Source organism: Drosophila ficusphila, unplaced genomic scaffold (assembly GCF_018152265.1).
Source record: "Drosophila ficusphila isolate 14025-0441.05 unplaced genomic scaffold, ASM1815226v1 contig_580, whole genome shotgun sequence".
NCBI classification, from domain to species: Eukaryota; Metazoa; Arthropoda; class Insecta; order Diptera; family Drosophilidae; genus Drosophila; species Drosophila ficusphila.
Window position 1 is genome coordinate 1,014,364 of NW_025064510.1, and position 72,089 is coordinate 1,086,452.

Sequence of the window (72,089 nt, forward strand, 5' to 3'; positions counted from 1 at the left end):
GTCGGGATGTCTGCTGTGTACAGGACATATCAAATTGGTCCTAGCACGCTACCTTGAGGAACTCCAGCTCCAACGGTGTAATCGTCAGATATAGCAGTGTTGCACCTCACGACAAATTTTCTGTCGTAAAGGTAAGACTCTAAAATCTTGTGGGTGCTGTAGGGGAGCATTGTCTTGATCTTGTACATTAGACCTTCTAGCCAGACTCTATCAAATGCTTGAGAGACATCTAAAAATATGGCAGTACAGTACTCCCGTTTTTCGAACGCGTTCCGAATTTCGGATGTTATCCGGTTGACCTGCTCAATTGTTCCATGCTTTTCACGAAACCCAAATTGGTGTGACGGGATTCCTTCCTGGATTCTCAGGTATGTGTTTATCCGAGTCATTAGGCATTTTTCAAAGAGTTTGGATAGGTGTTGGGGTGAAATACGGCGGGTCTTCCTTCCTTCTCGATTTTGGTTTTAGGTTTGGGGTAGAATTAATAACGCGGGCAAAGTTTTCGTTCAACGTTATAAAACATTCACTTTATTGTCCGACTTCACTCTCACACTTGGAAATTAGAACTAACTTAAACTACGGGGTGGAAACTTTTTGAGCCGCTCCGAGAGCGGATTGGAGACCCTTAACAGAGCCAGAGAGCGAGATGCAAGTGATCTGGAAGAACTGCTCTCACGACTGTTAAGACTCCAGGGGCGGTTCAAAAAGGACTGGAAAGCGCCGCTCTGGCGCGAACATTCTCCCCCTTGCGAGGACGAGCGAAGCAACGGATTAGGCGTATCTGCATGCTCCAGACAAGACCCATCCAAATACCGTGCTCTGTGCGACGGGCAGCCCATCTCGTATATTTAGGAACCCGGGCCGGATGACGTCGGGGTATACGTCTGAGCCCAACACCAGCGAGACTGTTGCTGGGCGATGGAATTGCTCATCGGCAAGACGGATATCGTTGAACTGGGCTCGCATATCTTCAGTCAGCGCACGGATCGGGGTACGGATGCGTAGCTTCGGGCTGATCTTCAGGAGCACCTCGATCTGGAAATCGCCCGTTCTCGACCGGATCGTCGTCGAGCAGACCTCCTCACCCCCCACTGTCGTCGTGGGGAGCTTGAAGGCAGTTGCCAGGGAGCTGTCGATGGTGCTGACGGGAGTGCACGGGTCGATCAATGCGGCCGTCTCGAAGGTGGTGGTCCCAGATTCCAGCAACACGATGGCCGTCGGGAGAATGTGGAGGCTCTGGTGCTGCGCTAGAGCCGCTACGGATGGAGTTGCCGCTGGAGCTGGTCGTCGTACCAGTGCCTGCCTTGCTGGTGGTGACGGAGACCGGGAGACTGATCTCGACAGGCGAACGGTCGATGCGCGACGTTGCTCGAAGGGCGCTGGACGGCGTTGAGGGGAAGGCGACTGGCGGCGTGGCTGGATGGGCGTTCGTCGAGGACTCCTTGGCATCTCGTGCAGGTGGAGCAGCGTGTGGTGATCCTTCCCGCATTTTTTGCATGCGTCGCCACTGCGACATTGCCCTCCGGAGTGCTGATGCGCCAGGCAATTCGCACAATATTTATTTATGAGAACGGCGCGGAGCCGCTTCTCCGTGCTGAGCCTGAGGAAACGGCTGCACTTCCGTAGCGGATGGATTCCCCGACAGACTCGGCAGCGGTAGGATCGAGTACCTCGGGATCGTCTGTCGTCCAAAGTTTGGGCGCTGCGAGGACGTGGAGCCATGGTATCGATGCTTTACTAAAAAAATATAAGCGAACTTAGTATCAATTGTGGACGGATTTTGAAGCATAAGGACAGAAGGCACTAGTTTGGAAAAGCGGAGGTTGCCTTGGCCTCCATAGAAAGAAGTGCTAGAAGGAGGACAGAATGCATTATTTTGGAAAGGCGGAGGTTGCCTTGTCCTCCATAGGAAGAAGTACTAGTTTGTGGATGGGACGTGTTATAGTCCCTCGAGCAGTACGGATCTCAACTACGCGAACTCTACTATCGGCTCCTGGAAGAACAGATACAACTCTGCCGAGCCGCCATTCGTTTGATGGCATGTTGTCTTCTTTGACGACCACCATGTCATCAACTTGGATATCTCTGGAAGGAGTCTGCCACTTATTGCGCTTGTGAAGTTCCTTTAAGTACTCCTCCTTCCATCGCGCACTGAACTGCTGATGCAAGGCCTTTAAGTGCTGCCAGCGATTTATAATCGACTGAGCATCGCCCTTAATCTCAGGCTCAGCTGTTGAAAGCAAAGGTCCCCCAATCAGAAAGTGGCCTGGCGTCAATGCCAATAACTCAGATGGATTTTCGGACATGGGAGACAGCGGCCTGGAATTAAGGCAGGCTTCAACTTTGGCGAGAAGCGTGGCGAACTCTTCAAACGTGTACTTCCGACTTGACGTCGACTTGTAAAAGAGTGCCTTGAAGCTCTTTACTCCAGCCTCCCACAATCCTCCCATATGTGGAGCCCCTGGTGGAATGAACCGCCACACAAGTCCCTGATGGCTATAGGTTCCAGCTACAGACTCCTTGATCGTCTGCATGAAGTCTCTAGAAAGTAGAGTCGCTGCCCCCACAAAGGTTTTGCCATTATCCGAATGGACTCGCTGAGGACAACCTCTTCTTGCTACGAATCGGGCAAATGCCGCGAGGAACTTCTCCGTTGTCAGGTCGGACGTAGGCTCTAAATGGATAGCCTTCGTGGAAAAACACACAAACACGCAGACATATCCCTTGGTAATAAGGCATGCTCTGCCCGTATAGTTTTTAACCTCAAACGGGCCTGCATAATCCATGCCCGTATATGTGAATGGCCTGGAAAAGGAAACTCGATCGGTAGGGAGATCGCCCATCAATTGCGTCTGGACTCTCTTCCTGTAAATAGTACACACCTTACAGGAATTCAGCACCGCTTTTACCAGATTTTTGATTTTAGGAATCCAATACTTCGATCGGATGAGGCGTACCACTAGTTGGTTGCCGCCATGCAGGGAAATCTGGTGTGAAAAAAGGACGAGAAGACGAGCTAACCGACAGTTGTATGGCAGTATAATAGGATGCCGCTCGTCGTACTGGAGGGCCGTTGAGGCCGTAATGCGCCCACATGCCCTTAACAGGCCTTGTTGGTCTAGAAATGGAAACAGGTTGGCTATCGGGCTGGAAACTGGAATCGGACGCTTATCGTTTAGGACTTTGAGCTCTTGGGTATATTCTCCCCGCTGAGCATTTCGAATAAGGACTCTTTCAGCTTCTTGGACCTCTTCCTTGGTGGGTCGCTCAGCAGCGTCCCTCGGCATCTTGCGGCAGCGTTGAGTGAACCGTATTACGTACGCAAGGACCCGCAGAGCCTTGTCCAACGCGGAGAAACGTTCCAAAAAATCTTCGGATGGGGCCTTGGCGAAATTGACCTTCACAGCACGCTGCTCTATGTCTGTGACTGGAGGTCCTAGCTCCCGTGTTGGCCACATGTCCTTCGGCTGTTGCAACCAGTCCGGTCCTTCCCACCAGAGTTGGCTATGAACCAGCTCCCGCAGCGAAACGCCTCGACTGGCCAGGTCCGCGGAATTGTGCTCGGATCGCACATGCGCCCAATGCTCAGCGCTCGTCACCTGAGTAATTTTTGTCACCCGGTTGGCGACAAACGTGGTCCAGTGGCATGCCGGCTTGCTCAACCATGCGAGGACGATGGTGGAATCAGTCCAGCAGAAAATGTCGGAATTGGAAATTGGCATATTCGGAAGGATAGCTGCAATCATCTCTGACAACAGCAATGCCCCACACAGCTCGAGCCGTGGAAGGGACACCGTTTTAACAGGGGCGACTCGGGTTTTGGCGGTAAGCAGACGTGTCATAATGTTGTGGCCTACTTCCACCCGCAAGTATATAGCGGCCCCATAAGCCTTCTGAGACGCATCACAAAACCCGTGATGCTCTACCTTCACTCCTGGCTGGAAACCAACCCACCTTGGAATGCGGATCTGCTCAAGCTCGGAATAGCTGCGCAAAAAATCTTGCCATCTTTGATCCATTTCTGTGGGGATGTTTTCATCCCAGCCCAACTCCTGCAACCAAATTTCTTGCATAAAGATTTTTGAGCGGACAATAAACGGAGACAGCCATCCGGCTGGGTCAAAAAGCTTCGCAATTTGGGAAAGAACCTCTCTCTTCGTATGAGTGGATTTAATCGACACTGGCGGTGGAACAAAACAGAACTCGTCCGAGGTCGCATTCCACCGAACGCCCAGTGTTTTGGCAAAGCTTTCGGAATGAAGATCGCGAAAGTCCTCGTGGAGTAGATGCTCGTTTGGGATGTCTTCGAGTATGCTCTTCTGGTTGGCCGTCCACTTTCTCAATGGGAACCTTGCGCTGCTGAAAGCGTGGCGAAGTTCGCTGATTGCCAGTCGAGCCTCTTGTATGGAAGTGGTCCCTGCCAGAACGTCGTCTACGTACATAAAGTGACGAATAATGTTGCTTGCTGTAGGGAAGTCCTTTTCTACGTCGTCTGCCAATTGTTGGAGTACGCGGAGTGCCAGAAATGGTGCACAGTTCACACCAAAGGTGACTGTTTTTAACTCGAAATCGCTTACTTCTCCTTCTTTATTCCGGAATAAGATTCTTTGGAACGGCGTATGTTTGGGGTCGACCCAGATTTGACGGTACATCTTGGTGATATCTGCGCTGAACACGTACTGGAAATAACGCCACTTCAATATCTGAATGGTTAAATCAGATTGTAGGACTGGACCAGCATGAAGAATGTCGTTCAAGCTTGTCCCATTGGATGAAGGGCTAGAAGCATTGAATACCACGCGAAGTTTGGTGGTAGTGCTCTCGGGTTTGATTACCGCGTGGTGTGGCAGGTAATAGTTTGGAGAATCGTACGACGGGGGAATTTCTCTCATATGACCCAGATCCAAATACTCTTGAATGACTGAGTCATATTGCTCTTTTAATGGAAAGTCTCTCTTCAAACGGTTCTCGTTTCTAAGAAACTGAGCTAGGGCACTGGCTCGCGAGTGCCCCAATTGGGACCCGAGATTTTCAGGCTCACGAAATGGTAAAGATACTACGTATCTCCCGCTTGCGTCTCTAGTGGTCGTTTGGAGAAAATTGTTTTCGCAATAGGAATCGGAGTCCTTTACCCTTTTAGTGGGTATATTCTCCACCTCCCAAAACTTAGTGAGAAGTTTTTCTAAGACTCCGTCACTCGTTTCGGTTATCTGGGTCGTGAAAGCGGATACCCGATGCTGACTAGATGTACTTGAAACTGGGCCGGTAAGCACCCAGCCAAAAATAGTTTCTTGACCTAGGAGAGAGCCACAAATGTTTGTGCGCATGCCGCTCAGCAGAACGGATGGTAACATGTCGGCTCCGATCAGAACATCTATCTGGGAGCTCTCAAGGAATGTAGGATCTGCCAGGGGGATAGCAGGTAAATCACTCAGCGCATCTCGTGGGATTGGATAGGACGGTAGCGTTCCGGCCAATTCAGGCAGAACGTAAGCTGCGGTTTCTAGCTGAAGGCCTGGCTTATTAGGAGCTCGAATCGAAAAATGGCAGAGCCTGGTCGCCTGAGCGGAAATGGTCTTATTTAAGCCCGAAACTTGGGCTTGGATGAGGCGGAATGGCAGCTTAATTAAATTGAACAGGCGTTCCGTAATAAACGTAGCCTCAGAACCCGAGTCTATTAGAGCGCGAGCCCTGTAGTTCGTACCCAAGTGGCAAATGTCAATGATGGCCGTACCTAGTAAAACCGCTCTGGCACCGGTTGCGAAATAATTCTGCACACCGGGCAGATTTTCTGAAGCGTTGGCGGCCCTCCGTACAGTTGGATTTTGTGGGCTTGCAGCAGAAATATTTCCCGTAGTTGACCCACTGGAATTGGGGTTGCCTTTATGGAGCAACGTATGGTGCCGAGGTCGACATGTGAAACAGCTGTGAGTGCTCGTCCATTCACGTAGCTGATGGCCTCTCGCGACACAATTTAGGCACAGCTGTTTCTTCTTGATGTAGTTGGTCCGCGCATCGACAGACATCTGGAGAAAACGCTGGCATAAGCGGACTGGATGATTCTCCTTTGAGCACAGATCGCAATTCTTCGGTTTGGAAACCACTTTAGCTTCGAAGGAGTTGAGCCTCCTGGAGACGGGTTGACTCTTAGTGGTAGAGTGATTGCTGTGACTTGGTTTCATGTCCTCAATCGCCTCTAGCGTTCGGTATCGGTCACCAAGAAACGTGTTCATCTCATCCCAAGTCGGAATGTCGGACTTCGATGAAAGGGACTGCTCCCATAAGGAGAGAGTCAGTTTCGGTAATCTACTGGCGCACAGGAATACTAGGAGACAGTCCCAATTCTCTGTGGAAATTTTGGAATGAGCCAGAGCGACCAAACACCCTTGGATTGTGCTCTGAAGATCTTTCAGAGCCTGGCCTGATTCGGAACTCACGGACGCCAAGTTAAACAGGAGTTTGAGTTGGCTGTTTACTAGCAGTCTTTTATTTTCGAAACGGTCTCGAAGCGCTGCCCATGCTGAGTCGAAACCCTCATTTGTGAGAGGGGACTTGGCTACGATTGCCTTAGCCTCGCCGCTAGTTTTAGCATTGAGATGGAAAAGCTTTTCGACCGGTGTCAACCTAGGATTGTTGACATAAACTGCTGTGAAAAGATCCCTAAATGTTGGCCATTTTAGGTAATCTCCTTCGAATACTTCTGTATCGCATGGTGGTAACCGGCACCCAGACGAAATGTAAGCGGACTGATTAGTGGTGCTCGCTGTCGACTGCTGCGGAGTGGCTTGGTCCATCAGCTCGCTGAGATGAACTGATAGCTCCTCGTACACCGAATAGCAATATTCATACTTTCGATGCAGAGTCGCCAGAATCTCCTCCGCTCCTTCAGTCGTAATGCTGGAAATCGTGTCTAAACACGCTTCGAATTCTTTTTCGGCCTTTTCCCAGAGTGAGCGGACTTGTTCCTTACGGACTTTGCAGGTGTGGACGGACGGAGCTGACGGCCCTGGAGTTTCTATGGTCGCTCTGAAATTGCTCATGCGGTCGGACACCGTTATGAACCGCGCGAGGGCTGCAATTGCAATGTCGTTGCTCATTTTTGCCTGAGAACGAGTTGCCAGCGACTTTACGGACTTGGTCTGGATCTGTGACCTAACCTTAGGCGTGAGCGACAATCGTTTCGGATTGCTCGTAGGAACAGACAACTTCTTTTCGCCCTCTTGGGTGTCTAATGAAGTTTCGCTCTTTGCCTTGGTTATTGATGTCGGACCTACTGCGCTTGAGGTGCGCGCGCGAGGAGAAGCGGATAGCGATCGCGTTTTATTTGCAGACGGAACCGATAACTTCGTTTTGTCTTCTGGCATTCCCGAAATCAGATTAACTAGGCAACCCTAGCTGGCTTTGTGGTAATTTGACACTCCGGAAAAGTCTGTACTGGAATGTGGTTCCGCTGTTGCGGATCACCGGGGTGTATTTGAAAGGAAACGGAAGGATGGAATCGATAACTTCCGATCAATACAGGTGCGGCTCCAAATATCGAAAATTCTAATAGCGGAATGTCAACAATGTCAATGTATGCGACGCGACAAAAACGTATGGAATTAATTTGATTTTGATTCAAGAAAACAAACAAAAAAAATTAATAAAGCGCAGTGGCTGCTTCGATTCCTCGTGATAGACAATTGCAAGCGGTCCGCTTGTGTTCGTTCTTAGCGTTGCAGCTCCGGTCTATATTTGGAATATGTGGAAACGGAACAGTTGTACCAATTAAAAGTTTTGTTTTTGGAACCACTGCTTTGATGTGCGAGCAAAATATCAAAAAATTCGACCAAAAAATGTTTTGCAAAATATTTGCAGTTGGTTGCTGAGCTGCGGAAATGATCGCAAGGAATATGGAAATAAATACGATTCGCACCGCCACGGCTTACACAAAAAGGATTTATTTATTTATTATTTATTTAATGGATGTGTGCCGACGGCGTGTGCGAAATAGCGCTGCTGAAATAAATATCATGCAAAAGTTGGAACGGCTTATAGTGTTGATGTGGAATCAGGAAATTTTTCCCATATGTATAATATAATAAATTGTGTTCGGTGGACTCAGGATATTTTTCCAATATGTATAATATAATAAATTATGTTCGGTGGAATCGGGTTATTTTGCAATATATATAATATATAATAAATTGTTTTTTATTATATTTTATATTTTATTTATAAATTATAAATGATATTGGCTATGTTGTAAATGTCGCTTTTGAAATATTTGTTGGGTGTACCGCCTTACGTTCCGGGCATATGTACGTACGTACATTAATAAGCATGCATTTGGGATATATGATTGTATGTATGGATATGTGTGTATGTATGGATATGTGTGTTTGGATTGATATGTGTCACTATAATTATTTGGGCTTTGACATACATATGTGCGTGTACATATGTATATATACTTGGATGTCAAAAGCACTTGGAATGAAACACAGTGGGCAACGAAAATATGCTTGCCCCAGCTCACGCACAACACTCTTTTATTTATATTATTGCTCTTTGATTTTAATGCTGGACGCATGCAATGCACATATGCAGAGCTTTCGTTCCTTGCTTGCTGCTTATGTAAATGCACTTGGAATACACACACTGGAAAATATATTTTCCCACACAATAATTTTTATTTCGGATTTATTTTTTATTTCTCTTTGCACTTTTTGCTGTAATTTTGGAAATTGTATATAATGTGGACTGTATTGTAAATGTCGTTCTCGAAATGTTAGCTGGATATACCGCGAATGTAGTGTGTAAATGTTTCTCCTTACGTATGTACATACATATGTTGAGATGGTCAGGCATATGTACGTACATCAATATGCATGCATCTGGATTTTATGTGTTTATGTATGTATGTAAATTGGGAAATATAAGGAGAGCAAAGCCGGAAAATGGCAATACGAAAAAAGAAGCCGGAATATGGCGATCGTATAAAGGTGGAAATAGCAATACGAAAAAAGAAGCCGGAATATGGCGATCGTATAAAGGTGGAAATAGCAATACGAAAAAAGAAGCCGGAATATGGCGATCGTATAAAGGTGGAAATAGCAATACGAAAAAGAAGCCGGAATATGGCGATCGTATGCACAAATGGAATTAGCCGATCAGACAGATATAAGAAAATTGGGATCTTGGGAAATATCTGACTGGTCGGCCACGGAAATATGGAAAATTCGTACTTATCTTGAACTTTAAAGAACTCCGCCGGTGGTCGCTGGTATTTGTCGAAAATCCGGTCGATGGATCAAATGTTGGGGTGAAATACGGCGGCGGTTCTTCCTTCCTTCTCAATTTTGGGTTTGGGGTAGAATTAAGAACGCGGGCAAATTTTCTTTTAAACGTTATAAAAATTCACTTTATTGTCCGACTTCACTCTCACACTTGGAAATTAGAACTAACTTAAACTACGGGGTGGAAACTTTTTGAGCCGCTCCGAGAGCGGATTGGAGACCCTTAACAGAGCCAGAGAGCGAGATGCAAGTGATCTGGAAGAACTGCTCTCACGACTGTTAAGACTCCAGGGGCGGTTCAAAAAGGACTGGAAAGCGCCGCTCTGGCGCGAACAATAGGCAAGAGAGTAGGCTTATAGGTCTATACGACGCGGGGATAGTGTGGTCTTTCCCCGGCTTTGCTATCATTATTATAATTGACTTTTTTCATCTCACTGGAAAGTGGCCAAGTTTTGCGATGGCATTAAATAGCTGGGTGAGAGTGCAAACGGCGCAGTATGGGAGCTCAATGATCATTTTGGGAGTTATGAGGTCGCAGCCCGGGGATTTTTTCGGATTCAGTTGTCTTTTGATGATGTTAACGATTTCGTTTGGGCGAAACTCGATTGGCTCATGTTGAGGCTGGGGTTCATATGATAGAGTCGGCAAAGTAAACGCATTGGTGGCAGGATTTGGTTGGAAGACATTTTTAAGGTGTTTGGCAAACGTGCTGGCTCTGTCTGCGTCGCTGCGCGCCCACCCGCCTGTGGAATTTCTAATTGGCATCACGGTTTCTTTCGGTGAGCTCATAGTTGGGTGAGCTCTCCATAGTGAGTGTTTTGTACTGTTAGTTGACAATTGCTCTATGTAGCGGTGGTGGACATACGTTTCTTCTTGCAGTAGAGCTTGATCAAGTTGACGTGAAGCATGTTTTAAGCGTTGCTTAGCAGATGGCGATCTGTGACATTGCCATTCTCGGCGTAAGCGTCGCTTTTCGAGGACGAGCTGTTCGATTTGTAGATTTGTCTTCTTTTGAATGTATTGTGCGTTTGTAGTTTGAGGTGTTGAAACTCGAGTTGCAGAGACGAGTACAGACTCCAGTGACTTAACAAAACTGTCTACGTTGGCTTCGTCGCTGAGGTGAGGACTCAGCTCAATGTGTGAGCTGATATACTTCCTGTACTTAACCCAATTGGTTTTATGTGAGGTCAGTTTTGATGAGTGATCCCATGTTCCTGGGTGTCGGAGTAGAGTAAAGAGGACAGGCGAGTGGTCAGATGAAAGATCCGAAAGGCATTCGGCGCTTATCATATTTTTAGGAATGTTTTTGGTAATCGCAAAGTCTATTAAATCGGGAAGTTTTTTTGGGTCTGCCGGCCAGTATGTTGGAGTGCCAGAAGAAACATAGTCTAGCTTGTTCTTAGCTTTGATAATTGCATTATAGAGCTGCTTTCCTTTTGGGGTCACGAGACGAGATCCCCAGTGTGTGTGCTTGGCATTGTAGTCTCCTGCTGCTATGAAGTGGTCTCCGAGTGAGTTGAAAAACTGCATAAACTCATCTTCGGCTATGGTGAAGCGTGGGGGGGCAGTGTACGGCGGCTAGAGTTAGTTGCTTGCCAGTATTTAGGTGTATATTTATTGATGTGGCCTGTATGTAGTTTTTAGCAAATTTCGTATGGTAATGGTGCTTAATACGGCTTCTGATTAAAATTCCAGTCCCGCCGTGTGCTTTACCATCTGGATGATTTGTTCAATAGAATGTAAATCCTCGTAGTTGGAAATTGTATTTGTTTGTAAGATGTGTTTCTGAAAGCAGCATTACGTCGATTTGATTGTCTAGAGGGAATTGCGCCAACTCGAGTTTATGCTGCGAAACGCCGTTAGCGTTCCACGTAGATATTCGTAGGGAAGTCATTATTTGGATTGTTGTGAAACCAGCATTTGTATAAGTAGATTTTGGTTTCGCATTAGATCTTGCATAGTTGTACGCATAAACGACATAAACTCCGTAAGGCTTTGTTGTAGACTGCATATCAAAGATTCAAAGTTACTTTTTGGCTGCTCCGGCGGTTGATGCTGCTGAGCCGTGTTCGGTTCTTGATGTGTTGATTACGGCAGTGAGATTGTTGGGGCTGGGGTAGCCAGTCCTGATTTTAAAGCGCTTGCGTATGTGACATTTTTGGCAGAGTTTATGGGTCCTAGTGAGGATCTGGCTGCAGTCGAGAAGAAGACTTCAGGGTTTGACCTGGAGGCTATGAACTGATTATTTTGGGTGCGGGCAGTAGATCCCCTCTGGTGGATGCGACTTTTCAGCTCCTCATAAACTGGGTAACCTCTATAGTTAGCAGTGTGATTTCCACCGCAGTTGCCGCACTTTTTCGAGTTCTGGTCATCTTTACTGGATGGGCAGTGTGCGGAGTCATGAAGCTCACCACAAACTACACACACCGGGCGCAGTTTACAGTAAGACCTTGTATGGCCATATTCTTGGCAGTTCGCACATTGTACCGGGCCATTGCGTTTGTGCGGCTCCACAACTGTAATTCTGCGGTGCAGCAGGAACTGAAGATTGTATATAGGGTGTACTTCGTATTTCTTTAGGGGCTTAATTTGTGGCTCGAGCTCAACCTTAAAGAGTGGCTGTGGCTTTCTATCCCTGTTAAGGATATTGAAGACTGTCTTGGCGCTAAATCCCTTCTCTTGTAGCGCCTTTGTTATCTCTGCAGGCGATACTTCGGCCTCTATGCCCTTAAGTACGACTTGCAGGCCCTGGCTGCTTTTTAGCTGATACGTGTAAAAGTTCTTTTTTTTTGTAGGTGAGGTATTTCGATAATACTCTGTAATTATCTTCAGACTTCGTTTGAACTTTTGTTTCCTGGATATTGCCCTTTACGAGTGGTATTATGTGGAAGTTGTCCTTGCCAATAAGCTCTATAACTTTGTTGACAAGAACGTTGGAACTTTTTTTTTCGTATGTAAATTGGCGGGGGCTTAGGCTTCCTTTTTTCGACTTCTGCTATGTTAGCATTGCCACGGGTTATTTTCCGTTGAGAGTTAAGGGGGCTCAGCTTCCTTTTGATTTGGATGTACCGATCCATACCAGTCTGCACAGCCGGCTTAATATTTTCCTTGTTATTGTTCTCTATTTCGGGCAGCGCAGCGGCAGAAGTATTAATGTTTGCGCTGCTAACTGATGACGTCGTTAAACGCGCTGTCGTTACAGTTGCTGTTGTTGTTGTTGTTACGGTTGACGTTGTCAAAGAAATTGCGGTGCTAGTTACTGCGCTCTTTGGCTGCAGAGACATCGATGGTAGCGATGGGGAGCAAGATCGCGCTCTTTCGCTCTCTACGTTTAAGAATTCGGTCAAGTTTGGGGTAATTGACCGTGTTTGTGTTGAGCTTGCATTACTTTCGGTTGCTTTGAAAGTGAAGTAAGCGTTGTTTCTTTGTACTGAGAGCCGTCTCTCGTCTTGCTCACGTTGACGTTGTGTGCGAACGTCGTTTAGACTCATTGCAATCGAGGTTGAGATTGTTCGAGTTTTAAGTGTTATGTTTTATATTAATTAATTAATAAATCAATATAAACATTAGCGATAAAAGCGTCTTTTCGCGTTGTTGTTGATTTTCGAAACCAGTCACTGCACTTTTTGATATTATTGAATACTTTTTTTCCCGGAGCACAATAAATACACGTCTGCATGCGACGACGATTCGATTCTTTTTTTTGCTTTTTTGTTTAAAAATTAAAAAAAAAAAAAAATTTAAGATACAAAAAAAAATTGACTTTATGCCAAAAAAAAACGCGAAAAAAAACCATAGTGTGTTGGACCAAATTCGTTGCCAAAATATTCCAAGCGACAGATGCCGTGAATTGGTCGCACGTTCGATCCGAGCAAAATGCTGCCGACTTAGCCAGTCGTGGCGTTCCTTTGAGCGACCTGGTTGGAAGTCAACTCTGGTGGCATGGTCCTGAGTGGTTACAAAGACCGGGAGACCAGTGGCCAGCAGTGTTCGTCCAAAATCCATCCACTGAGTTAGAGCAGCACGTGGTTAAGACCAATTTCGCTAAAGCAGCCTCCGAGAATTTCCTTACGCGTTTTTCTAAGCTCGACAAAGCCCTACGAGTTCTGGTGTATGTGCTCCGTTTTCCGACTTGTTGCCGTAAAGGTCCCAAAGGACCAGCGGGCCCTCCTACAAACATTGAAATTCGGCATTCTGGAGAAGTGCTTGTTGCGCTAGCTCAGCGCGAGGAATATGTCCAAGACCTTAATTCTTCAAACAGCAAACGCCCGTTGTCTGGTTCAAGTCCAATAAAGAACCTTTTTCCGTTTATGGACCAACAAGGCCTATTAAGAGCTAGTGGCCGCCTCTCAGCCTCAAAGGCCGTGAAGTATGATGAGCGTCGCCCTATCATCCTGCCTTATAGTTGTCGGCTGTCTCGTCTCTTAGTCGAGTTTATCCACCAGATTTCGCTCCATGGCGGCAATCAGTTGATGATACGCATAATCCGAGCGAAGTATTGGGTTCCAAAGCTCAAGAATCTAGTAAAGGCGGTAGGGAGCTCTTGCAAGGTGTGCATCATCTTCAAGAAAAGGCTGCAGTCGCAACTGATGGGCGATCTTCCGACAGACCGTGTCTCCTTCTCGAGGCCTTTTACCTACACCGGCATTGATTACGCAGGCCCGTTTGAGATCAAAAATTACACAGGAAGAGCGCGCCCCATTACAAAAGGGTACGTCTGCGTTTTTGTGTGCTTCTCAACTAAGGCCATCCACTTGGAACCGACCTCTGACTTAACAACAGAGAAGTTCCTTGCGGCATTCGCCCGGTTTGTGGCCAGACGAGGTTGTCCCCAGCGGGTCTATTCAGACAACGGCAAAACCTTCGTTGGAGCAGCAACATTGCTATCCCGTGATTTCCTGCAAGCGGTCAAGGAGTCAGCGATGGGTACATACGGCCATCAAGGGCTTCTGTGGCGTTTCATTCCACCATGCGCACTGCATATGGGAGGCTTGTGGGAGACGGGTGGGAAAAGTTTCAAAACGCTTTTCTACAAAGCCACGTCCAGTCGAAAATACACATTCGAAAAGCTTTCGACGATACTTTCCAAGGTTGAAGCATGCTTTAACTCCCGGCCTCTCTCTCCAATGTCCGAGGATCCCTCCGACTTGCTGGCATTAACGCCAGGCCATTTCCTGATTGGGGGTCCGTTGCTCTCCACAGCTGAGCCCGAAATCAAAGGGGAAGATAAGTCGATAATAAATCGATGGCAACACCTCAAGGCCCAGCATCAGCAGTTTAATGTGCGATGGAAAGAGGAGTACCTGAAAGAACTCCATAAGCGCAACAAATGGCAAGTTCCAGATCGGAACATCCAAGTTGGCGATATGGTGGTTGTCAAAGAGGACAACATACCATCCAACGATTGGCGACTCGGCAGAGTCGTGTCGGTCTATCCGGGAGCCGACAGACGGGTTGGCGTCATCGACGTCCTCACTTCGCGGGGCACAATAAAGCGCCCAGTTCATAAAGTTGTGCTTCTTCCGACAGAGGCTCAAATTGTTCCGCAGCCCGGTCAATAGCTCACACGTAGTCGATAATCATTCCGCGCGCTTACCATATATACTTTAAGCTGATAACGCTTCCTTCCTGCTTAATTCTCCATTATCCCATTCTTTTTTTTCATGTGCCTAGAGACGTATCAGTAATGGCTTCTCGTCCGACTCCCCGCACTTCCCAAGCCCTCGAAAACAGACGTTCCCGAGGTATTCAATCCTACCGCTGCCGAGTATGTAAGGGGATTCATCCGCTTCGGAAGTGCAACCGCTTATTAAGGTTGTCCTCCGAGAAATGGCTTCGGGCAGTGCTGATCAAGAAGTACTGTGGCGTTTCATTCCGCCATGCGCACTGCATATGGGAGGCTTGTGGGAGACGGGTGGGAAAAGTTTCAAAACGCTTTTCTACAAAGCCACGTCCAGTCGAAAATACACATTCGAAGAGCTTTCGACGATACTTTCCAAGGTTGAAGCATGCTTTAACTCCCGGCCTCTCTCTCCAATGTCCGAGGATCCCTCCGACTTGCTGGCATTAACGCCAGGCCATTTCCTGATTGGGGGTCCGTTGCTCTCCACAGCTGAGCCCGAAATCAAAGGGGAAGATAAGTCCACTGTACGATTTTCGTCAAGGAAAAAATAGTTCGCAGCTGGATCAGTATTTATGGGTTAACTTTGATAAGGGTCGTTTTGTTGATATCGGCCTACCTAAACAAGCACAGGACGATATCGGCCTGTGTCCATATGTTCGGACCTATCGTAAAAGAAAACTCACAGATAATCACGTCTTCACACCATCTGCAGTCCTATCTGTAGTAATATTGTCTTTAAGATATCTGTGTCCAACTGGTATTGTTTTGATAGGCTAACCAATGTAACAAATAATTGTAATCTTGACTAGACCTAAGTAAATATCTTTAACCAAAAAACATGTAAATAAAGCCTAGGTTTGACTCAATAACATTAGTACGAAAAGAACTCTTGACGTATTCACTTCTCCGCAGCCCAATTTGTACTGTACTTATTGCGGCGACTATTGCCACTGGTATTGAACTTGCGGCACGCAACAAAAACAAAACTCTACTTTTCAGCATTTAGAATTCATTTGAATTCGCACATTTGGTGACCCCCGACTTCGAACCGCAACCATTGTTCAGATTGGGACTCCAATTTGAACCCGCATCATCGATCATAGTTTGATCATCCAGAAATCAATCACGGTAGTGATTAACAGGTCAACTAGGCGACCAAGCAACTTTTCATCTACTGCTATCAACTTGGCGATAGACAGTTTTTAAAACAGCAGACGACTAGAATATTCTGCGATTTGTGTACGATCAACTTGGCGATCAAAAACACACACAAAAATATACAGAATCTTGATTACTGACCATTTTACATTTATTTTATAAACCACGGTGTGAGTCGAGGCACATCATCAACAATATACCTCTAAAAGGTTTATAATTAAAAGTAAAACATGGCATCTTCAAGCATTCGCTCCTTATTGGATGAACAGCATGCTCTGGGTGAGCGCATCCAAAATATTATAAGGAATTTCAAAAAAGATTCCGAAAGCAGAAAATCTAAGCCTGCGTATTACACAGAACGCTTGGCTAATCTGGAGGGTCTATGGGTAAATTTTGCCTCCAGAGATGATACAATCCAGCGTACCCTGAAAGGAGAAAAAATCGATCATGGGTACTTCAGAAATAATTACTTTCTTGAAATTAGAAACCTGGTGAGTGAATATCAGAATATATTCACAACAAACTTATCAACCCTGCAAGCTGAAACTGCCTCCCTAACGTCTACGGAAGAAGATTTGGAAATTGAATCCATGTTCCGTGAGCAAAGGGTGCTCATTGATACATTAGAGCGCATCATGAGTAGGGTGACGATTGAAACACGCCAAAATTTTAAGGCGATCATATTCGAAAATTGGACTGAAATTAAAAGGATTCATGTCCAAATTCACAAAAAATTTAAAAACCCCAAAGAGTTGGGATACGATGATTCCCGATATTTAATGGCTGAAGATGCCATTATAACATTTCAAATGGCACTCGGCGTAGACGGACCACAGAATACTGGAGAAAGTTCTCCTAAAATCGCAGCAGTACCTTTGCCAAAGATAACAATTCCAAAATTTGATGGAAATTATTTGCAATGGCAGCAATTTCATGATTTGTTTAAAAAAATGATTCATGAATCTTCATTACCCATTATACAAAAAATGTGGTACTTGAAGACTAATCTAACGGGAGAGGCTGAACGTTTAATTCGTCACTTGTCCCTAACTGAAACGAATTATTTGACAGCATGGAATATGTTGCAAGAGCGTTTCAGCAACAAAAGAGTATTGTGCAATACTTTACTCCAAAAATTATTAGATCATGCACCAATATCTAGTGATGTCAAAAGCATTAAATCGTTGCATGATAATATAAAGGAAACATTATCAGCATTAAACAATATTGAAATAAGAACGGACAATTGGGATCCGATTCTCCTGCACGTTCTAACAAAAAAACTAGATCGACAAACACATTTGCTCTACGAACAATCGATTCTCAACACACGAGAAATGCAGTCAATTAAAGAATTTTTGGAATTTTTGGAGCAAAAGTTTCTCACATTAGAAGCTATTTCTTCAGAGAAACCCAAAAAACCAACAACATGTGCAGCAGGGGCAGATACACTATTCAATTGCCTCTTCTGCAAGAAACCGAACCATAGCATTTTTAAATGCAATGAGTTCTTAAAAAAGACTCCAGCTGAACGTTTAAACTGGACTCAAAAGAATAAATTATGCGTAAAATGTTTCAATTCAAATCACGCTGCAAAGGCATGCACTAGGAAAGATTGTTTTAATTGCAACAAAAAACACAATACACTTCTGCACTTGGAAAAAGTTTCAGAAAATTCGGATGTCATTACTGCGGCATCAGCAAGTGGAAAGCATGATGGTTACGTCCTTCTAGCCACAGCTAGAGTACTAGTTCAAGGAAACAATGGACAAATGGCGGAATTCAGAGCTCTACTTGACTCTGGCTCCCAAATAAATGTTATTTCTGAAAGAGTTATTCAGAAATTAGCATTAAAAACCACCAGCTCGAAACATAAAATAAATGGCATAGGTGGAAAAGCTCACACCTCCAATGCTCGAGTAAACGTTGAACTAAAATCTAGAAACGGAAATTTTGCATCCAGACTTGAGGCGATTGTAATGTCTCATATAGTCGCTGATCAGCCGACATACCCAATATCCACGGAAAATTGGAAAATTCCTAATGGTATACAACTGGCTGACCCTCAATTTGGAAAACCAGGAAAAATAGACATTCTCCTTGGTGCTGAGCATTATTTTGATATAATGCAATCGGAAAATGTATTTATTAAAAAGGGACTACCAAGGTTGCAAAATACCAAACTTGGTTGGATTGTAGCTGGTAAAATTTCGGAACAAAAAGCAACTTCATCAGTATGTGCAGTCCTGACTGAAGCGGAAAAGGTGGATGAGCAGCTTGTCAAGTTCTGGGAACTTGATAATTTTCAACCGGATAAAAAATGTTATTCGCCAATCGAAAAACAATGCGAATCTCATTTTCTGGAAAACATCCAGCGCGCACAGGACTCAAGGTACATTGTGCAATTACCATTTTTGGAGCATACTTCAGCGCTGGGGGAGAGTCGTGACATTGCCACGCGACGATTTTTATCGTTAGAGAAACGATTGCAGAAAGATCCAGCAATAAAACAAGGATACATTGAGTTCATGAAGGAATATGAATTGCTTGGACATATGAAGGAAGTTCCTCTTGCAAATCTGCCAAGATCGCACTATTTCATACCTCATCATTGTGTCCTAAAGCCAGATAGCCATACAACAAAACTACGGGTTGTATTTGATGCATCAGCGGTAACATCTTCTGGAAAGTCATTAAACGATTTATTGCAGAAAGGTCCAACAGTGCAAAATACTCTCATGTCTATATTGTTAAGATTTAGACTACATAAATATGTCTTTACGGCTGACATTGAGAAAATGTATAGGCAGATTTGGATAAATCCCAAAGATCAGCAATATCAGATGATCGTATGGAGAAACGACCCTTCCGAAAAGTTGAGATACTATCGACTGAAAACAGTGACATATGGCACCAAATCTGCACCTTATTTAGCAACGAAATGCCTAGAATATTTGGCATCAAAACAAGCACAGCAGTATCCTGTAGGAGCGGCTGCGCTTAAAAATGACTCCTATGTGGATGACTGCATTACCGGAGCAGACACAATCCAGGAAGCATTACAAATCCGGACTGAACTTAATAAAATATTAATCAGTTCGGGATTCAAACTAAGAAAATGGTGCGCAAACAGCAACCAACTTTTACAGGGATTAAACAAAGATGATATAATCCCTAATGTACAATTGGAAGATACGGCATACGAAGATTGCAGTATCAAAACTCTTGGAATTATCTGGAATCCCAAGATAGATAAGCTTTGCGGAAAGACACAAATTGCTACAACACAAAAAATTACAAGGCGAGATGTTGTCTCAGAAATATTTAAAATATTTGATCCACTTGGGTTATTCTCGCCAGTCGTAATTAAGGCAAAAATATTTATGCAAAGCTTAACAAAGGAGAAATTCGACTACAATGAGGATTTGCCTGATAAGTTACAAAAACAATGGATACAATTCCGTAACAGCTTAGAGGCGTTGAACAACATAAAAATTTCACGTCATATTTTTGAAGGTCAAGTACCGACCTCAAAGGAGATCCACACTTTTGTTGATGCGTCTGAAAATGCGTATGCAGCAGCTGTTTATCTTCGAGCAGTTCATAAAGACAAAAGAGTGACTGTACAATTACTGTGTGCAAAATCGCATTTGGCTCCAATAAGTCAAATCACTCTTCCTCGACTGGAATTAAAGGCGGTAGTACTTGGTGCACAGTTAACATTCACGGTAAAGGAGCAATTATCCATGCAAGCCGTCCCAACTTACTACTGGGCAGACTCGGAAATTGTTTTATCATGGATAAATAGTCCTACCACAATAAAGGATAAATTTGTGGCAACACGAATTACGACTATTCAGGAAACATCTCTGCAAAAGGAATGGCGCCATGTACCATCAGAACAAAATGCCGCAGATGTTGCTTCAAGAGGAATTTGTGGTTCCAAATTTGCAAATCACAACCTGTGGTTTTTTGGTCCCCTATTTTTATATGGGCCGCCATCAAAATGGCCTGCACCATTTATTGCATCTAAAACTGAGCGCATCACCAAAGCGACAGAAACATCTCTTCTGTCAGTGCAAAACGATAGTGTACTATACCGCATTAATCATAGGAATTCCATTTCCAAGCTATTAAGAATAGTAGCATACATTATGCGTGTAAAAACAAGGCCATAAGTAAAGGGTGTAACGATTCAATTAGATGAATTGGAACAAGCAAGAAAAGTAATTCTCCGCATAATTCAACAAAAACACTTCAACAAGGAGTTTAAGAGCTTAAAAAATTCTCGTGAAGTGGAAAGAAGCAGCAGCCTAAGCGCACTCACACCCTTCATAGACCAGGATAATCTTATCAGAGTTGGAGGTAGATTGGAAGCCGCTGAATTGTCATTTGATGCGAAACACCCAATATTACTTCCATATAGTGACCAACTTGTAAAGTTAATTTTTGAAAAATTGCATAAAGACAATATGCATTGTGGTACCCAAGCTCTGGTGGCCATTTCACGGCAAAGATATTGGGCAATAAAAGCAAAAACAATCGCCCGAAGTGTCATTCTAAATTGCGTCAAATGTACCAGAGCCAAGCCAAAACTATTAGAGCAAATAATGGGAAACCTACCACCATTAAGAATAACTCAAGCAAGACCATTCTTGAATTCTGGTGTTGACTACTGTGAACCATTTAAAATTCACTACAAAATTCGTGGTAAAAAACCACATACCGCATATATCGCAATATTTTGCTGTTTTGCAACTAAAGCAGTCCATCTGGAGTTAGTGAGTGATCTTACAACCGAAGCGTTTTTGGCAGCACTTCGTCGTTTTATCAGTCGGCGAGGAAAATGTCAAACTTTACATTGTGATAATGCGACTAATTTTGTTGGAGCAAGGAATAAGCTTCAGGAGCTGGAAGATGCCATATTTTCAGAAAAGGCAAGAAAACGCATTGTCGAAAATTGTATTGACAAAGGAGTTAATTTTAAATTTATTCCACCAAGAGCTCCGCATTTTGGAGGATTGTGGGAAGCTGCGGTAAAATCAGCTAAGCATTTGCTGTTAAAAAATGTTATCACAGCTAATCTAACTTATGAGGAGTTTGAAACTGTTATTGTCGAGATCGAAGCAATAGTCAACTCTCGACCTTTAGTTCCCATGTCGAATGATCCAAATGATTTAACAGCAATCACTCCAGGTCATTTTCTCATTGGAGAACCACTCACCGCCCAGGCTGACAGGGAACCGTCTCAGCAACCCCAGACTTTAGGACAGCGATGGCAATCTGTATCAAAACTCAAACACGCATTTTGGAAGCAATGGTCAACTGATTATCTTCAACAACTGCAGCAGAAGCAAAAATGGAGATGCTCCTCAGCAAATATAAAGGAAGGAGCATTAGTCTTAATAAAAGAAGACAATATACCAGTATTGCAGTGGCCAATGGGACGAATTATCAAGATAATCCCTGGAAAAGACAATTTCGTCAGAGTAGTTGAAGTAAAAACATCAAAAGGAGTTTTTAAGCGCGACATTCAACACATTGCTCCGTTATTCGCAGAGGAAGAACCAACAAATAAGCATCCACTATCCGAGAACTCTGAGGACGCGGTGGTTGAGGAGACCACACCAAAAAGGAAAAAATCTACAGGGATATCATCATTGGCAATGGCATTAATAGTAATGCTTCTTCTTATACCATTAACTGTTGCTCAATCAGTAAATGTAACAAAATTTGTCTCAAAGCCAGGAATATTCTTTGAAAAAATTGGAAACGGTCAACTGGCCACAACGGACTGGTCTATAGTTGTTTATTACAACTTAAAGCCGTACTGGAATGATATGAACACATTCTCAATGGGAGTAACTAAAATTGGTCATTTATGTACTCAATTTCCACAACAAGAAGCGTGTTCTAGCATGTACCACCATTTAAAGCATTTAGAGGAAGATCTACAAGCGGAAAATATGTTACTCACAAGATCACGGAAGCAAAGAGCCCCACTAGATATCGTTGGTAATATAGCAAGTAGTCTTTTTGGCGTATTAGACTCAACATATGCTAACTAAATGGCCAAGACAATAACAAAAGTTAAAGGAAATGAAAAGCACCTATTGAATTTATTAAAAAATCAGACATCATTAATAGATTCAACAATAAATGTCATAAAAAGAGATGAGATCTCCAATTCAAAACGATTAAAATTGATTGAAGATTTTATCTCCGGCACAGAAAGTACCAAGAGTGCATTTGATAAACTCTCATGGTATATAACATTATCAACTCAACTGTCTATCTTGGTATCAAATCTCCATCGAATACAAACAGAAATAATAAATGTATTAACAGATATTCGTCATAATATGATCAGTCCAATGTTAATATCACCACGGCAACTAAAGGAGCAGCTGGAACAAATTCATGGTCATTTAAAAGCTGGACAGATGCTCCCAATTTCGCCAGATAACTTACTTATGGCTTATCAGCTAATGAGAGGCGAAGGAACTATTGTAAATGATCACGTCATTATTAAAGTGAAACTTCCTTTAATATCATCTCAAGTTTTAGACATTTACAAATTGACTCCAATTCCATTTCTAACTAGGGAAGGCATTCATCTAATTGAGATAAATTCACCGTTCCTTGCATTCAATAGTCATCGTGATGAATTTATGGAAATGTCAGAAGCAGAATTTAATTCTTGTCAAAAGAAAACAACAAGAGAATTCATCTGTTACAACAAGCAAGTAATGCTTTCATCAGAAACAAGCTGCGAAATGAAATTATTTCACAATAAAACAGATGCATCTTGTAAAATAATTAATACAAAAAAACCATTTCTTTTGTATGGAATGTCTGCCACAAATCAATGGATATATGCAACAAACGCATCTTTAAAATTAGCTGCTGTTTGCTTAGATGGAACATCTTCAATAGAGTTACAAGAGTCTGGCTATTTAACTGCAAGTCCTGGATGTACCATTAGAAATACATTGATCACAATAACTACACTGGATCATACAGAAAGCACACTACAGGCATCATATGCTCGATTCGGAGATAGCAATTTGACCGAATTTTTACCGAAAAAATCCAAGACCACGGTTGAAGTTGATACTCAAAAACTACACTTCAATGAACTTCTCCAGAGAAAATTGGAACTATTTCCAGACAATAGTTTCAAGTTACCCCACAATCTCTCTAACATCGAACATCATCAAATAGCCATTTATGTTGGATTAATATTTGTAATGATCATCAGCATTATTCATCTTCTCAAAAGAAAGCAGAAGTCTACCAACTCATTACCACTTCATCAAGGACCGAATACACCTACAACTGCAGCTACATCCACGACTCAGCCGTTTACAATCAACATAAATGACTGTTGAACATCCGTTCAACGGCCGGGAGAATGTACGATTTTCGTCAAGGAAAAAATAGTTCGCAGCTGGATCAGTATTTATGGGTTAACTTAGATAAGGGTCGTTTTGTTGATATCGGCCTACCTAAACAAGCACAGGACGATATCGGCCTGTGTCCATATGTTCGGAACTATCGTAAAAGAAAACTCACAGATAATCACGTCTTCACACCATCTGCAGTCCTATCTGTAGTAATATTGTCTTTAAGATATCTGTGTCCAACTGGTATTGTTTTGATAGGCTAACCAATGTAACAAATAATTGTAATCTTGACTAGACCTAAGTAAATATCTTTAACCAAAAAACATGTATATAAAGCCTAGGTTTGACTCAATAAAATTAGTACGAAAAGAACTCTTGACGTATTCACTTCTCCGCAGCCCAATTTGTACTGTACTTATTGCGGCGACTATTGCCACTGGTATTGAACTTGCGGCACGCAACAAAAACAAAACTCTACTTTTCAGCATTTAGAATTCATTTGAATTCGCACATCGATAATAAATCGATGGCAACACCTCAAGGCCCAGCATCAGCAGATTACTGTGCGATGGAAAGAGGAGTACCTGAAAGAACTACATAAGCGCAACAAATGGCAAGCTCCAGATCGGAACATCCAAGTTGGCGATATGGTGGTTGTCAAAGAGGACAACATACCATCCAACGATTGGCGACTCGGCAGAGTCGTGTCGGTCTATCCGGGAGCCGACAGCCGGGTTCGCGTCATCGACGTCCTCACTTCGCGGGGCACAATAAAGCGCCCAGTTCATAAAGTTGTGCTTCTTCCGACAGAGGCTCAAATTGTTCCGCAGCCCGGTCAATAGCTCACACGTAGTCGATAATCATTCCGCGCGCTAGTTACCGCCTCAGCACATTCCATCGGCGGTCCCCCACCTAAACCCCTTCGGTCGCCAAGCAACTAAAGACCGTACACTTGAATTGGCAACTAAGTTGCCAAACAAACAAACATAGCGGCTACTGCTGAGTCCAAGCCCCAGATATGCATCCGGTCTAATTACAGTCCCACTCCGCTTGATCAGCAGTTTGTACTTAGGCAAGAAGGTTCGAGCCAAGAGATATAAATAAAGATATTCATTCTGAATTTGACTTTTAATCAAGAATGTGTTTCTTTTGTGCTCTTTTATTTGGCTCGGAGATTGGTCTACGATCTATATCAAGGAACCTACTAATTAATATTGATAACTGGCGCAGTCGGCAGCTTTCGTCAACGGACGGATTCGACCAAGGACAGGAAGGATCTGAGACGGCGAAAGGAAGCAGAAAAGAAGGACAGATGTTCTGGATTACGTTTAGCATTATTATGTAAGAGAGTGAGTAGAGTGAAGTGGGTGCAATGGAGTGTAAAGAAAATAAAGTGGAAATTAATAAAATAAATCTAAATACAACGACCAGACAAATAGGAAGGAATTAATTAATAAACATGCAAGCAACAAGTTATAAACGGTGATAATGAAAGCAGTAATTCGAACCGCAGACAAACGTAAAAAGAGCGTAGGCCAAGGCAAGGACAGCAGGAAAATGAATAAATAATGAACAAATATAGTGAAGAAGTTAATAACAAGAAATAGACAAATTTTTATTAAATTAAATAGTGTTCATATTCGCGAATTAAACGAAAAGTTCGATTGTAACAATGACTCGTGGTCAAACGTCGGCGAACGGTCGAGAGCACCGACGGTTCGAGGTTGCGTCGAACGGTTCGATCGAACGGGCGGCCGTCGACAAGCGTCGGCAGGTGGTCGTGGTTGTCGATGGTTCGATGCGAACCGAACAACTCGGGCAAACGTTCGATCGTCGACGAATGACGGATGCAGCATGTTGCAGATAGTTAGTGTTGAGGTATGAGGGTATTCGTGTTAAAACGACGGCAGCCGGGAGGTTGCAGACAGCTCGGGTCGAGTTGGCAACGGTTGTCGGCAAGTTCAAGACAATACAGATGACGATCGAACGGTTCGATCGGTGCAGGCACAGTGGTATGTGGAGTGGCAGACTAGGAATTGAGGGCAAGAGTAGATTAAACAAGTAATAAATAAATTTAAATAAAGAAATAATAAATAAATAATGGAATAAAATTATTTAAATAAAATAAATAAAAATAAATAAATAAAGTTGAAGAAAGAAAGAAATAAATCAAAGTTAAAGAAATAATCAAAGAAACTAATTGTCCCCTTTAACATGTATTAGGCGGCGCACTGTGGTACACAGGGCGGCCGTTTAGCATGAGGAAAGGGTAAAGGAATGCGAAGAAATGACGATTTCAGTGAAAATAAGTGATATCGGATGATGTTTTTCATTTGTATTAGGCGACGAACTGTGGAAACAGAGTGGCCGCCTAGCAAATGGAAGGTATTGATTCGATAGACAGTAAGAATAATTTTGTGTACACCCATTAACATGTATTGGGAGGCGCACTGTAATGCACAAGGCGGCCGCTTAGCATGTGGATGAGGAGGTACATTGGTAGACAAGCAACATAAGAGGCTATCCACATGTATTAAGCGATACACTGTAGAAAACAGGGTAGTCGTTTAGCATGGGGGGCGGCCAAAACAACAAAATACCCTGATGGCAATGTCTGTCCGCATTTGGTCGTGATGCTGTATCGCACAGCCGATCGGCTAGCTTCAGCATGCCGGGTAACAAAACAGAATACGCGAAACAAATAAGAAATAATGAATAAAGAAACATATAAAGAAATAACTAAATAAACGAAATTAAATACAGCAAGTTGCAATGAGTTTAGATGGTAGAAGACAGGGAACGATAACAAGAACAAAATAAATAATAAAATTTTGACCCATTGGTGATATTTTAAGAAATCAATTTAGCAAAAGTACTCATTTTAAATTAATTCCAGAACTCCATTACACCACACGGAAACTCCCTGAACCACAACACAATACCAAGAGAAGATAAAGAATACAATTAAAACAATAACTTAAGTACACAAGCACACATACATACATTTAAACACTATTAATATAGTTGGAAAATCCGTGAGGTTTTTCACGGAATTGAAAATGATTTAAATTTGACTTGCGGTGTAGCAGCCTAGCTGGGGATTTTCCTTCACGAAAGAAGACGCAAAGACAACTCCAAATCAATGCAATTTATTGCGCGGGCGCAGCCAACGTAGACGAAAGATTATGATTGACTGACTCACACGAGCAGTGCCAAATTCTGACGAAGTTACAAGCTTATCATTATAAGAGTAAGAGTAAGAGTAATTTAATTTACGAGCTAGGCTTAGAGTACAAGAACTTCATTGGACTTCAATTTTTCTCTACTTCAGTTTTTTCTTTTTACTTATAATTATGTATTTATAATTTATTATTCCAAATTTGTGTTCGACTGCTCCAACATTCCGGCCCCGTTGAAGGCTTCCGGCACTTTAACAATTTCGTTGCTTTCGTTGCCAATTATCAGCAACGCCAATTTATGAATTGCTCGCCTAATTACGCCTCCTTTGGTTTTTATTTCGGCCACCCTCACTCGCTTGTCTTCGCCGAGTGATGTCGCCACGACGCGTCCTGTTAACCACCGTTGAGGAGGTAGATTGTCCTCGTGTACGAGGACCAAGCTGCCGATTTCCAAATTGGTGCCTGCTGTGCACCACTTGCTGCGCTGCTGCAGGCTGGCCAGGTAGTCCTTGGACCAGGTTTGCCAAAACTGCAGACAGCATTCGCCACCGCTTCAAATACTCGAAGCTGGCCTTTCTGCATACTCCGTCTGTGCTGGATTCTGGCGGCAGCGTAAGAAGAGGCTGGCCGATCAAAAGATGCCCTGGAGTTAGTGCCTCTCCATCGTTGGGGTCGTTGCCAGGCGACGCGATTGGACGCGAGTTGAGCAGCGCCTCGACTTCGACCAGATGCGTGCTGAGCTCGTCTGCTGTGAGTCTGGCATTGCCGACTCCTCGGAGCAACCGATGCTTGGCTGCCTTGACTGCTGCTTCCCACAGTCCGCCGAAGTGTGGTGACCTCGGAGGAACAAAACACCACTCGACGCCTCTCTGCGCCGCGTATGATGTCAGCTGGCCTTGGTTCCGACGAAACGCTGTTTGCAGCTCCTCCAGGACTTTGCTCGCTCCCACGAAGTTGGTCGCGTTGTCGCTGTATATCTTCTCCGGAAGACCCCTCCGTCCGACGAACCTTTTAAATAAAGATAAAAAACTGTCAGTAGAAAGATCGACAACGAGTTCCAGGTGAACAGCCTTTGACGAAAAACACACGAAAACAGCCACATAGGTCTTGATTGGAGGTTTTCCTCGGAGTTTTAACGAGACATAAAATGGACCGCAGAAATCTACCCCACAAATCAAGAAAGGACGAGCTTGTCTAACCCGATCGGCTGGCAAATTGCCCATTATTTGTCCAAGAAGTACAGGCTTATAGCGAAAACAGTGGACGCAGTCTCGAACAATTTTTGTGCACGCCTCTCGAGCATTAATTAGCCAAATCTGCTGCCTCAAAAGCGAGACCATCACTTTGGCGCCTGCATGATAATGCCTGTGGTGTAAATTGTGAAGGAACAACATAACGAATTGTGATTTTTGAGAGAGCATTAAGGGAAATTTGGCGTCATACGGGATTGATGCATTCAACAGTCTGCCTCCAACACGAATTAATCGAAATGCCACCCCATCTAACTCGAATGTGTGTATGAAGGGATTTAAGCGTTGAAACTGTGGGGCCAAAACCTGCGATTTCTCCAACTTTAAAAATTCTGACCCTAACTCAAGTCCTTGAACTATTTGCACGAGCCTTAGGAATGACAATCTTAACTCCCTTGCGGAAATCACAGATTTGCATAGACCCTTTTTTTTTTCTAGTAAAACGATGTACATATGCCATAATGCGGAGTAATTTGTCGAATGACGAACATCTTTCTATAAGACCAAGGAAAACGTTTGGTTCACTTGTCGCAACGGAATGCACTGTAGCACTTTTCTTGTTCTCTGACAGCTTCAATTCCAAAGAAACATCAATCTGGTGAAGGTGGGGCCATTCGATGTAACTGCGTAGTAAAAAATCTGGCCCATTTTCCCACAGAGAACATCTCAAGCCGTCCACATCTGTTCCACGCGACACTAAATCAGCTGGATTCTCAGTTGTAGGAACATGACGCCAAACTGCATTTTCTGATAGCTCTTGGATTTCAGAAACTCTGTTTGCGACGAACGTTGCGAGTGTGGATGGATCCCTTTTAAGCCAATAAAGTGTGACTTGAGAATCTGACCAAAAATTAATGCTTTCGATCTCCAAAGAGTCAAGCAATGGGGCTAACTGAGCCCAGAGCTTTACAAGCAGGTGCGCTGCACATAGCTCGAGCCTTGGAATGGATTTCGTCTTGAGAGGTGACACTCGCGATTTGGCGCTTAACAACCTAGATAAACTTTTTGTCCCAACACTTGTGCGGACATATATACAACAGCCATAAGCTTCACTTGAAGCATCAGCGAAACCGTGGATTTGAACAGATTCATATGCTGGCAGACAGATGTATCGAGGTATTGAGATCTTGTTTAATTCCAGCAAATTCTGCTTAAACTTGTTCCAACTGGTAAGCAGACTCATAGGGACCGATTCATCCCAATCCAATTTTTGTCGCCATAGTTCTTGCAACAAAATCTTGGCCTTAGTTATTTAAGGACACAGTAATCCTAAGGGATCAAATAGACTAGCTGTGACAGACAAAATGTTACGCTTTGTTGGTGGTAATGAATCAAATGACTTATCTAGGCTATAATGAAACACATCACTTTGCGGATCCCATTTCATACCAAGAGTTTTGACGGATGTAGAATGGTCAAGTGTCAGAGACTTTTCCGGCCCTGTATCTGCCAGAAGGCTGGAATGATTGGTGGCCCATTTGGCCAGATCGAAGCCCCCATATTTCAAAACCTCAGTTAATTCTCTACGAATAATTTTTAACTCCTCTAAACTATCAGCTCCTGTGATCATGTCGTCAACATAGAAATCACTTGCGATAACCTGAGATGCAATGGGGTGTGATTCCGAATAGATCTTTGATAATTCAATTAGACAACGAATCGCCAAAAAAGGAGCTGATGCTGTTCCATAAGTAACAGTGTTTAGCCGATAAGTTTGAAGTTGGTCTGTGCCTTTCTCTCTCCACAAAATAAGTTGAAAGTCCCGATCATCTTCGGCGACGACAACTTGCCGATACATCTTTGAGATGTCAGCTGTTAAAGCATACTTCTTTAATCGAAACCGTGATAGAATGGCGTACAAATCCCTCTGAATAGTTGGTACCACCATTAACGTCTCATTTAACGAGACCGAAGTTGACGTCTTACTTGACGCGTCGAATACAACTCTCAACTTCGTGGTGCTACTTTCAGGTCTCAGGACACATTGATGCGGAATGTAGTAATGGTGACCTGGAGGAGGTATCGGAAGCAATGACATATGACCAAGGGTAAGATACTCTCTCATGAATTCTTGGTACATATCATGCAAATTGGCGTCACGGTTAAGTTTGCGCTCCAACGCAAGAAATCTGCGCTTTGCTGTTTCGAAAGACAGTCCTAGCACATTCGAATTCATTTTAAATGGTAGCTTTACCTCAAACCGACCCGAGGCAAGTCTTTTTACTGTTTCCTTGAAGTGTTGCTCACAAGCAACTTGTTCAGCTGTATAGACAGCCTTCGAACTCTCTGTGACTTGTTCCAAATTCCAAAATCGTTCAACTAGAGAGTCGAGAGAACCGATATCATCGTTAACAGTGACGCTACAAACCTGAGCACTATTCAACGTTTGCTGAGTATACCTCCCAGAAACAATCCACCCCAGTAAAGTTTTCTGAATTGTTGGGTGGTGGGAACCTAACTTTATTTGGCCTACGCTTAAAAGTTCGAAAAATATTTCTGCGCCAATTAGCAGGTCCACCTTTGCAGGCTTATAAAAGCGAGGGTCTGCCAACTCAATGTTTGCTGGTATACTCCACTGCGCACAGTTCACCTCATGGTCTGGTTGGTATGTCGAAATCGATTTTAAGACCCAAAAATCGGATCCAAAACTATGAGCATTGATCCTAGAATGTATCGATGTGTGGACCTTGTGTCGTACTACCGATTCACTATTTCCTACAGTGGTAACGTTTAAGTATGACTCTTCTCTTTTTAAACGCAGACGTTGTGCTAGATTCTCAGCCATAAAGTTTATTTGCGAACCCGAATCTAAAAGACCTCTTGCTAACTGAAGTTGCCCAAACCTATCTCGTACCTTTACTATCGCAGTAGCAAGAATGACTTGGTCATTGCTCGCGACATGACTTGAATAGGCTTGATTTTGCTGGCCGGCAGCTACTGCGTTGCTCTGAGAGCGCACTTGCGGCACTGATCCAGGAACAGTTGGCTGATGCTCTACATCGTAGCGGTGAAGAAGCGTGTTATGTGGTGTTGAACAAACACGACACTTTGCAGCATTGCCTTTCTTAACTGGATGTCCTTGAAAAATTAGAAGCGTTTTTCTAATTATTAAAAACCGAAATTTGGGTGGCTAATTAATATTTTTATTTTGGCAAAACGACAACGAAAAAGAAATGCGTGCGCTCGATCAAACTCAATTTCAACGAATGCTCTAGTCTCCACAATCATACTTAAGCCTAGCTTACCGAAGGTTGGCGAAGACGGAGCGAACTCGCAGAGAGCGAACGAAAGCTTTATTGCGCTCCCGCCTTCGCCCTAAACTAACTTACAGTAAACTTCAAATTCAATTCAATAAGACTTATTTTAACAATTCAAAAAATAAAAAGAAAACGAAAAACTGGCTTCAGCCAACACCGGCCCCGTTGAAGGCCCGTCCGGCTTCAACATATTGGAAGCGGCGCCAATTTGTGAATGGCTCGCCTAAAAATTCCTCCTCCGCTGGTCCTCACTTCGACGACCCTGACCATGCCGTCCTCTCCTGCGTGAGTGGCGATGATCCTCCCTATCAGCCATTGTTGAGGCGGCAGGTTGTCCTCGGCGACGACGACCAGTTGTCCTTCCTGGATGTTGGGCTGCTCCTGGTGCCATTTGCCCCGAACTTGAAGGCCCAGCACATACTCCAGGGACCATCGCCGCCAAAACATTTGCCTGGCTGACGAGACAAGTTGCCATCGCCGCAAGCAACTGAGACCCGCCTGGTCCGGGGTCCGGAGTGCTGGGATGGGGAATAGCGGCCCGCCTGTCAGCAGGTGCCCTGGTGTTAGCGCTTCTCCGTCGCTGGGATCGTTGGATAGCGCGCCTAGCGGCCGGGAGTTCATCGCCGCCTCGATCCCGACGAGCACCGTCTCCAGCTCTTCTGCGGTTAGGAGCGCGCTGCCCACCGCTCGTAGGAGTAGGTGCTTTGCAGTTTTCACACCTGCCTCCCAAAGCCCGCCCATGTGCGGAGCCCGAGGCGGTGTGAATGCAAACTCGCATCCGCTTCTTGACGCGAATTCTCGAATGGCGTCTGCCTCCTTCTCTATGCGCTCCCGAAGGCCCTGGAAGTGGCGACTCGCTCCGACGAAGTTCGTCGCGTTGTCGCAGTGGACTGTGCGAGGGCATCCTCGGCGCCCAACGAACCTTTGGAAAGCCAATAAGAAGGAGTTAGTGGTTAAGTCTGACACAATTTCTAAATGAACCGCTTTGGACGCAAAACACACAAAAAGCGCTATGTAGGACTTATAAGGAGGCCTTCCACGAATTTTCAATGTCGTATAGACGGGGCCACAAAAATCAACGCCACAGATACTAAATGGGCGGAGAGCACGGAGACGATCTGCGGGTAAATTTCCCATAATTTGTGTCATTAGTCGAGGCTTGCATTTAAAGCAGCGAATACAGGATCGAACTATTTGACTGCAGACCTCCTGAGCGTTTACGATCCAAATACGCTGTCGAAGGAGACTCACAAGTGCTCGTGGCCCGACATGAAAATTGGTTAGATGCAAATGCCGGACATAGCTCTGCACAAATTGGGAGCATTTTGTCAACAGCAGGGGAAACTTGGCATCGTACGTTATAGGAGCATTTGCTAATCGCCCCCCAACTCGCAACAACGAAAAATTACACCAAGTGCCTGAGTCTTCATGAATGAATGGGTTCAATCTTTGAAGACTTGGGCCAACTCTGGAGTTCTTCCGAACTTTTTCAAGAACTTCGTGATACTCGTGTTTCTGGATGGTCTCGACAATTTTTAAGAAGGCTTCGTTGTACTCATTCGGAGACAGAGTTTTTTCAAAAACTATACTCTTGTCTCTGCATTTCCTTATAAAGCGGAACATGTAACCGAACACTCTAAGCAGCTTGAGGTGTGACGAAAATCCCTCGATGACATCTACCAGTTCCGACTTCCGTACCGTGGCGGCCATCGTTACCACAGTCTTCCTTGATTCTTCAATTAGGACCTTTTCATCAAGAACGAAATGTGAATTTTTGGGCCAGGTCTCTTCTCCATTCTTCAAAAAGGATGGTCCAGTAAACCAGATTGAATCGCTAATTTCCTCTATGTCACAACCTCTTGATACAATATCTGCTGGGTTCTGTTTAGTTGGGACATGCCGCCACGTAGCTTCTCCTGACCACTCCTGAATCTCCGCTACCCTATTCGAGACGAATATCGACAAAGAAGACGGATGGGATCGAATCCAATGCAACGTAACTTCCGAGTCTGACCAATATACTATCCGTTCGATAGGGACCTTTAATAGGGGTTTGATTCTATGACAGAGATCTGCGAGAAGGTGAGCGGCACATAACTCAAGCCTTGGGAGCGTTTTAGTCTTGAGCGGCGCTACTTTAGATTTTGAAGTCAGTAATGACAGTTTAATACCTTCTGCAGTTTTGCTACGAATATAGACGCAAGCTCCATAAGCTCTCATGGATGCGTCGGCAAAGGCATGCAATTGAACCGGTGACATCGGATCGGTGTGCACATACCGCGGAATTGTTATCTCTTCCAAACGAGACAATGAATTTTTCAATTTATTCCACGCAGTTTCCAAATGCACAGGAATCGACTCATCCCAATCCAACTTGTTCAGCCAGAGTTCCTGCAATAGGATTTTTCCTCTGATTACGATAGGACTAAGCAAGCCGAGGGGGTCGAACAGCTTCGATGTCACCGATAGTATGTTCCGCTTTGTCGCTCTGAGACCCATGACGGAATTGTCAATTTCAAACTTGAAAGAATCTTCGTTAGGCAACCACGATATGCCTAACGCCTTCGTCGACTCTGAATCCGAGATCGGTATGGATTTAACTGTGCTCTCAGATGCGGTGACCTCAGGTGAGTTCGAAAACCACTTTGTCAATTCAAAACCGGCGGTTTGAAGAACCTCCTTCAGACCTAATAGATCTGAGCTCCTCGACGCATGCAGCACCAGTTAGCATATCATCGACGTAAAAGTCGGATCCAATCACTGCAGCAGCTCTAGGGAATGAAAGTGTGGCAGATTCACTCAACCTTTTTAAACACCGAATCGCTAGATATGGAGCTGGACCAGTTCCATATGTTACGGTGTTGAGCTGGTATAATCTCAAGGACTCTGAGGGGTCTCTTCTCCACACTATGAGTTGAAATGGCCTATCCGCTTTATTTACCATTACTTGGCGATACATTTTTTTAACATCAGATGTCAGAGCAAACCTGTGCAGCCGGAAGCGGAGCAGTGTGGAGTATAACTCATCTTGGATAGTTGGGCCTACCATCAAGATATCATTTAGGGACACCTGAGATGACGTTTTGCAAGAGGCGTCAAACACGACACGCAACTTAGTAGACGTACTCTGGGGCCTAAGGACACACTGATGCGGAATAACATAATGTGGAGTCAAGGGAACTCTATTGTCTGTAGGAGACATATGACCTAACGCGAGGTATTCTTCCATGAATTCGAGATACATTTTCTTTAATTCAGGATCTCGCGACAACCTTCTTTCGAGCGACAGAAATCTCCTTTTTGCAACCTCGAATGAGTTGCCCAATCCAGTGGGATCAGATTTGAACAGCAATCTAACTTCAAACCGACCTGATGGCAAAACCTGAGTGGTCTTTCTATAGTGTTCTTCACACAACTTATGCTCAGGTGATAGAATTTTCCTTATAGATGGCATTTCTTCCAGTGACCAAAACTTTTGTAGCGTGCTATCAATCGATACTAACAGCTCTTCACTACAACTATAACTATTCACAACATCTCTTGGGGCAGACGCCTTGTATCTGCCTAAAACAACCCATCCAAGTAGGGTCTTTTGAAGAGTTGGATAGTCAGGACCTTGCTTAATTTGACCAACAGCTAAAAGCTCGAAAAATGATTCTGCTCCTATCAACATATCTATTCTTTGTGGCTTGTAGAAATAGGGGTCTGCTAATGGTACGTTCTTTGGAATTTTCCAGTCACTGATATTCACAGACTGGTCCGGATGATATCCGGATATCGATTTCAAAATCCAAAAATCGAACGAAAATTCACTACCATTTATTCGCGACTTCACCACTGTGTGTACCTTTTTCTTAACTTGAGAATTGGATTCGCCAATACCAAGTAAGTTGATACACGATTCCTCTTTACGGATCTGTAAGCGGCGAGCAAGGTCTTCTGTAACGAAATTGGCTTGAGACCCAGAGTCAAGAAGGGCTCGAGCCAAAATGTATTCACCGCTTTTCGTGCGGACACTTACGATCGACGTGGCCAAAATCACCCTGTCCAATGATGTCGCATGCATAACATGTGACGTGGAAGGCTGATCCTGATTTTTAGAGGGAGACAGACTCTCTTGGGGTGGTGGCAACGCTAAACTATTCTCGGAGACGGTATACCTGTGCAGTAAAACGTGATGCGAGCGACCACAAACTCGACATTTACTACTCTTGCATTTGGAAACCGTATGACCCTTTCGCAGACAATTTATGCACAAAGACGCAGATTTAACAAAATCGAACCTTTGCATTACTGACAGCCGACCAAACGGACTGCAGTTCGCTAGGACATGGTCTCCAGCATTGCAATAGCTACAACTTTGCACGGACTTAGTGTTGGTCGAAGAACACGAAAACGAGCTTCGATTATGTTTGCTCGGAATTAATTTATCTTGCTTTGGTTTTGATGTTTCCTCAGCAGATAAATGCTGATATCGGCGATTCAACATCTTCTCACAATCGGACCAAAGCGGCAAAGTTTCATAATCGAGCTGTTCTTCCCATTTTTGTTTAGTCACTGGGTCTACTCTGTTCAAGACGAGATAAATCAACATTGCATTGGATATTTTTGTATCATCTCCTATCGATAACAACGATCCATAAATTGATGAAACGGTATCGATAAGGCTTCTTAAGGAAGACGCTGATTGGTGCGTAATTTTTGGAAGAGTGAACAATGTTGAGATATTATTCATAAAAATCAAGCATTCGTTATCGTAGACTTTTTTAAGGCTGGCCATAGCCTTCTCATAGTTGCTCGCGGTGACTTGATAAGCCTTAATGGTCCCTAAGGCTTCACCGGAGAGACACGAAATCAGGTGATTAAATTTCTCGATAACTGGAATGCTGTCGTCTTGATAAACGAGAGTTTCAAAAAGGCTGATGAAATTTTTAAACTCCGAATATTCGCCGCTGAACTTTGGCAAGGCCAAATTCGAAAGCCGAGCTCGAGTTGGGGCTACAGAAGCTGATCCGGAAATTTTTGGATCGCTTGCTGTCTTCAAGGCCCACAAAAGCGACATTAATTTTGCCTTGGTAACAATTGATAGCTCCTCCAACTCATCTCTAAATTCATCGCCATCATCTATATCTTCTATCTCTTCTTGCAATAGATTTGCCTTATTAATTGCAGCGTTTAACGTATCTAATCTGCATTTTAATTCTTCTTCTTTAATCGCGATCGCGCCAGAATCGAGTCGATCACTTAATCGGCGAATGCTTTTTACTCGATTTTGTAACTTGGCTTTCAAGTCTTCAAGCAGGTTACTTTTGGGCTTTTCTTGGCTCATTTTTGAATTAAATTATCAAAAACCAAATTTATTTAAGTAAATTATTAAAGGACCAAGTGTGAAAAATTTAAATGAAATTAATTTTCGAATTAAACCACAAAAAAAATAATAATTTATAAATTATTAAATTTGTTCGAAAAAAATTATTAAATAATTATTATTATTAAATAATTATTTAAAGGCGAAAAACAACGAAAATAATTTTTAAATTGAATATCGAGGCACGAAGTATCAAAATTAATAGTGGGTGCAAACGACGGCGAAAAACAATATACCCAACCGAATGCGGGGTAGCGCGTCACTTGACGGTCCGTTAACCTGTAGCGCGCCCAAATGACAAGAACCCAACAACAACAACAACGCTGCTAGCGGCGCTTGGTCGAAAAAAAACGAAAAAGTTTACCGCTGCAGCTGCTTGTATATAAGGGCTTATTTATTTGTGTATAACGGCTCAGATTAACTTCCCAACTATTAACTTGCAAGGTTTTAACGATAATTAAAAACAAGGGGGGCGACAGTGATTGCAATAATTTAGCACAATTTAACAAAAGTTGCATCCAAATTGGTTCAAATAGTATACATCAATTTAGCACTTGTAAATATATTAGGTATTTATATATATATAATGGCTTTAATATTTTGCTACTCTTTGAAATTATTAAAATTGTTTAAATTTTATTTTGCATGCAATCTAGCTCTACTATTTTGTACATATGTGCCAAGAATTGAAAGCGAGGTGCAATTTTTCAGCACTAGACAATCAACAAATATTTCTAGTTTTTTGTCAAAACTCAGCTTTCAATTTTTTGCACAAATACCTTTGGTTCTTCGTTTGGATCTTTCAATCCAGCTGCCACTTTCCTTTTGCAACTCGAACAATCGTAGGGCATCCCTCGTCGGTGGCAGTAACGTCGAATTAAAGTATTAAATTTCGCGACCGGCACGAGTGAATTTGTTGTTGTTTTTTAATAATTAAAAACACCACACGTCGCGGGCAACTTGTATGTACTTCACAAGAACTTTATATTTTTGTGCAATTTTTATAGCAAAAAAAAACCACAAGAAAAAAATCACTTGCAATTGTTTGTTATTTGTTGCCTTTTATTTAATTAATTAGTCCACCCGGGGGCGCCATGAAAAAAATTAGAAGCGTTTTTCTAATTATTAAAAACCGAAACCTGGGTGGCTAATTAATATTTTTATTTTGGCAAAACGACAACGAAAAAGAAATGCGTGCGCTCGATCAAACTCAATTTCAACGAATGCTCTATTCTCCACAATCATACTTAAGCCTAGCTTACCGAAGGTTGGCGAAGACGGAGCGAACTCGCAGAGAGCGAACGAAAGCTTTATTGCGCTCCCGCCTTCGCCCTAAACTAACTTACAGTAAACTTCAAATTCAATTCAATAAGACTTATTTTAACAATTCAAAAAATAAAAAGAAAACGAACGAAAATGACGTAGACAATTAATGCACAAACGGTGGTGCTTAACGAAATTAAAACGCTGAATTACCGGTAGAGCAACAAAAAGCTTGACAACTGCCTAAACTGTGGTCCGACGCTGAGCAATATTGACATTTTGTCTCAGTCCGTCGTTCTGTCTTTGTGCATGAAAAAGAAGATCTTGAAAATCCCTTATTTGATCCCTGGCTGGTCTTTCCCTTGTTCCTTGTGGATTCCTCAGCAACTAAATGCTGATACCGACGATTTAGCTGAACCACGCAATCGGACCATGTTGGCAAAGTATCGTAATCCATCTGTTCTTCAAAGCGCGATTTCGTACCGTGATCTACTTTGGACATTGCTATGTGAATCAACATGGCGTTATTTATTTCCTTCTCGCTCCCCAAAGACTGTAATGACGCATACAGAGCTGACATTTCATCGATTAGAGACCTTAAACTGGAAGCCGATGGTTTTAGTACAGGAGGGATTTCAAATAATTGTGACACTGTATCAAAAAAGATCAGACATTTGTTATCATAAACACTTTTTAAACTATCCAATGCCTTTTCGTAATTACTCTCCGAAATTTGAAAAGCCTTAACTGTTCCTAGGGCACCATCAGTTAGACAAGAAAGCAAGTGATTAAACTTCTCGACATTTGTTAAAGATGTATCATTATGCACCAAGCTTTCAAAAAGACTTATAAAGTTTTTAAATTCCGCATGTTTTCCGCTAAATTTAGGCAGATTTACTTTTGGCAAATTTGATATCGGACGATGATGATTGTTATCCGCCTGATTGACTTTTTTAGAATCGTTAACTTGCATTGCAGACCGGTATAATGATTTTGTGATAACACACATATCCTCAACTGACGCTCTTAAATCGTTACTTGGATTAATTAAATCGATGTCTGACTGGATTTCCAATAATTTTTCACAATAAGTTTCAAGCAGTTCCATTCGGTATTCGATTTAAACTTTATCGAAGGAGATAGTTCTGTCCTCGAATGCCGTTCTCATACGCCTAATATCAGCCATAACCCTATTGTGTTTTTGCATAGCTGCGAGAAGTTTTTGGCTAGTTTTAGAAGTTCCTTCCTTCACAATTAATTCCTTATCTTTGTCACTCATTTTGAAATTATTAGACTTTATTATTTATTTTCCAAGTTTATTTATTAATTATATGCCTCTCACAAAGGCTAAACTGCAATATTTTTGCCGAAGGACAACGTTGAAGCAGAATAAAATAATTTATTTTGGTCACCTAAGGGTTAAAGAATGCGAAATAATTGTATATGTATGTACTTGCAGGTATAACCTCTGCAGCCAACGCCAAAATTAAAACGATAAAAATGTATTCGACAACGCAAAATAGGGCGAAAGATTCCCGCGAATTATTGTAGATCACACAGGGGTTAAAGATGCCAAATAATTGTGTATGTATGTATGTACTCGCAGGTATAACCTCTGCAGCCAACGCCAAAATTAAAACGATAAAATTTTATTCGACAACGTAAAATTGGGTAAAAGCTTCCCGCGAATTGTTGTGGATCACATAAGGGTTAAATATGCCCACAAAACACAGCCAAAACGCACCAATTTATGATTTTAATTTATTAAAAACGTGTATATAAGTGGCTCATATAAGGGTTAACAATTGTGATACACTGCGTCGAATTCCAACGGGTTCTATTTATTTAAGCGAAAATTCTCCAAAGTGCAAATGTATGTATGTATATGCGCAACTATAACTTGTACTGCTCTTTATTTGCAAGTACATGCAAACCGCTATGTAAACGTTTCAAAAAAACTGTTCTGCGAATCGGGAATCAGAGAGAGAACACAAAACCGTTTATTTGTCTCAACTTTAAAAATTTTCACAAAATTTTCGCACTTGATTTTTTATTAAAGGCAGTTCACATAGAATAATGGGTATTTTAAGCTTTTATAATTTTCTGAGTGCCAAAAATTAATACAAGTTGCTGGAGTGGGCAACGAATACATGCAACAAAAATGTTCGACAATTAATGTTTGGCACTGAATACCTGGTTGTTTGGCATGTTTGGCACAAACTTTCTTTTTTTTATGGTCGAGTCCAACGCTGCACCGAATCCGCCAGCTAGGTTATTCACTCACACTGAGAAAAATGAACGAGTGCCGAGACGACGAAAATGCACTATGTGTTCTATTTTCTGTGGTGATTTTCCACGAAAATGCTAACCGAAGTCCCTGCTCGGGCGCCAATGGAAAATCCGTGAAGTTTTTCACGGAATTGAAAATGATTTAAATTTGACTTGCGGTGTAGCAGCCTAGCTGGGGATTTTCCTTCACGAAAGAAGACGCAAAGACAACTCCAAATCAATGCAATTTATTGCGCGGGCGCAGCCAACGTAGACGAAAGATTATGATCGACTGACTCACACGAGCAGTGCCAAATTCTGACGAAGTTACAAGCTTATCATTATAAGAGTAAGAGTAAGAGTAATTTAATTTACGAGCTAGGCTTAGAGTACAAGAACTTCATTGGACTTCAATTTTTCTCTACTTCAGTTTTTTCTCTTTACTTATAATTATGTATTTATAATTTATTATTCCAAATTTGTGTTCGACTGCTCCAACAATAGTTAACATTTAAACACTATTAATTAAGAAATACACACATAAGCGTAAATACACACAGAAACAAGCTAAAAATAGAGATAAAACCCAAGAAACCGAACCCACAAGTAATGACAGAAGAAAGAAGGCCTGCAGCAATGGCAACAACAAGCGTGTTAGAAGCTAGCAAGGTAATAGACCTGGTAGGAATTATTCCCAAATATGAGGGAGAGCCAGGGAAGTTAGATGGTTTTATAGCAGCAGTAGAACAGGTACTGGGCCTCATAAAAGGAGAAGAAAGGTCGAATATAGGAATAATCGCTCTTAGATAAGGAGTAAGATTGTGGGACCAGCAGATAAAGTTCTTGACTTGGACGAGTCCGAATTAAATTGGGATCAAATTAAGAAAATATTGATTACCCATTTCAAAGATAAGAGATCAGAGCAATTTAGCTAAGGCATATGAGATTGCTTGTAGAGAAAAGAACTTGGGCACCCTACAGGAAACTCAGGAAGAGACGAAGGATCAGGCATTGAATGAAACCCAGACCAAAGAGGGTAAAGAAGGCCTGAAACAGGATCTTGACAAACAGGACAATCCGGTGCCGGAGTCCCAGACTGGCATGTGGTCTCAATACCGATGGGCAGCGAATGCCCAACCGCAGTTCCCAATGCCATTTCCGGTACCGAATATGAATGGTTGGCCAGGATTTGGATTTCCGTATCCAATGATGGGTAACCCATTCAGGACAGACAATGACAATCAAGGAGAAAACTCCAACTATCAGAGACCATACCGAAGTTATCAGAACAGGAATAATAAGTGGAATTATGGTCAGAATAACCGGGGCAGACAGTGGTATGGGAACAACAACTATAACAACAGCAAGCCTAGAGAGGGCCAGCTAGCCATCCAAGCGGCTGGAGACGTAGAGGGTAGTGGCCAGACCAGAATGTCTAGGAATTCTAACTTCTCTGGACAGTCATATAATTCCAACAATTCGAGGCAGTCAAATAACTCGACCAATACAAAACGGTCATATCATTCGACTAACAACTCGGAGAGGGGCGGAAATCGACCGTCGACAAGTGGTCAGTTACATAATATTCAAGAGGACGAGGCAAATTTTTCGCAATCAGCCTCGAACAGCCAACAGGATATTTAGGAACTAGGAGGGGCCACTCCACCCTACCATTTGTAATGATAAAAATCACTCCACAAAAAACAATAAAAGTACTAATTGATACAGGATCCACTTTCTCTTTTATTCGTCCCGAATTAGCTCAATCACAGTATGTAAAGGAGTTGAAAGACCCCATAGCCATTAAAACAATTACACAATCCCACAAGAAGAGGAACATATGAGGCAAGCCTGCTGGGTAGACACTACAGGCCAAAGACAAGCCAAAACCCTCATCGTCAATTATGACATGAAGAGGTTTAAGAAACTTATACTACTAGGGAAGAGATCACTTAGGATAGTTACCGGCTTACTAACCGGACACTGTAAACTAAGGAGACACCTATTTAATATAGGGATTACAAACAGGAAAACATGCAGATTCTGTGATAACGAGGACGAAACCTCAATACACATAATATCAGATTGCCCAGCACTAAGTAGCCTGAGGAGCAGAACCCTCGGGTCCAGGTTCCTTACACTTGGGACCTCTGGAAACATCGACCCGATAAAGCTCCTTAACCTTATCGAAGGAGCCAGGTTGATGGGTGAGCTCTAAGCTCAGATAGGGGGTACAATAGATCCAGTTGGGTCGAGGTAACCTTTTCCCCCTAATAATAATAATAATCCCACAAGATTTCGAAAGAAGCATATATACCAATGTTCGAAGAATTCGGAGGAATAGGAGAAATGAGATTATTACTCTTCAAATTCCACCAATTTTTTGAAGGGTTAATTGGTATAGATTTACTACAACAAGTGAAAGCCGTGATCGATATTGAGAAAGGTCGGTTCCGAACGGTGGACACAGAATTGCATATACATTTCGCTAACTATAGGCCCAGCGAGGTCCACTCAATAGAAGCAGGAACAAAAACAATTATTCCTTTACCGGTACGAGTACCCGATGGGGATTTTCTATTAAACAAAACGATAGTCAAGGAGGATTTAGTTATATCAGAAGGAATCTATAGGGCAGTGGCTGGAGAGAGCCTGGTCGAGGTAACGAATTACGCGGAAACGGATCAGGAACTATTTTTGGAGGAGCCGTTAGAGAGTTGTGAATTCGAAATAGACAAGCATTTCGAACTCAACAATATAGAAGAAATGTATAATGGGAACACGAAGATACCATTTGATAAGATCAGAACAGAACACTTAAATAGCGAAGAGCTTAAAGAACTTCAACGCATTTGTAAAAAATATCCGAAGGTATTCCATAAAGAAGGGGATCATTTGTCGTTCACGAATGCAGTCAAGCACCAAATCAGAACGAATGATGACATACCAGTGTACGCCAGGCCGTATAGGTATGCATTCAAAGAAAGACAGGAGGTGAGAAGACAACTAGGAAAGCTACTGGATCAAAAAATTATTAGGCATAGCCATTCTCCTTGGAGTGCGCCTGTTTGGTTAGTGCCCAAGAAGAAGGATGCCTCTGGGGAGAGGAAATGGCGAATGGTAGTGGATTACAGGAAGCTTAACGAGAAGGTAATTAAGGACAGATACCCTCTGCCATTGATTAATGACGTGCTAGATAGTCTGGGCAGGGCTAAATATTTCTCAACCTTAGATCTGGCGAGTGGATACCACCAGATCGAGGTGAAGGAAGAAGACATCCCGAAAACTGCTTTCTCAGCACAAGGAGGTCACTTCGAGTATGTCAGGATGCCGTTCGGGCTAAATAACGCCCCAGCAACCTTTCAAAGGTTGATGAACAATATCTTCGGAGAGTTGCTAGGGAAGTGTTGTCTTATATATATGGATGACATTATGGTGTACTCGACATCCCTGCAAGAACACATAACAGACTTGGAAAAAGTCTTCAAAAAGCTTGCGGAGGCAAATTTCAAGTTGCACCTAGACAAAACAGAATTTTTAAGGACAGAGGTCGAATATTTAGGACACGTAGTAACCCAGCAAGGAATCAGACCGAATCCAGGGAAGATCGAAGCGATAAAAAGATTCGAGATACCTAAGACTAGGAAACAGATAAAATCGTTTCTGGGCCTGTTGGGGTACTACAGAAAGTTCATCAAGGATTTCGCGGCTATAACAAAGCCATTGACAAGACAGTTGAAAGGGAAAAAGGCCGTGCAGATGGATCAGGAATACAAAGATGCATTTGAGGTGTGCAAAACTTTACTGTGCAATGATCCAATCTTGCAGTTCCCTGACTTTGAGAAACCTTTTATACTCACCACAGACGCAAGTAATTATGCTATTGGCGCCGTCCTGTCCCAAGGAAATTTGGGAACGGATAGACCTATAGCATACGCTAGCAGAACCCTGTCAGGAGCAGAAGTAAACTATGCCACAATAGAAAAGGAAATGCTCGCCATAATTTGGGCGATCAAGCATTTCAGACATTATGTATTTGGCACAAAGTTCAAGATAGTCACGGACCATAGGCCATTAACATGGCTAATGAGCGTCAAAGAACCCGATTCCAAACTTGTAAGATGGAGACTCCAAATGTTGGAGTACGATTACGAGATTGTGTACAAGAAAGGGTCTCTGAATGTAGTGGCCGACGCACTGAGCAGAATTCAACCAGAGCTCAATGTGCTGGAAGATGCCTCAGAGAGGGCAACCAACGGAGAGACAATCCACTCTGCTGGAGAAGATCTCCAGTTGGGATTCCCAATATCGGAAAAACCACTAAACGAGTACAACATCCAGGTGGTCATACAAGAAGGTAGAGTAGGGAGAATACAGAAACAAATTCCGTTCAGGAATAAGTTAAGAATAATCTGGACGGACAACAACTTCGATGAGGAAACAGTTGCCCGTAGGTTAAAAGAAATCCTGAAACCTAAAAGAACTGTAGCACTCCTGATTCCAGATAACTTGGTGATAACAATCCAGGAGACATATTGCAAGTATTTCGCCTACACTAAGTTGTATAGGGCAGTAAGATGTACTGTTTTATTGCCAGATATAACAGACAGGAGCGAAAAGGAACAGGTCATCAAAGATTACCATGAAAGGTCAAATCACAGGGGAATAGACGAAACCTTGGCACACCTGAAAAGGAAGGTGTTTTTCGTCCATATGAAACTGGCAATTACCCAAACAACTAATAATTGCGACAGTTACCAAATACAAAAATACGACAGGAACCAAACAAGATCAAATACAGCTTTACAGAGACACTGGAGAGGCCTATGGAAATAGTGCACATTGACTTGTACTAGTACAAGAAAAAGTGTACTGACCATAATCGACAAGTTCTCGAGATACGCTTGGGGGCTAACAATCCCAGCAAAAGAAAGCGTAAATATCGTGAAAGCAGTAAAGAGTTTCATGGCCTTATTCGGAGTGCCTAAGAAGATAGTCTGCGATCAAGGAGTGGAATTCACTTCCAACTTGTTCAAGGATTTTTGTAGGCAGTACGAATTAGAACTACACACTACATCATTTCAGCAATCGTCGAGCAATTCTACGGTCGAAAGACTGCACTCGACGATTACAGAAATATATAGATTAATAAATGAAACTAGGAAGAAAAATAAACTTGAGAGCAGACATGAAGAAGTCCTGGATGAGGCATTTATAACTTATAATAATGCCATTCATTCAGCGACGAAGCTAACACCGCAGGAGTTGTTCACAGGGAGAACGCATAACTTCCTTAATAACGTGTCCTTTAACAACGAACACGATTATTTACAGAAGATTAATGCGTTTCAAGCAGAGCTTTATCCAAAAATTAAGGAAAAGGTTCAACAAAAAAAGGACAAAAGAATTGAGGCGGCGAATGTCGGCAGGCAAAGCCCGGACGCAGTACAACCAGGAGACATAGTATTTAGGAAGGAAAACAGGAGAGATAAATTAACTCCTCGTTTTTCAAAACACAAGGTGATGGAAGACAACGGCCTTACACTAACCTCTACTAAACCACAGAAGATCCATAAAGAAAAATCAGAAGACTAATTAAACCGAACGAACAATAATTACAGGTGGGCAAGAATCATGGCCGCAGAAAGGAAACTCGAGATCCGACCATTACTAGGGGAAGAACCACTAGCACAAATAAATCTAGGCGATGCAAAGATAATACAAACTCATAAAACATTGGTACACATAGTACAATTACAAGAATATCAAGAGGCAATAGAACAATTGGAACGAACACTTACTGAGGTAGTTGAAGACTCGGAAACCAGAGACCTTGTTAAAATTTTACAGAAAAAATTACAGATGATCAAGAACAGATTAGAGGCAATATGCCCCAGGAAGAGGAAAGCAAGGGGATTAATCAATGGATTAGGATCCGTTGTTAAATCCATAACAGGAAATTTAGACGCTGAGGACGCAGAAAGATTAGAAGAGGAGATAAGGAAGATGCAGGAAGAGGAAAGAAGATTGAAGGAGAGCTTGAATTTACAAGAGAGGACAGGAGCTAAATTCACAATAATGTTTAAAAATTTGACGAGATATATTAACGAGGAGCAAAGTCGAGTAACGACATTTATAAATAATTATAAAAATGGAATAAGCAAAACATTTTTAGAAGAAGATAAGAGAATCTATAGGTTAGAATACATCGATCGAATTTCAGTAACAATAGACATGCTCGGACTAAATATAAATGATGTAGCCGAAAGTTTGCTATTGGCAAAAATCGGATTAATTTCAAAATTCATATTTGATAAACAGGAAACAGCTAAATGCGTACAAGAATTAGAAGAGCAGGGCATACACATAATATCAGAAGAATATATGTACGAATTTCTAGAATTCAAAGCGATTATGAATAAGACAGATTTAATATTTGCGATAAAATTACCTATTTTTTAAAAAAGAAATGTATTCTTTACATAGGATTATATCTCTACCGATGAATAAGACAGAATTTATAATAACGCCAGAATACGTGGTGATGAATAACGAAGATATGTATTACTACAAAAACAAATGTCAAAAAATTAGAAGTTTATATACATGTAAGAACAACAAAATTGTAAATCAGATAAATGAGAGTTGTCTAAAAAACCTGATCAGCGGAAAAAGAGCGAACTGTGAAACCAGGGATGCTGGGCTCAGGACCAGGATCTTTGAACCGGAAGAGGGATATATCGCAATCTTCAATGGAGAGAATGTGAAGTTGCAAACGGACTGCGGAGAAGAGAGAACGGTGAATGGATCGGCATTAATTGCGTTTAAGGGATGCAGAACAATGGTCAACAACGTCCAGTATGAGGCGGTGGAAAGACTTGACACAACAAAACTAAAATTGGAAATACCCCAAATCGAAGCCATTAAGAAGAATAGAACAACCCAAGAGCTGGGAATACACGAGCTGGAGATGGAGGATATCGAAACAAAACTGCAAATCAGCAGAATACAAACTGGAACAGCAATACACACAACAGCGACGTATACAATGCTAACCATGTTGCTGATAGTGGTGTTGGCCGTGGCCGCCTGTTCAAAAAGGACGACCACCTTCACACCAGATACAACACTTGCGACCCTCACACCAACCATTGCTTCACCTGTCTCCTTCACACCAACCATCGCTCCGTTATGGTCGGTCGTTCAGACTGAGGGGGGAGGAGTTACCGCCTCAGCACATTCCATCGGCGGTCCCCCACCTAAACCCCTTCGGTCGCCAAGCAACTAAAGACCGTACACTTGAATTGGCAACTAAGTTGCCAAACAAACAAACATAGCGGCTACTGCTGAGTCCAAGCCCCAGATATGCATCCGGGCTAATTACAGTCCCACTCCGCTTGATCAGCAGTTTGTACTTAGGCAAGAAGGTTCGAGCCAAGAGATATAAATAAAGATATTCATTCTGAATTTGACTTTTAATCAAGAAACACAGCTCTTTTATTTGGCTCGGAGATTGGTCTACGATCTATATCAAGGAACCTACTAATTAATATTGATAACTCGCTTACCATATATACTATAAGCTGATAACGCTTCCTTCCTGCTTAATTCTCCATTATCCCATTCTTTTTTTCATGTGCCTAGAGACGTATCAGTAATGGCTTCTCGTCCGACTCCCCCGCACTTCCCAAGCCCTCGAAAACAGACGTTCCCGAGGTATTCAATCCTACCGCTGCCGAGTATGTAAGGGATTCATCCGCTTCGGAAGTGCAACCGCTTCTTAAGGTTGTCCTCCGAGAAATGGCTTCGGGCAGTGCTGATCAACAAGTACTGCGCGAACTGCTTAGCCCATCAGCATTCGGAGGGGCTTGCCGCAGCGGCGACACTTGCAAGAAGTGCGGGCAGAACCACCACACTCTGCTCCACCTCCGTGAGCTGCCAGTGGTGCGACGTCCATCGCCACGTCCATCTCCACGGCCTTCGCCGTCTCCGTCGCCTCGCCATCCCTATCAACATCACCATCATCATCGCCAAGATCGTCGGCTTCCAGGGCCCATTCATCGGCAGGAAGACGCAGGAGTCTCGTGAGATCTACGCAGCCTGCCGCGCCATCCGTGGGAGAATGTCCGCGTCAAGACGGGACACTTTTTTATGGCAGTGTAACAATTAACAGACCAGAGAGCAGTTCCCTCCAGATGCACTCTCATCTCGCTCTCTCGGTCTGCTAATTGTCTCCACACCGCTCTGCCGCCCTCTCCTGCATTTACATCCAAGTAGTGTAAAAACTGACTTACGCAAATAAAGTTTGACAAAAGTGCAAAACCAAGTTCATTTTTATTTCCGCGACGCGCAAGTCTAATTTCTTTTTCCAGTGATCATATTGTCCAGAAGGAAGTCCACTCCCCTACCTTTCCAGTATGATTCCTCCGTTATCGCCCCGGATTGAGGAATTCGGAGTCGGCAGCTCTGCACGAACTCTCAAAAGCTCAGTTGCGAGCCCAAAACTTCTTTAAGCGACTAAAGACAAATTCATTATCGTCGATCGAGTGATTGTGAACACAAGTGCCAATACAAGTTGTACAAAATCTATGAAGGCCTTGTACCCGCCTGGCCTGATACTTTTCGACGAGGGACTTTTAATCAGAAATAACTAAGCCAGGTTTTATTGGCTAGTGGAACCGCGGAGCCCAAGCTATCAGAGAAGTTTATTCTCCTCGCCTGATCAGTGCCCGGATCATAAGGTCATAAGCTGCACGTGGTCATGATTATATAAACCGTCAGAGCAACCCCCACCAACATGAAGAAATAGTGCTCCAATGACCCCATAATTGTGACCTGTAGCACTCCCGATCGTCTTCAGGGAACTCGGATGACAATTACGCTTCGCTAAAATCAGCTTTGACCAACACATCGCCGACTCTCAAACTGTGCCTATGTTCGGCTTCTGGTTCCGATCGCTGATGAATATGACGCCCTCGCTGACGCCGGTAGTGGCTCCCACGTCGACTTCTACGGCGGCACGCCTGTCGTGCGTCCTCTGCCTTGCCGAGTCTTTCGGGCACCGGTCGCGTACTAGGCTCGCTACGAGTCTCTTACAACTTGGCGGAAGTTAAGCAGAAAACCTTACTGGAGGGCTAAGCAGCGTTGCTGCAGTCAACACTCTACGCTCCACCCTGAAGTCGGTCGGGATTTCGTCGGCTGGGCCTCGGCAGGTCCTCACTCTCGTGTGGACCGACTCCGGGCACCTTTTAGCTGGCCCTCAGCAGGTTCTCAATCTCTCATGTGAACCGACGCTGGGTACCTTTCGCACAACATCCACTTACTCGGACTCCACCAATATCGTCGTTTTCGAGACTCGTAGACGCACCCTACAACTTACCCTGTTCCCTCGGGATCTCAGCTTGGCAGTCTCAGCTTATGTAGACGTGACCGTCGTTGGGCTTCTCGACTCGGCGATCTTGATCCGGATATCCTGGCACTTGTTGTTCACTTGGGCTTTATTCGCGTTGATACGGTCACTTGCACGACTTTCACTTGACTGTCAGAAGTGTGCGCGCGTCCTCCTCTTATACGCCATCCTGGTCCCGCAATTTCCCTTCCTCGGTGGCGTGATCGGGTCCAAAGTGCAGAACAAGTGGCGTGATCGGGTCCAAAGTGCAGGACCAGTCCCGTTAGTTCACGGTCATTCCCTTTTGTGCTGGTCCAAAGTCCGCCGACTTCACCGTTATACGGGTACAAAGTTTAGGACTTCACCGTTATAACGGGTTCAAAGTCCAGAACGGTACCGTTAGTTCACGGTCTCTCCTCTTTGCGCGGGTCCGAAGTCCGCAGACTCACCGTTATTGGGTCCAAAGTCTGCAGACTCACCGCAGCATTGAGTTCAAAGTCCAGAGAACCGTTATTTCCCTTTCTCCCACCGCACACAGTGCATCCCGCTGTTGCCATGCAGCTCCCCTGCACTCAAAATTGTAAGGAGTTTTACAACTCCTTACATCTCCCCCTTCCTTCGGAAACTTTAAAAAGCTTCGGGCTCCGGAATGTCCTGGGGAAAACGTCCTCGAACTGCTTCCTTCCCACGTCGACCTCCAACTCCTTAATGCGGCCAAGGGCCTCTTGGATCTCAGCCGCACACTCTCAGCCTATTAGACCCTACCTGGTCGTTCAGCATCTCGACTGTGGCATCTTGACCCCCATGGCTCCTTGCGCAGACATCCTTCCTTGATCCTTGTGGCCGCTGCTTAGTGGCGTACCTAGGGTTACTGGCGCCCGGGGCAAAGTGGAAAATTTGCGCCCCGCTACCCCTCTGCCTTACGAACGTGACAGACTATTGTTTTTCAAATTAATAACATTTAAAATATTTTGAGTATTTGAAGGTTTATTAAGGGTAAAGTTTTAAAATTTAAAAAAAAAAAATTTTTTTTTAATTTTTTTTTAAATATTTTTTTTTAAGTTTTATTTTCTAAAAACCAGTATGTTGAGAATATTGTGTAAAAATTTTTAGTCAGAGTCAAACTTACGGAGTTACAGTGTTTTAAACGACCAAATTTGGACGTATTTTAACGTATAAAAATACTTTGAATCGATTTTCCCGAAAACGTTATTTTGAAAGTCAGTGAACATCAGAACTCAAAATCTACCGAACCAATCCTTTTCAAATTTTTAACACAAAGGCTCCACATAAATATACAGGTAATCAGGAAAAGTTTTTTTTAAATTTTTTACTATTTTTAAAAAATAAATTAACTGCGATTTTTTGAGCTAAAATCGCACTTCCAAGTGCTATAATCATATAGATAGATCAAAAAAATATATATATTATAATGGAAAAAAAATTATAACGTCGTTGTTTTTAATCCCACGAGCAAAATATGGATTTTTTAATGACCCTTGAATTGAGTAAAAAATTTCATTAAAATCTGACAACGTAGTTATATAGCTGCCATAGGAAAGATCGAAAAATCTATATAGAAATTATGGAAATTAAATTATGACATCGTCGTTTTTCATCAGAATGGTTTTGGAATATAGAGTTTTCTATCAACTTTGGAAATACGAATTAAACAATAGTCGAAAATTTGGAAAATTTATAGAAAAATCGTCATAGCTTCGATGATGTTTAGCCTTTATGCATTTTTATCGACATATTTGATGACTGGGCATATAAGCTTCGGCTTGCCGAAGCTAGCTTCCTTCTTGTTATAATTATTTTGTTAGATGAACATGATTTTTCGAAACATACAGTGTAATTCAAATACGATTTTGCGCCCCTTAGATTTGGCGCCCGGGGCACTTGCCCCTTTCGCCCCCCCTAGATCCGCCACTGCCGCTGCCACTCCCTCGTCGACCTCCTCCCGCCACGGCTGAGAGCTCTTCCAATCTCAGCATCTAAGTCTCAGCTTATGTAGACTTCCCGTCGTTGGGCTTCTTGACTAGGGCATCTTGATTGTTGAAAACTCCCAGCTCGCGACTTCTTCCGATCCTCGTTTTCAAATTCGAAAAAGTCTCCCGCGTAGCATTTCCCGCGCACAATCGATAATTTCTGTCGATCGATCGTGGCGTATTTTTTGTTCCCATCGATCGCACTATCGACCGACCGCCGTTATCGAGGCGACCCCATTCCCAATTTTAGCTGGCTTCGTTTGTTTGTTTTGGTAAGTAAATAAATCTACATTACCCCTACTTTGTGTTTTACCTTTCGTTTCGTCTTTCAGCATGATTGAGCCGTTGTTGCCTCTCTGATGTTCATGCGCCGGGGTGCCGACCCTGGACCAGCGCGTCCCGGCAGGCTTCTCTCCTGGACAATTGAGCTCCTCTTCTCCACTTCCACCGCATGCCAGGCCGGCGACGGGGATCACGGCACCAGCGGGGACGCCAGTAGCTGGAGGACCGACGACGAGCGCCGAAGCCTCCACTTCGCCCCTGGCTGTTCCGCTGGCCGCGGCCTTCCGCCTCGGCGTAAATTGTTGCCGCTGCTGCAACTGTGCTGCTGCTGATGCCGCTGTTGTTACTGCTGTTGCGGTTGTTGCTGCTGCTGTTGCGTTTGCTGCTGATTGCTGCTGCTGCCGATCCTCATGTCGCTGCTGCTTCTTCTGAAGTCACTCCTGCTGCTGCTGAAGTGTCCGGACGTTTTTTTTCCCACGGCTTGTGTATCTACCCTCCTCTGACCCGCTTCTCGCGCTCCAAAGTACCCTCCTCTGACCCGCTTCTCGCGCTCCATTTACGTATGTGTGGGAGGCACTGCATCGATACTCCGTATCGTCCTCTCCCTTTCTTACGAAACGCACGTACAGTGTGCCCCCGCAATGACGGTCGTTACCTACTGTTTCTCCTCAGATGTGCCTGGTTTTAACTCACTAATGTGAGACCTTTTCTCCTTGCCACTCAGGCAGTGCCGCACATTACAGATTACTGAGGAAACAAAATCAACGATCGTAAATGGCCCGTCATATTTGGGGGCCAACTTCGCCGCGAAGCCTTCCACTGCTTTTGACAGGTGGTGCTCCTTGGCCCAGACCTTATCGCCAATCCTTGGCGTCCATGGTCTCCTCCGCAAGTTGTAATGGCGCGCCTGATCGTGCGCCGCCTTTTCCATATTACGCCTTACTAGTTCAAAAATTTCTGACAATTTTTGTGCGTTTTCACTTGGTGAAAATACACTGGTATTAACCGCCAGCTGTAATTCTGGCCATTTTTCGTCTCACGTCTTTTGGTCGGCCCCTGCAAACTGGGCGATCATCGTCTTTACGGTCATATTTGCCCTCTCTGTCGGGTTTTCGTGGGGCGTATATGGCGCAGTAAACTGGTGTCGCACACCCAACTCTTCCAGGAATTTTTTATAGGACCTGCTGGTAAACTGCACCCCGTTATCCGTGATCAGGATTTTCGGGACGCTATACCTCGAGACGATTCTCTCCCTTATCGCCTTCTGCAGCGATTCTGTGGTCGCCTTCCGCATCGGCACCAACTTCGAGAATCGATCCACCAGCACGAGCAGCATTGCATTCCCGTGTTTTGACTGCGGCAGTGGCCCGACGAAATCGGCACACACTGTCGCCCACGGCCCCTCGGGAATCTGCGTCAACATCTTGCCTGCCGCCTGCAGCTGGTTCGGCTTGTACTTCATGCAGCTCTCACAGCTACGTACGTAGGCCCTGATGTCCCTGTGCATGCCCGGCCAGTGGTACCTCGCAGCCACTCTTGCGATTGTCTTCCTGCTGCCCAAGTTACCGGCTGTTGGCGCGTCATGATTTTCTGCTATCACCCTCTTTCTAGATTCTTTGGGTATGCATAGCTTGCACGCGACTACGTCTTCGATCCCCGCCCTGTGGGGTATGTGGCGATACACCTGCTCGCCCTCCAGCCTATAGTCCGGGTATTTCTGCGGGTTCTGTGCCACCTTGTTTCTTACCGCTCCATTTAGGGAGTGACTTGAATATGATATTACTCCCTCGCCTTGGTCTGAGTGATCTACGGGCGCCAAACCTGTCGCTGGCGTCTATCTGTAGGACGAATCTCTTCGTGATGTCCGGGCATGCCAGGATTGCCTCAGGTCCTTAACGTTGGCTGGGGGTTCCAGTAACGCTATCGCCGCTACCTTCTCCGGATCTGATCCAATTCCTTGGTCCGTGATCGATGTCCCAAGTACTGCAGCTTCTTCCTGAAGAACTTGCACTTGCCCACGTTCACCTTCAGGTTTGCTGCCCGCAGTCTTCGGAACACTTCCCTCAGGTTTCTTTTGTGCTCCTCCAGCGTCCGTCCGATGACGATGATATCGTCCTGGTACGCAAAGGCGTGCGGCATCATCTCAGGCCCTATGACCTGATCGAGCACCCTTTGGAACGTTGCCGACGCTGAGTGCAGCCCGAATGGCATCACTTTGGCAATCCCTTTCCTGGGTCGGTGAAAGCGGTATACTGCCTACTCTTCTCTTCCAGCGGTATTTGCCAGTATCCATCCTTTAAGTCCAGGCTGCTGATGTATCGTGCCTCCATTAATTGATCCAGGATGTAGTTGATCATAGGCATCGGGTACGCGTCCTTTACCGACTTTGCGTTGATTTGTCGGAAATCTATGCACAGCCTCCATTTTCCCGTCTTCTTCCTTACCATGACGATTGGAGAGCTGTACGGGCTTCTTGACGGCTCGATGCATCCTTTTTCCAGCAGCTCGTCTACCTTTTCGTTTATTTCCCCCTGCATTTTGGGGTTTTTTGGGTAATACCGCTGCTTCACTGGCTGGTCGTCCTTCATCGTGATCTTGTGGACGGCTATGTTTGATGCTCCGCTTGACTCTTCTAGAGCTTTCAGCTCCTCCTTCAGGAATTTGGCGATGTCCTCTTCCGAAAACTGTTCCGGTGTTTCTACCACTGCCACCGACAGTCTTTCTTCCAGCATTCCTAGTCTGCGCTTCCTTGCTGGTATCGCCACCTCGAGTCCTGCGCATTTCACCTCCGCTCCTATTTTTGTGAGGAAATCCCAGCCCAATACTAGGGCGTCTATCACTCTTGGGAGGATTAATAGCTGCATCAACACCTTTCTCGTCCCGAGACCAACCAATATCTCCAGCTGTGATTGGATGCTCCCGCATCTTCCGTCTGCCATGCGCACCTGCCTTCTCGTCGGTACGACCTTACCGGCGGCCTGCAGCCTGTCCGCCAACTCTTCGCTTATAAAGCTTGCTGTGGCGCCAGTGTCCACCGTGGCCTTCACTTTTCGCTTGTTTATGAGCACTGTGGCGGACAGTTGCATCTCTTCCGCCTTCAGGTCGCCCATTAGTTTCGAGAGGCAGCACCTTGCGATCCCTGGCCGCCCCTCGGTTGCTGAGGTCGCTTGGCGTTTCCCGCTCGTGCGCAGCATTCGCCGTTCGTGACGCCTATTTTCCCGCATCTCCAACAGAATGCGATTCTTTTGTTGCGGCATTCTTTCGCCCAGTGGTCTTGGCTTCCGCATTTTCGGCATGCCTAGGATGGATTATTTACATATCCCGGCCGTGCGTTACGCTCGTCTGGCTCCTCCTGACAGCGCCTGCACGTAGCTGCTGGTTCCCTCCTCATGGCCGGCGCATGGTATCGGGCTTTTGGGATGCTTTCTTGCTCGAACCGCTCCCTCTGTTGGTCGAGCTCCTCAAATTCGTCCGCTAATGCCATCAGGGTATCCAGGTTCTGGCACCTGTAGGGGCGGATAAACAGCCGTAGTGTCGGGGTGCTGTTTTCCTTAATCCGCTCCAAGATTTCGTCCTTGTTCAAGCCCAGGGGTCGCATCAGTGTCTGCATGTCTACCATGTAGTCCTTGAAGCTTTCGCCGTGGTTCTGCTTCCTCTGCCTGATCTGATCTGCGAGTTTGTTCATGAACCCCCTGGGTAAGAAGCACTCCTGGAAGCTCTGGCTAAATCCGCCCCAGGTCTCCCAGAACTTGTTGTTGGCGATGAACCATTTGAGTGCTCTGCCCTGAAGCAGTTCCGGCATTGCCCTCGGAATTTGGTTTATGTCTAGCCCGTATGTCATGGCCGACCACTCCACTTGTTCGAGGAACTCCAGGGGCTTTTTATTCCCGTTGTAGCGGAAACTCCACTCCCTTACTTGTTTTGCGATCTTGGCATAATCCTGTCCGGGTTTGCCACTCTCCGCTCGTTGTTCGCGGCTGTCGCTCTTCCTCTCCCTGCTGCTCTCCCGTCGGTCGCGGCTGCTGCTCCTGCCGGCGTTCTGCATGCTGCTCACGTCCAGGCTGCGCACCAGGCCCTCGGCTCCGGTGACTTTCAGGCCGACCGACGGGTACTTGGCGTAATCCCTTTCCAGGTCCGCCAGAATTGACAGCGCATCAGGATCATGCCCGGAATGGTCGATAAATTCGGCCAGTGTCCGCCTCATGTCCTCTTCAAGGCCCTCTAGCTCGATGCCTAGGGCGCTTGCGATGGCTGGGAAATCGTCCTTTTTCAGGTTATATAACCACGACTTCCCCATTCTAAATCTATTTTCTGGTTTCTTTGGTCCGAGTATCACGCTTGGGCGCCAGATGTAACGAACTGCTTTTTGACTTTCGCTCGCTACGTAAACGTGTGGCTAGCTCAGTTGAGTTTGTGTGTTCGTCCCACCAAATTTATTGTTGCGTGACCCCGAAACCAAAGAAGAACGCAGAGTTAGGTTAGATTTAGAGTACGTGTGTTGGGTTTATTGCTTGTAGATTCACAATAAAATATTCGGCTTCTGGTTCCGATCGCTGATGAATATAACGCCCTCGCTGACGCCGGTAGTGGCTCCCACGTCGACTTCTACGGCGGCACGCCTGTCGTGCGTCCTCTGCCTTGCCGAGTCTTTCGGGCACCGGTCGCGTACTAGGCTCGCGTTGATACGGTCACTTGCACGACTTTTACTTGACTGTCAGAAGTGTGCGCGCGTCCTCCTCTTATACGCCATCCTGGTCCCGCAATTTCCCTTCCTCGGTGGCGTGATCGGGTCCAAAGTGCAGAACAAGTGGCGTGATCGGGTCCAATGTGCAGGACCAGTCCCGTTAGTTCACGGTCATTCCTCTTTGTGCTGGACCAAAGTCCGCCGACTTCACCGTTATACGGGTACAAAGTTCAGGACTTCACCGTTATAACGGGTTCAAAGTCCAGAACGGTACCGTTAGTTCACGGTCTCTCCTCTTTGCGCGGGTCCGAAGTCCGCAGACTCACCGTTATTGGGTCCAAAGTCTGCAGACTCACCGCAGCATTGAGTTCAAAGTCCAGAGAACCGTTATTTCCCTTTCTCCCACCGCACACAGTGCATCCCGCTGTTGCCATGCAGCTCCCCTGCACTCAAAATTGTAAAGAGTTTTACAACTCCTTACAACTATCGTACGACTATTTTGTTCATCTAAATTTTGATAACTCAGATTATAACTATTTTTTTCTTTATTAATATAAAATTATACACTCTAAAAACAATATTAGAAAACTATGAGAATTACTATGAATTATTTTGACACTTTGTAGCGCGGAGTATATAATTTTAATTCTATTTTAATTACATAAATATATCCCTTGTATGGGCACATACAATTGATTTCAATTCTTATTTTAATTACATAAATACATACATTGTATATGCCCATACAAACTAACACATTCCTTCTCAAGTGTCCGGCCAGAGAGTCGGCCCTAAAATGCTGACCATGCATTCCCACGGAGACGACTGGCCCTCACACCAACTAACACTTAGCCAGCCGTCTCGTGATAAATATAAACATAAGGAAAATATGCCAATGCAAGTATATACTCCTATCGCTGCTCACTTTAGCTTTCAGCTTTTAAGAAGATATGTTCGAGAATAAAGTTCAGTCTATAATACCGCTCACAACGGCCAAGTCTTACGATTCGTCTCTATCTTATAATCAAATTGTACATGGCGACCGTGACAGGACCGGGAACATTTTTTTTTATTGCCTAAAGAAAAACGGCTGTGCGTGTTAACGCGAATTGAAATTAAAAGTAAACTGAAATAGAACAGAAAGGAAATTAATGATAACAAAAGGAACAAAAAGAACTATTTACAACGCATGGAAGGCAGGACCGCCCACTATGCCAACGATCTGGGATTCAAAAGAGGAGTACTAGTACGGCAAGCAATATCCGCTGGCTATACCACCGTTGGAAAGGTATGGATGGTACCCCCCGTACGACAAAACGACAAACCCTTACTTCAAGAGGCACTGGAAGCGCAGCCGAAGGATGGACCAAGACCTCTGACCATTGCCGAATATAAAGCAAGGCAAGCAACGAGGGAGCGTCAGCGAGCCCAGGACAGGGACAACCAGTTAACGCAAATACCAAAAACTGCACCCCCAAAAAAACAAAGGGGCGGCAAGCGAGCTAAACTACTAAAAGAGCGAGCGGGGATCATCGGGGACTGGAAGGAAGGAAGACCCCAAACTAACCAGAAAAAATTAAAACGGCGGCTAAAGGAATTAAATTGCCTTCTCCATCGGGAGAAGAAGAAGCGGACTAAGTAATTAGTTCACCGCTTGATTTTTTTTAGCACTTGCAACGCGTTTACGCGGGGTGCGATAGTTAAGTTCATTAACAACCTATTTTTTCACATAAACTCACGTACTAACACACAACTTTTGGTGTAAACTTAATATAAGTAAAGCTATTGTAACTTGAGTATTGCTGATATGTAAACTGAAAGTTGTGTACTTATTAACCACATCATTTATAGGTTCACTAAACATTTTATCCTATCAAATTAAAAAGTAAAAATGGGTCTGTGGAGCTCAAAAGAGGAAGAAGTAAAAGACAATACGGCTAATGTCGTGAATAATGTCATAGTTGACAACACTCCTCTTTTTAACTCCATGTATATTCTGCTAATAATAATAACAGTAGCTCTTTTGATACAAGTAGTACTTAAAGTACATTACATCTATAAAAAATGTATCAAAAGGGAACATTTACCTATATAAAGAGCATATGAGCCTAGCTCAAGACCTCTATAAAATTAAAAAAAAAAAAAAAAAGAGAAAACCCAAATATTTTTTTTCTCATTAAGAATAATAAAGCGATTATATATGCATACATTAATGTTTGAAAAAAAAATGTTTCATATCTTTGCTTACATGAGGAAGTTTATAATAAATTACTCAGTACCAGTCTAGACTTCAAACAGTGAAGACGTGCTATCGCCAGTGCCTCCCGCGTACCCGTGGTTATAAAAACAATTTCCTACCAATTTTGGTAAAAACCAGGGACCGCAAATAATTATTATGAGTTTAAAAAAATTGAAGCCCAAAACAGTCTCCAAAAAAATTGGAAAAAATTGTCATAAGTTAAATTTTCATGGCGAATTCAAAAACAAGATAAATGTTTTTTTTTTTCAATTTTTACGAAAAAAATTGATTTTTAATACTTAAAATTAATTTTAATAATAAAAAATTAGTTATAATTATTAAGTATCAATTTTTATATAAAAATTACGCAATAACTTTTATTTTCAATTTTTATTATATAAATTGAAAAATAAAAATTATTCAATAACTTTTATTTTAAAAATTGGAAATAAAGATTGAATCTACCTTCTGTCAAAAAAGTACCGGGACTGGGTTAATAACACTCACATTTTCTATTTATTCATCCAAATTTATTTTGTCGCCTTCAAAGTAGTCCCCATTAGAGGCAATACACATATGCCAGCGATTCTTTCAGTCTTCGAAACATTTTTTATAAGCGTTTTCCGGGATAGCCTTCAACTCCCGTGCCGAATTTTGTTTAATGTCTTCAATGGTGCTAAAACGGGTTCCACGAAGCGGCAACTTGAGTCGAGGAAACAAAAAGAAGTCGCACGGAGCTAAATCTGGCGAATACGGAGCTTGTTCGATGGTATTTATCGAGTTTTTGACCTAGTATTCGTTGACAATGGTAGCTCGATGCGGCAGGAAATTCAGCTCTTTTGGAACAAGTCGTGCAGCGACTCGTTTCATACCCAAACGGTCAGTCAAAATGGTACGAATTGACTCGTGAGAGATGTTCAGGACTTGTGCTATCTCTCGTAAGCTGACATGATGATTTTCAAAAATAAATTCCTTCACTGCATCGATGTTAGTGTCGGTGAGAGAGGTGGATGGTCGTCCCGAACGAGGCATGTCTTCGACAATCTCACGACCCTCTTGGAATGCTTTGTACCACTCAAAAGCACGTGTTCTCGATAAAACTGCATCACCATAAGCCTTCTGCAACATTTTTAACGCGTCAGTACAAGAAATTTTGTTCGCAACACAAAATTTAAGACAAATTCTTTGTTCAATATAGTTGTTCATTATAAAATTCGGCAAGCAATCAGAACATAGACTGACGTAACCAGCGACTGTAAACAAACTACTTCACAGATCGCGATCAAACTTTACTTAGTAATGCAGAACAGTGTTACCAACATAACAAAAAAAAATTTTCCGAAATCGGTTTAGCACAGGCGTTTTAATTAATCCAGTCCCGGTACTTTTTTGACAGAAGGTATATATATAAGTTAACACAAAACGAATTTGCAAACGAAGTTGGCCACGCGCATCCGGTATTGCACCAGCAAGTAAAAGTGCAAGGGCAACTTCCCGGCTTCGGTCAGTAGCTCCCAAAAAGTGCTGACTGCAGCGTCTGATCCACTTCCCGCTGCAGCTACGACAACGGCAAAGCTCCGACGTTGGCAGAGGCAGCGACAGAGTAATTGGGTATAAATATGGCAATTTCTGTAAACATAATTTAGTTCTAAATTTTCTGCAAATAAATACGGACCAAGTGTCCAAAAAATATTATTATTTTTAAATAATAAATAAACCTCGTGTTTAACTGGCGCCCAACGTTTAAGGGTCCTGTCCGCGGAAATATCCTTGGTATCGATCAAAGTAACGCGTAAGAGCACCCCATAGGCTGCCCGAGTTCCACCGATCCAAAAAATAAGTCGCGAATCCAAAAATCACCTGCAGTGCACCCCATAGGCTGCCCTGGTAACACCGGAAAAAAGGAGCACCAAAGGAAAGGCAACACTGCTGGACGACCCGCCAAGAAAAGGACTCACTTACATCAGACTGCAGGCGATCGCCGTAGACAACTGGACGGGAGTGTCAGGAAAAGGTACCCCAGTAGCAAGGAGCAAAAAGGACAACTACCAACTGACCGGTTCAGAATGTATTTTATTCTACTGTAAGCTAACCTTTAATTACAAACAAGAAATCACAAAAGTGAGACATACCACAAAAAAAATATTTTTTAACAAAAGCTAAAAAGCTTAAACAAAGTAAACAAACACAAAAAGAAATCCAATCTAAAAAAATTAGTAATCTAAGAATTTATATTTTACGTACAACCCTACACATCTCTACACATACAAAAAATATTTTTATTCACAAAAAACACACACAATGGCTAATCCAAATAATCTGATCAGGCCCGCGATGCTTAACAATAACGGAGTACAAGCTCCTGAAGCAAACCAAGTCCCAGCTAACTTAGTTAATATGCAAGCCCTAATTCAAGAAATAGTAGAGAGACCTTTAAATCAAAAATTAAACCCAGATTCAGGACCGCTACTCGATCAAACCTATAATGCTAATGCAAACAATTTGAGTGAATTTGACAAAGTCCCAGACTTAGTAAAAAGCCTCAGGGAATTTTCTGGCCAAGCAGGAGAATTCAGCTCTTGGAAGAAGAGCGTAGAAAGAATAATAAAAATATATTCATTAACAGAAGGATCCCCCAGGTATTATGGAGTTTTAAATGTTATTAGAAACAAAATAGTAGGTAATGCAGACTCAGTTTTAGAATCATACAACACACCTCTAAACTGGACAGAAATTTCCAAATGTTTAACAGCCCACTACGCTGATAAACGAGACGTTACGACACTAGAATATCAAATGACTTCGTTAGTACAGGGTAATCAAACCACAGCAGATTTCTACCAACAGGTCTATTCCCACTTATCACTCATCTTGAACAAAATTTCATGCATGGAAATGGGAAGAGAATCAATTGATCTTTTCGCCAAGTCTTACAGAGACAAGGCGCTTGATACATTTATCAGAGGTCTTAACGGCGACTTGCCTAGACTGCTGCTAGACTGCCCGCAGATCTTCCATCTGCACTCCAACTATGCGAAAGACTAGAAAATCAAAATTTCAGAATCAATTACGCCAATAATTTTCAAAACAATTCAAGGCAATTTGAGGGGCCTACTAGAGGACCCGCCTTACAAAGAAATTCGCACAAGCAACCATCCAATGCAGCCAGACAACCATTTATCCCACATTTAGCTCACATACCACAGATCCCGAAAACGACACCCCATTTTCCTCAGCAGCAAATGCAGTTTAGTGGACATCATCAACAATATTCTGCTTACCCAGCAATACAACCACCACGTCCATTGGCTCCAAAGCCTCAGCCTAAGCCAGAACCTATGGATATAGATAAAAGTTTACAGACAAGACAAATAAATTATATGAACAGACCAAATAAGGGACTGCAGGGAAAACGACCACCACCTCAAACAAGCGGACTGGCAGATAAAAGACAAAGAAATTTTCACATTAGCACTGAACAAGAACACTCATTAGAAAACACCGACCAATTAACGGAAACTGACGAGACAACAGCCGAATACTATGCGGAAATTCCAGACTTTGAACAGGAAACAGAGGAAACTGAATATACTGGCCTTCATTTTTTAGAGTAGAATCCTCTTCATTACCTTACTTTCAATGTAAAATCGGTGATGGAGAGATGATCGAAATTTTAATAGATACCGGCTCTAATAAAAATTACATTCAACCGCGATTAGTAAAAAAACCAATAAAAAATAATAAATCCTTTCATGTAAGCTCCATAGCCGGAGATGTTCAAATCACACACCACACAATTGCCAACCCATTCGATTTAAAAGATACATTTGTTAAATTTTTTTACTACCCTCGTTAAAATCTTTTGATGCGATCATAGGAAATGATACACTTCGCGAAATCAAAGCTCAAATAAATTTACAAGAAGGTTACCTTTCAATTAAAAACAAACGCAGAATCAAAATAAAACAGAAAGCTTCTCCCGAAGTCAATAAGCTAGATATTCGAGTAGAGCATACAACAGAAACGCAAAAGAATAATTTAAAAATGATTTGCTTAAAATTCCCAAATTTATTTGGCGATCCGGACGAGAAACTGACATACACTACCAAAGTAGAAGCTACTATAAGAAGTACGAACGAAAGTCCAATATACTCCAGGCACTACCCATACCCAGAAGCTCTTAGGCCAGAAGTTGAGAAGCAAATACAAGAGCTACTCGATAACGGCGTGATTAGACGCTCGAGATCCCCGTATAATTCTCCAATATGGATTGTACCGAAAAAAATGGATGCCTCCGGATAGAAAAGACATAGAATGGTAATAGACTATAGGAAGCTTAACTTGGTTACTATCCCAGACAGATATCCTATACCGGACATTAACAACGTACTGGCACAACTTGGACCAAATAAATTTTTTTCTGTTTTAGACCTTAAAAGTGGATTTCACCAAATTCCACTCAGACAATCAGATATAGAAACAAGAAAGGAAGCTAGCTTCGGCAAGCCGAAGCTTATATACCCTTGCAGTCATCAAATATGTCGATATAGTTGTCCGATTTTGATCAAATTTAACTCGTAATTCAAGAGTCGTAAGAACACTCTATATTCCAAAAAATCATACTTGTCTGATGAAAAACAACGATGTTATCAATTTATTTCCATTAATTCTATATATAATTTTCGATCCCTCCTATGGCAGCTATATGATAGAGTTATCCGATTTTGATCAAATTTAATCCGAAATTCAATAACAGTTAGAAAACGCCATCTTGAAGAATTCAAGTCGATCTGATGAAAAACAATAGAGTGAGAATTTTTTATTTCATTCTCTTGTATTGGAGCTATCCGATATAGTCGGCCGATCCGGCCCGTTCCGACTTATATACTGCGTGCAACAACTACACAACTTTTGGGAAAGTTTCAGCACGATAGCTTTAAAACTGAGAGACTAGTTTGCGCGGAAACGGACAGACGGACAGACGGACAGACGGACAGACGGACAGACGTACATACATATTTCGATTCTGCTCGTGATGCTGATCAAGAATATATATACTTTATGGGGTCTGAGGTGTCTCCTTCACTGCGTTGCAAACTTCTGACTGAAATTATAATACCCTTTTGCTCTGCAAGGGTATAAAAAAACAGCATTTTCAGTAAATCAAGGCAAATATGAGTTTACCAGACTTCCGTTTGGACTCAAAAATGCCCCTTCTATTTTTCAACGAACGCTAGATGACATTCTTAGGGAACACATAGGAATTAGGTGTTTCGTCTACATTGACGACATTATTATATTCAGTAAAAGCGAAGAAAATCATCTATAAGACATAGAAATTATATTCAAAATTCTTGAAGACGCAAACATGAGAATCCAATTAGATAAATGCGAATTTTTTAAGAAAGAAGTAGAATTTTTGGGATTTTTAGTAGCAGATACCGGAATTAAGAAAAACCCGGAAAAAGTGAGAGCAATCGTTGAATTCCCCGAACCAAAGACACTCAAAGATCTTCGTTCCTTTTTAGGACTGTCAGGGTTTTATCGTCGCTTTATTAAAGATTATGCTAAGCTTGCGAAGCCCCTAACAGCCCTTTTAAGAGGGGAAGAGGGCCGAGGCCGCATCTCAAAAAATGCCTCAAGCAAAACTTTGATTGATCTTGATAAAGACGCAAGAGAAGCATTTAGAAAATTAAAACAAACTCTCGCTTCCGAGGAGGTAATGTTATCATACCCAGACTACAATAAAGAATTTCAGTTAACTACCGATGCTTCGGACTATGCTATTGGTGCCGTATTGGCCCAAGAGGATAAACCTATAATGTTTATTTCTAGGACTTTAAGTAAGGCAGAAGAAAGTTATGCTCCTAACAAAAAGGAAATGCTAGCTATAATTTGGTCAATACAGACTCTTAGAAATTTTCTGTACGGTCCGACCAAAGTGAAAATATTTACAGACCATGAATCTCTCACACACCCAACTAACTCGAAAAGCCGTAACGATCAGATGAAGAGATGGAAAGCAATTCTAGAAGAGTACAACCATGAACTGCTCCACAAACCCGGCAAGGCAAACGTTGTTGCCGATGCTCTGAGTAGACCTCCTATTCAAACGCGAGGAGAAGTAAACACTTTAACAGGCACTGTTCACAGCAGTTCCAGTTCTCCAGGGAGACTAATACCATTGGCAGAAGAACCAGTAAATGTTTTTAAAAATCAAATACTATTATACTTAGGAAAGACGCCCTCCTATAAATTCGAACTTGTTTTTCCCACGTACCATAGACATATTATTACAGAACCAATCTTTAATTCAGAAATCTTATTAAAAATTTTAAATGATAGACTCAATCCGTCTGTCATTAACGGTATTCATAGAGACGAAAAAAACCTTAGGTCAACTCCAGGAAATCTATCCACAATTCAATAATTATAAAACCAGATTCTCAAGCAGACTAGTTACGGATTTAAAAAACGAAACCGATCAGGAAAATGCAATTATAACAGAGCATAGAAGAGCACATAGAAATAGCAACGAAAACAAACAACAATTGCTAAACAAAGTTTACTTTCCACAGATGAGGGCTAAAATAATAAAAATTGTAAAAGAATGCCAAATTTGTAAAGAACAGAAATATGAAAGACACCCCAACAAACCCGAGTTACAAAAAACACCAATACCGCAATACCCAGGTCAAATTGTTCACGTAGATTTTTACCTTACAAGCAAACAAGTCGTTTTGACTGGAATAGATAAGTTTTTAAAATTTGCACAGGCTAGGATAGTCAAATCTCGAGCAACTCAGGACATAAAAGAACCCTTAAAAGAATTATTAATCAATTTTGGTATCCCGGAAATAGTAGTCATAGATAATGAAAAATTACTTGGTTTGGCACCCGTAATGCGGATGCTACAAGATCAATTTAATATCGAAGTTTATAAAACACCCTCATATAACAGTTCAGCGAACGGCCAAATCGAACGCTTCCATTCAACACTGTCCGAAATTATTCGTTGCCATAAGGCCGACAAAGTACACGCTTCATTAAAAGATCTTATAGACAGATCAGTTGTCAAATATAATTATTCAATACACTCAACAACTAACAGGAAACCATTTGCCTTATTTTTTGGAAGAAAGGTAGCACTTAACCCTAGACTACAACAAACAGAGAGACAAAAAATCGCAGAGAGAATTACGACCACTCAGGAAAAAGACCTAACATACCATAACAAAAAAAGAGATCAAATAAAAAAATATTCCCCAGGAGATGAAATATTTGTTCAAAATAATAAAAGATTAGGTACAAAATTATCCCCCAGATATAAAAAAGAAACCGTAAAAGAAGACAGAAATACCACAGTACTAACAGAAAGTGGAAGAATTATTTACAAACAACTTATTCGAAATTAAATCATATTACAGAACCCTTTTCGCTGTGTGCGCTGCTGTCGTGCAAATAACTGACTACACGAAATCCAATATTGTGACTTTAATTAACGGACTGGCAAAAGTACAAACAGGAACCTTCAGATTAATTCATATTATTGACATAGAAGAATACGAAAAAACACTAGAAAAAATTAATTGCACTGCTAAATACCAACTAAAGACATATGACCCAATTTTGCCATTTATAACTGAAGAAATAAGAATTTCACAAAATTGAATTAATAACCTCAAGATTAGGAGTAAAAGAAAAAGACATATAGATTTGTTAGGTAGCGCTTGGAAATGGTTAGCTGGATCCCCCGACCGTAGAGATTTCGAAATAGTTCAAGAAAAAATAAATTCAGCATTAACTAACAACAACAATCAAGTTCTTCTCAATAGACTAATCGTAGAAAAAATAAATAATATCACCAAATCAAACGCGAATCTAATAAATAGCTTAAAATACGGAGGAAACTCTCAAACGGACAGTAGCACAACATTAGTGTTTCAAATTAAAATGCTTAAGAAAGAAATAGTTAACTTAAACAACGCAATACAATGGGCAAAAGCAGATATTAGTAACACCCAAATATTAGGAGATGAAGAGGTAAATGAAGTTATAAAAACACTAGATCAAGACCAGTTGCCATACACAAATTTCGAAGAAGCCATGAAAATCGCAGAAGTAAGCGTAGCAAGCAATGGGCCAACACTTATTTACATTATTAAAATTCCTATAACCGACACCAACCTTTGTGAAGAACTTTTAATCAAACCAATAAAAATTGGTCAGTATGTTAATAAAATTCAAAATGAAAATGTAATAAAATGTAAAGAAAAACTTTTTGCAAAAATTTCGAAATGTAATAATCAGGGCTAACAGAGTTATGTTCTTAAAAACGTAAAAATATGTATGGATTTATGGACAAAAAATAGAGATATATGGACGAAATATGGACGAAAAGTTGACAAATATGGAATAAAATGGATAAATATGGATAAATATTTGTAGTATAGACGCAAAAAGGGATAAATATAGGTATAAAAATGGATAACCATAGATGATTATATCGATCATATTAACTTTTTATGACAATTAACAATTGTCATCTTTCAATTGATCTTTGAGACAAATCTAGCGATTTCTAAGCTAGATTTGTCTCAAAGATCATTGCAGAACAATATGACACGTTGTGTCAGATTAGTAAAAACAAATCTACGGCGTTTGTCGCTCAATATGTGTTTATATGATAAATATGAACGCTCAACATCGCAAGATGTAACAGGAGCATTTGCATATGCATTAAGTTCAGCAGGTGATAAATTCAGGATAAGATCGTCACCTTCTGTAGAACTATCAACTGAATCTTAAAATATAAACTGCATCATAATTGTTACATTCGATTATACATATTTTGATTGATGTTTTGTTTATATTATTTATTATTTCATAATTTTTGAGCCAAACATATCTTTCTAAAGGTTTTCAGATACTTTAATGCTCAAAATATGGATTTATTCAAGTGATTGTGAAAATATGGATTTATAGGAAAAAAGGCGAAAATATGGAAATAAATATTTTTTCATTTAAAAACATAACTCTGTTAGCCCTGGTAATAATTATAATGAAATAACCATTTGTAAACATAAGAATATGATAGACATAAGTAATTCCTCTTGCCTACCAAATTTATTAAAAAGTCGCCCTGCCACCTGCACTCGAATCAACAACCAACACATTCCAGTTATTGACGAACTCGCACCTGGAGTCATTCTACTCAACAAATTTTCCGGCAGCGTCCAAATAAACGGGACATCCACGAGTCCCAACGGAACCTTTGTTATCAACTTCAGCAATTCTACAATTAATATTACAGTCCCTGGTAAAAACAAACCAAAGCTCAAAGAAGACGCTGCAAAAAACCAACAACAAAAGTTACAGACAAACCGCTACATCTTCCCAAGTGCTCTGTGCAGCGGGCATCAGCCTCAAGCGCAACAACAATGTCCCGGCCTCCCGACTTGAACTTCACTGCACGGTGTGACAAATCCATCATAACCGAACCAAAATTCCTTATAAGCACCAGAACCGACAACATCACATTTGAAAAAGTTTCTCCGTTCGTCATCAAGAAAGTTTATGACTTTACTTGCGGTGGCGAGGTGGAGTCATGTACCAAAACCAGAAATGGTAAATTATTGGTCAAAACCAAGACTGCATACCAAGTACGTAGACTGTTAAATCTTACAAAATTTCACGATTTTGATTTAGCCGTAACCGAGCATGCATCTTTAAATACCTTAAAGGGCGTAATTTACTCCAATGAATTACGAAATATTGAGGAAAGAGAAATATTACAAGAGCTTAAATCTCAAAATGTCATCAACGTCGAGAAAATCCTACATTTTAAAAACAACATGCTCCAGGAAACCGGCCTTATAATAACCACTTTTGCATCAAGCACCCTACCTGAAACAATGATGATAGGATACGAGAGAGCCAAAATTCGACCCCATGTACCTCGCCCACTTAAATGTCGCAACTGCCTCAAATTTTGTCATCCGACAAAAGCATGTAGAAGCCCCAAAGCTCTGCCGAGTACCACACCCCAGACGACCAACAATGCAATAAGCCCAAATTTTGTATTAATTGCAAATATGACAACAGCGACCAAGCCAACCATAGCCCTCTAGACAAATCTTGCCCAGCATTCATAAAACAAAAGGAAATAACTACTATCAAAACTCTTCAGAAAGTGGACCATAAAACTGCAACAGGAATTTACAATATGCGACACATCCATCAACCGACCCCATACTCCCAGATTGCATCCCAACACCTACAGCAACAGCAAGCCATGACGAACAACGCCCAAAGGACTTCTCTCCAAGCAACCACGCATACCAACCAGAACCGTAAGATTAAGGAGTATAGCAACTTAATCGATACCCAACCGAGCACCTCATCTAAGTCAATCAACCAAGGAGCAAAGATCCTCGACGAAGAAATGGAAACCGAACAAACACTTGACACGACAACGACCCACCCGAAGAAGAAAATTACAGAGTCTGATCGGAAACTTAGGAGCCAAATTAAAGACAAATCCAGCTCAGTTTCTAAACCTTCTCTAAAAGCCAAAGATAAGTCCGAAAAAATTAAGCCAGCCAATCACACTAACCTTGCGAGCGAATTAAACAAGTTAGCCAACGCCAATAGCTCGGAAGAAGAACTATAAACAAAACAACACAGTAACAATCATAATGACCCTGAAACTTCTACAATGGTACATGAATGGATACCTGAACAATTACAACGAACTGCAAGTCCTGATTAAACGCTTTACTCCCAAAATCATTTCACTTCAAGAAACCCACATAACGTACACCCAACAAATCCCTATTCCAGTTAACTTCAACATTCACTACTCAGCCTCGCACAGCCCAGATGGCGGCGCGGCAATTTTAATACACAAATCCATATAGCACAAATTCATCCCTCTTCAGAGCACAGTTGATTCCATTGCATTGGAAATTCAGTCTGTTAAAAAATTCAATATATTATCATCCTATATACCTCCTAACAAAAAATTCAATCAAATGGATCTCCATTCAATTTTACCACCGGGAAACTCCCCAAATCTAATTACAGGCGACTTCAACAGCTGGAATATCAGCTGGGGATCCTCAACAATCAATCAGAGGGGTAGAATATTAGGAAAATTTATTCTGGACAACAACTTCATTATCCTTAACAACGATCAACCCACGCATTTCTCATCTGATAGGACCTTTACACATATTGACTTGGCATTCTGTTCACCTGATCTTAAAGTATACTGCGACTTCAAAATCAGTGACTCCAAGGAAGCGATCATTTCCCAATCATCATCGAAATTTTCCCGAAAAATCAGAGAACAAGTCAAAACTATGCACAACGGTTCGTAACTAGCAGAGCTGATTGGGAAAAATTCGAGAGGCTAACTGAAGACCTGAACAACAAAACACCAACATTACTAAACATTAATCAGGAAGCAGCTAACATCAAGAAAATTATTTTGCAAAGTGCATACAAGAGCATTCCACATACGAGACCACCTAAGACTCACCACAATGTTCCTTGGTGGAACAAAAAACTGGATAGTCTAAGAAAGGAAAAATTTAAAGCCTGGAGATCGTTTAACAGAGAAATGACCAATGAGAATCTCATTCAATACAAAAAAATGAGCGCACAATTCAGAAGGGAATTAAAATCTAGTAAAGCCATCAGTCTATTTAAATTAACTTTTACAATCTCTCCACAGTCCAAACCGGAAGCAATTTGGAGCAATATAAAAAAACTCTGTGGCCTTCAGAAAGCCACACAAATACACGCTATCAAGGACAACAGCAGTAGCGATTTGCTCACCAGCTCCAATGATATTTCTGACGCTTTTGCAAGATATTGGTCACTCCGCTCGGAAGACTCTCAATGCTCCAACTCTTTTACTGAAGAAAAAAACAATTTAAATACGCTAAACTATTTAACTCCCCCACACAGAACTGCAGCCTTCATGGAACAGGATATAAACTTCCTAGAGTTTGAATCCGCACTAAATAGCTTAAAGGGTCACACCCCAGGACAAGACAAAACAAACTATGATATGATACGACACGTCGCTGTATCACTGAAAATGAGAATTATCGATTTTTTTAACAACATATTAAAATCTTACATTCCTCAGTCGTACAAAATCGGCATAGTTATACCAATCCCCAAACAAGGTGCAGACAAAACCATGACGGAATCGTATAGACCTATCTCCCTTAACCCATGTTTATCTAAAACCCTTGATAAGATAATCTCAAAACGGCTATGGTGGTTTGCTACAACTAACAAGCTACTGAATAGCCGTCAACTCTGATTCAAAAAAGGGAAATCTGCAATGGATTGTCTGCTTTACACAGACGCTGTAATTAGCAGAGCCCTCTCTCTATCTCTCGACTTTGAAATAGCATTCGAAAAAATAGGATTGCATACCATCACAAATAAACTGTCAGAATGGGGCTGCGGTCCATTGATTATTAAATATGTGATCAACTTCATGTCAAACAGGAAAATCAGAGTTCGTGCCAACGATAACACCTCAAGGATTCACCCACTCCACAACGGCATTCCGCAGGGATCTCCCCTCTCGGTAGTACTTTTTCTCATTGCATTCAACAATCTCTCAGATATAATCGACAAGCACAAGGATCTCCAACACACAGCTTATGCAGACGATTTTAACATCTTAATGCCATTGAAAAAAGATAAAAACATATCAATCAACCTCGACAGGCTGTTTACGGAAATCGATGAATGGTGCCAAAAATCTGGAGCTATGCTTTCTATTTCAAAATGCAAACACATTCAAATTTGCCGAAAAAAACAATGTTCATGCCAGGTCTCTACAGAAACCACAATTTTAAACACAGTTAACGAAATAACTATTCTAGGTCTGTCCTTCAATTCAAAATACAAATTCAATCCCTACTTCAATAAATTACACAAATCTCTTCAGAAATCATCAAATATAATAAAATGCCTTTCCAGCGGAAAATACAACAGCCACCCCAACACCCTTGTTCAAATCGTCAAAAGTCTATGTATGTATCTCCAAAATTGATTATGCTTTACCGATATACGGTAACTCTTCTAAATCACTCATAAAACCAATTAAAACGCTAATCAATTCAATCTTGCGAACGTCTCTGGGAGCCTTCTGCTCAACACCCACATTCAATCTATACGTGGAATCTAACATCGAACCACTAGATATCAGAATCGAACACTTACAAACAAAAACAATCAACACTATCATGCACGCAAACGACACCCCTCTAAGAAAAATTATTCACCGGATAACCAAAAATAATACAAAACAAGAAAGGAAGCTAGCTTCGGCAAGCCGAAGCTTATATACCCTTGCAGTCATCAAATATTTCGAACAGAATACACAAAGGCTAAACAACATCGAAGCTACGACGACTTTTCTATTAA

General features: G+C 42.6%; 3 protein-coding genes across 3 annotated transcripts; 1 reads left to right on the plus strand and 2 right to left on the minus strand.

Annotated features, from left to right (window-relative positions):
- Positions 1-771: 771 nt before the first annotated feature.
- Positions 772-9,600, minus strand: LOC122320483. The gene is made up of 2 exons (XM_043208591.1): positions 9,228-9,600; positions 772-1,737 (listed from the first exon to the last, which is right to left on the minus strand). The coding sequence occupies exon 2, from the start codon at positions 1,720-1,722 to the stop codon at positions 772-774; it is 951 nt and encodes a 316-aa protein (XP_043064526.1). The 5' UTR covers positions 1,723-1,737; positions 9,228-9,600.
- On the minus strand, positions 1,872-7,364 carry LOC122320484. The gene has a single exon (XM_043208592.1). The coding sequence runs from the start codon at positions 7,362-7,364 to the stop codon at positions 1,872-1,874; it is 5,493 nt and encodes a 1,830-aa protein (XP_043064527.1).
- On the plus strand, positions 8,940-14,839 carry LOC122320485. The gene is made up of 2 exons (XM_043208593.1): positions 8,940-9,078; positions 13,113-14,839. The coding sequence occupies exons 1-2, from the start codon at positions 8,940-8,942 to the stop codon at positions 14,837-14,839; spliced, it is 1,866 nt and encodes a 621-aa protein (XP_043064528.1).
- Positions 14,840-72,089: the final 57,250 nt, after the last annotated feature.

Excerpts from the sequence above, each read along its gene's own strand:
- LOC122320483 (XM_043208591.1), bottom strand. The coding sequence starts at position 1,722 with ATGGCTCCACGTCCTCGCAGCGCCCAAACTTTGGACGACAGACGATCC.
- LOC122320484 (XM_043208592.1), bottom strand. The coding sequence starts at position 7,364 with ATGCCAGAAGACAAAACGAAGTTATCGGTTCCGTCTGCAAATAAAACG.
- LOC122320485 (XM_043208593.1), top strand. The coding sequence starts at position 8,940 with ATGGCAATACGAAAAAAGAAGCCGGAATATGGCGATCGTATAAAGGTG. Across the intron at positions 9,079-13,112 it reads GAAGCCGGAATATGGCGATC|CGACAGATGCCGTGAATTGG; the intron begins GTATAAAGGTGG and ends AAATATTCCAAG.